The following is a 72,089-nucleotide window of genomic DNA, read 5'->3' as shown; positions in this document are numbered from 1 at the left end:
AGACTTTTTCTTTCAAATAATGCAAAGTAGAACATGACCATTACCTAAAACTTATGAAATTTACACTTAAGAAGTTACTGAACAACAGCTTTGAAAAGTTTCTCTGAGTTATGTGAAGAGCAGTTTTATAATACAGATGGTTCTTATAATTGACAAAGACATTTACACTCTTTTCAATAAAATGTGTTCTAGCACCTTGACAAATTATTGTCTAATACTGCACAAGTATGGCGTTAATGAAGAAATGGAAAAAATAAATATCACCATCAGCTTAACTATCAAAATCATCAATATTCATTTTAATATGATTAAATACATTACGATGTGTGAACAGATTGTTTCCTTGACTTGCTGGTTTGAATTTTAGACAGCTGACAGTATTGCAGAATTGTTTATTTTGTAATTGCAATGCATGTTATGTGTCTAACATAATATGAGCATTTTCTTAATAGAATATTCATATTTGGGAATTAAATCTTGGTGTAGTCAAGTAACATTTTTAAGCCTATTGGCTTAATAGGAACATGATACAGATTTGTGGTATTTCAAATGTTCCTTTATTTTAAAATGCATCCCTTAAAAATGAATTTCTACAGATTACAAAGAGTTGGGTGAAGGGAAGAGAAATAGATGTATCCGGGGGTTGAAAATTCAAGGTGACTTTTATAAAAAAAATTGAATGGTTCTACTTTGGTTCAAATACTACAAGTTTTCTACTTCCTAGACCTTGCTTTGCAGATGGCAACACAGAATGGTTCTGGTTCAGTTAGTATCCTGCTAGAATGAATTATGAGAAGTCCAGACATGATTTAGTGACTTGGAGCTGCTGCTTTGAGTTCTGAAAATGGTGAATGTAGTCAGGAAACATCAGAAATAATCACAAAAAATGACCCCATAAATCTTAAACACTTCACTGAAAAAACATGTCCAGAAAATAATGCTTACCATGTATTAGTGTTTCATGTTGAGGAAGCAGAGATTCCTTAAGTTGTTCAATTGAGCCATTTTCTTAAGCTTAGCTGGCAAATAATCCGTGGCCAGTTGTACCTCATCTGAAATGACAGACACTAGGATAACATGGATAAATGGGATGACATCTTTAATTTATCACTTAAGTATTTGATGGTGATGGCCTTAGTTTGCTTTACAATAGTGATTCTTCTGGGGGAAGGGTGTCAGAGAGAATTGAAAGAATTGGTACCAGAGAAATGTCCTGACACATTGTGTGAGCTGAATGCTTAGATTTAGGGCAGGGCCCTATGTATTTAAAGGTAGCCCATACAGAGTTCGCTGGAGTGGACAGGGGTTAAAACAATTTACTTGATTAAATTTCAAATTACCCAACGTGGAGACCATCATGTTCACACTTATTTTTAGATCAACAATTTAGAATTAACAGGAAAAATTTTCCCTGTAATTCTTAATACCTTAAAAAGTCAATAACATGTTCCACAGAAGCTAACAGCTTCAAATATTATTTCCTCAAAAGCCTTTCCTGACTTACTTTCTAGAGCACTCCCTCATTATAGACATCATAGCATCACGTCTTGTCTTGTTATTTGATTATTTTACTGAATGCCATCTTACTCACTTGCTCCTGGCTGCTTTGTCTGCCACTGTATTTTCAGTGTCTGTTCAGTACACACTCAATGGGTATTTGTTGACTGAATCATAAATGAATGAGTCTGGTCCATAGTCCTGAGGGCCCTTATAGCCTACATGGACAGGTAGAAAACATGAATAAATGTCACCCAGTAATGCCAGAGGGTGATATAAACATGTGCACAGAATACAGTGTGTACACAGTGTACCTCGAGTTCTGAGAAGGTTTATTTCAAGGAGCAATCAGGTGACAAAGGACCATGCAGCGACACTGTGTCCTCTACACCTGGCCAGTCATTTAGTACATCATTTTGATGCATGGGTAGCCACATCTCCCTCTAAATTATTAGGACTTTTTCATGTGCCAGTGACAGGAAACCTAACTCAATTTGGCTTTTAACAAAAGAGAATAGAATCCCATCTCTGAGAATATGGCTAGTTAGGTATTTGAACTGACATTTCTTCTTAAGGCAAAAATGCTATATTAAGGGGAGGGAGGAGGGTTCAGGATGGGGAGCACGTGTATACCTGTGATGGATTCATTTTGATATTTGGCAAAACTAATACAATTATGTAAAGTTTAAAAATAAAATAAAATTAAAAAAAAAAATGCTATATTAAGTAAAAACTACTCTTAAAAGTATTGAAGAGAGGCTAAAACTATTTAAGAAGCTATTCTTAAAAGCATTGAAGATAGTGAAGAATTATAAGGTCATTGTCAAAGAAGGTGGGAATCTAGAAAGGTAAATTGAGTGTTAAATTTTGTTTTGTTCAAAGAACACTTACAAAGCCTGGTTTGTTTTTATTGTTGCTGTTATTTTTGGTTTTGGGGGAGCAGCTTTGTCAGGGACAGGCCTCAGAAGGCAAAGCAGAGCATTTCCCCAGGATGGGGCACCTCATGGTAGACCCTCCCTCCATAAAGCTGAGACTCCAAAGGCCATTCTTCAGAGTAAGGGTGCTTCAGGATTAAATATGCTCTAGATCTCTACCTCCAGGGCCCTTAGGAGATTTAACCTTTGTGGTAAGCAAAGCAGGGAGGTAAAAGACCCTGAGAAATTTGGCCAATAGATTGGCCATCAAGTAAAGTTTTAGCTTAAATATGTATCACTTTGTTGATTCAACGGGTAGTCCAGGACTGGCAGAAGGAAATCCAGATCTTTGGGTGAATGTCCCTTTATCGTAGGTATTGAAAAATTTTCTGCAAGAACATTTTTAAGTTGAATGACACACAGGAAACAAAAAAAAGAGGGGGGTTGGGCAGTTAAGCACAGAAGAAAATGAAGAACCATGTCCTAATTTTGTTTTTCATTGTAGCAGACTCTGCTTTTGGGGAGGATCAAATTGAAAAAACAAAATATTAATATAACTTGACCACATTAATAGATTAAAGGATAAAAAAATCATGTGATAATCTCAATAGATATAGAAAAATGCTATCATAGATTTCAGCATCTACTCATGATAAAAACTTTAAAAAATCTATGAATAGAAGAAACTTCCTTACCCTCATTAAAAACTACAGTTTTTGATATGTTCAAAGCATTCCCTTTGGCTGATAATATGGCTAGTCTGTTACTGCTCTTAATCTCATAGTCTAGTCAGGAAAAAAGATTCTAAGTATTACACAGGCAAAGAAGAGTTAAGAAACCAGAGAGGGGTGGTGGATTTTATCAGAGATTACAAACAGCAGGAACCACTTGGACTGGAGTGATGTGGGACCCTAGTCAGTGGGGTCCTCTGATAGAAGCTGGAACCATGGTGGCATGGGGATCACCGAAGGAAGGGCTACGCCTGGGAGGAGCTTCAAAGACGAGACAGAGCTGCTGCTGGACACTGTCCTACAGCGACTGACAAAGAAACTCCCTGGTTTCTCCTCTCATGTTCTAATTTTCCTTCAATACCTTGTCTTGGTCACACTTCACTGAAAACCAGAGGACAGGAGGACCTGTTAATGTAATTCGTGAATTTGTGTCTCTTGGGATATAGAGCAAGGTGAAGGATGGATAGTATATCTGGAGGGTAAACAGAAGCTTGCAGAAGGGAATGGCAATCCACTCCAATATTCTTGCCTAGAGAATTCCATGAGCAGAGGAGCCTGGGAGCTGTGGTCCATGGGGTCGCAAAGAGTCAGACACGGCTGAGTGACTAACACAACATAAACAGAAGCTAGGGGGTACAGATGAGAAATGATGATCACAACATGCAGGCAGGAAGTCATCTCTGGGGTGGGGGATGGGAGAAGTGTACAGGAGCCTTCTGAGATACTGGCAATATTCAATTTCTTGCCTTGACTAGTGATTACATTGCTGTTTGCTCTCTGTCTTTAAACCTCACATTCTCTTTTGTGTGTGTGGTTTATTTCGCAGAAAGTGCAAAAAAGAAAATTCATAGTTCACATAACTGGAAAACTAAAAGAAAGGACTAACTTTAAGTATATTTTAATTTAGAAGTTCAATCATTGCCAAAAAGGCTCTTCTCTGTCATCCCATCCCATTTTGAGGGTGGCTGAAACAATCTCAACTTTCACCCACTGATATTCCTTCCCTTTTCTCAGAAACTTCAGTAAATATTTCATTGTTATCTTTCATGCTCTTTCTGCATCACATGCCCATTCCTCAGCTCATCAATGTGGCCAAGGTGGAGAGGACTCACTTCCATGAAAATTTCATTAGCTGAATTTGGAGCACAGATGAATCTGCAATGGAATCAGTTCCAGTAGATGGGGACACAGGGGAGGGACATCTCAAGTGATCATTCTTCCACGTTAATCATTCTTTATCCACCCAGTTCTTGGTTTGACAGTCTTTCATGTTTGGTATAAAGCCTGCTAGGACTTGGAAAGAAACAAAGAATGAGAGAGAGAGAAACTGAGATCTCTGTGTATTTGTGCTTCTGCTCTGAGTCCTGACAAGCTATCCTTGAACAACACTTCCTAGTTGTTCCAAGCAATGTTATCAAATAATTGCTTAAGTCACAGGGTAAGTTTCTCTAAGCTGTCTGTTTGCCCCTCCTTCATCACAACCATTTTAATAGAGCACCACTTCAAGCTCTGAAAGGAATGAGATATAAGATAACTCTGAGGGAGGCACCCTGGATCAGTGATGGTAACTAATCTGTGTAGCTTAGACAGTGTAGACCTTACATTTGGTTTACTACATATGTAAATAATGATTTCACCCTTAGTCATTTCTTTTGAATAGATAAGGTATATGTAATCCTCTATGTCTTTATCTTAATATATATTTATTAACCTTTGCTTTGAAACATTGTATTAAATAAACTTCTAAACTGCGGATTTAATTGTTGAATACATTTAATTAACCTTAACACAGAAAGGTGCTGCTAAGATTCCTTTCCAGGAAAGGTTTTGTTTCCTTAACTGCGCAATGCTATTAGCAGACTGTTTTCAGCTCTCAGCCCTTTCAGAGGTTGGAGACCGCTTTCTCAAGATCTTGGCTTTCCAGGGTGGTGTGATGGTTAAAAGTATGAGTCAACTTGGCTAGACCACTATACCCAGATATTTGGTCAAACTTTATCGTAGGTGTTTCTGTGAAGGTATCTTTTTAGATGACATTGACATTTAAATCAGGAGACTTCCTGTAGAACTCCTTGCCCTCTATACTGTGGGTGGGCCTAATCCAAGTAGTTGAAGATCTTAATAGAAAACAGATGATCACCCCGGCAAAGGCGCGCATTCTACAGTAAACTGCTTCTGGGCTCGAACTGTAGCACCTCCTCGCGTCTCCATCCTGTGGCCTACCCTGTGAATCTTGGATTTACCAGGCCTCCGCAATTCGGTAAGCAATTGTTTAAGCTTAATTTCTCTCTTTTTCTATAGAATCCTAATTATATAGTTGAACTACATTTTAATGACTAATCAAGGTGGGAATGCAAAGGTCCAGCCGCTTTAGCCGAACTTGAGAGAACTCTGATGGGTCTGCCCTGCCCTTGAGTTCCCTCCAGCACCCTAGCTGGTGGGGCTGTTGGGTTGTGTTATAGCTTGACTTCTGCTCTCTTCAGAGCTCTTCCCCTTCCTTCTACCTGCTTTAATCCTAAGAGCACTCCGTAATAAACATGCTGAGTACTAAATAGCTTATAACAAAAGGGAAGTAAAATACAGAAGGAACAGATAGTAATTCCCATTCTCCCTAAAACACACACACACACACACACAGAAATCGCTCAGTCGTGTCCGACTCTTTGCGAACCCATGGATTGTAGCCCACCAGGCTCCTCAGTCCATGGGATTTTCCAGGCATGAATACTGGAGTGGGTTGCTGTTTCCTTCTCCAGGGGATCTTCCTGACCCAGGGATCGAACCCGGGTCTCCCACATTGTAGGCAGACGCTTTACCGTCTGAGCTACCAGGGAAGCCCATCAAAAACACAGAAGCCCTAAAAATAAATCCCAAATTCCAAAAGAAAGATATAAGAGACAAAACAACAGGTCTGGGCTGAAAAGCAAGTTGACTCTGTAAAGAAGTTTGCTAGTTTGGAAGTAGAAAGAAAAGGGAAGTGAAAACTTATTATCAAGGTATTAATCTTTTCCTTTAGGGTAAAAGGCAACTTTGTCCTTAGCCTGCTACTGCTGAGGTTTGAAGAAGGAGAAGGACTTGAACAGAGAATTAGAGAGCAAGAAATACAGAAGTGCTTTGGATGGTTCTGGTGAGATACCAGGTATATCCCCACTAGGAGATGGGATGAAAGTTGTCTTGCATCTTTGTGGAAAAAAAGGAGAAAAACTAAATGCATTCATGTCCCTCTCCCTCCTCCTCTTCCTTCTTCCCCAATACACTTGGGACTAATGAGTTATATGTTCACACTCTAGTCCATTGCCTTTGTAATCTGTGGCATGTGCATTTAAAGGGAAAATGTGTTTTTGTCCTGTGGTTACATTACTAACTCTAGTTAATTACTCACAAAATAAGTTTAAAGTTAGAACAGTTTCATTTAGCTTATATGGTGGTGTTTAAGTCCTCAACTAGCCTATAGACTTTGATTGTTGCCGGTATATTTATTTCTGTTTCAGAGCTCAGGTTTCACTTTTAGATTTTCTTAATTAACTTATCTCCATGGATGTATATCTCTTTGTCCATGTTGTGCTGAAATAAAGTATAATATAGTGTGATAACTTGATAAAAACTTAATGTAATAGGACCTTGTGTAGTTGAGCTATATCTTCTATTATCATTGTTGATTTTTACCTAAATAGAAATGGACCTAGCTCAGGGGGCCTATGTACTCAAATTGGTGAAAAGAAAAATCATTCTTCTAAGTAATTGTTTCATTGGTGATATACAAAGAAGTGTGATTTTACTTCTGTTTTCAGGATGGTGGAGTAATTTACCTTTGTGGCATTAATGTAAATTACCATGGTAGATTCTGTTGTTCAGAATGTTTGCTTTCTCCCTAAGGAAGGATTATGTGTATATATCCTCACATGATCCTTTGATATTAGCCTTGGCTATGTGCGTTGCAATGAAGCAAAATGGCTAATGGGTAAAAATCATGTGTCACTTCTGAATAGCAGTTTTAAGAATCATTGCATGGCCTGTGATTTGGCCCCTTTTTCCTCTTCCCAGAAATGCTCCAGTTAGGGGCTGCTCTAGCAGTCTGGGCCCTGACATAAAGGTTCACAGAACAGAGTCATAGCTGACCCGTGTTGATAATGCACTAGGTGAGAAATAAACCTCTGCTGTTGTAGGATACTAGAATTTTCCAGGGTTGCTTGTTACCACAGTATAATTTAGATAAAACTGATTGATAGAGTTTAATTTCATAGGTTTCATTGTTGGTATAATTTCCATGTGGAGACTTGATATACGTACTTCCATGACGAAGGGGCACTAGACTGTAATAATTCTGTCTGGTAGGAATATTGCTAAAGTGAAATTTACCTTTGTATTTTATTCCTATAATCTGGTCCTTTCAGTGTTTTGTTTTTCTTTCACTTTCATGACAATAGCTAAGACAAGGAGAAGAAAGGAAGACAGGGACATAGGGAAGGTAAACTGGTTAAAAAATCGTGACTGGGGAGGGCAGGGAGATAATGGGTGGAAATAACAACTCTGTAATTAGAAGCAAGAATTTTCATTTTTAATTTGCATATTTTGATGATATGTATTGTTAATCCTTTTGAAAGTAATGCTATAAGTAGTCTGTTCTGCAATCTGGTAGGATCAAGGCAAAAAATGTAAGGTTTTCTTGCACTTAGCTCTCCCCTTAAAGATAATATACATTTGTTGGATTCTCACACAGTTACACTCACATATGCACACATGCTAGAGAAAGAAATGGAAACTCACACTGGTGTTCTTGCCTGGCAAATCCCATGGAGAGAGGAGCCTGATGGGCTACAGTTAATAAGTCTGCAAAGAGTCAGACACGACTGAAGCAGCTCAGCACAGCACAGCACATACACTCGTACGCTTAGTAAAATAAAGCTTTTATTTTATTCATTGAAGATCAATACTTAAAATAGTAACATAAATAACCGAAAGATAAATTTAGTTAATTACTAGAAGCTTTTATATGAGTTTGCCTAAATTATTTCTTCCATTTTGCAGGAGGCATGAAGGTTCTTGTTGGCCCGTATTGCTTCAGTTCTATACAAATATAAAAGTACGATTCACCAAAAACACCTAACTCCTAAAATAATAGCCACCATTTAAAATAGGCTTTTATGTGAGACACTATATTACATGATGTATAGGCAGTAACAAGTGGATAGCTTCCGCGAAATGCTTTGAAAACCAGACTCACTGATTTATCAAAATAGGAAGTAGTTACATAAGAATGCATGTGAAGTGCATAGCTTAGTGTCTGACACAGAGGAAATAGGAATAAATGATAACTAGTATGTACTCTAATGTAATACTTCCACCAAATGATACAAGTTTTTAGCTTCATTTCCCCCATTTTTAATGTGGAAAAGATACAAGAGAAAATTGGCCAAGATCAATGTATTAAGACAAAACTTTTATGTTTTCAGTACCCCCTGACTTCCTCCTTTTTCTCTTTTTAAATGCCCTGGAAACACCCAGTCATCATCCTATTTTTGGAGTTTGTGGTGGCAGAATTTTAAGATTCTGTCCATTAAATATATACCCTATGTAATATCCTTCTCTTTTTTTTATTTTTACAGTTTTAAAAACCTTTTTCATGTTTTATTGGAGTATAGCCAATAAACAGTGTTGTGATAGTTTCAGGTAAACAGAGAAGGGACTCAGCCATACATGCACATGTATCCATTCTCCCCCAAACTCCTCTCCCATCCAGGCTGCCACGTAACACTGAGCAGAGCTCCAGGGCTATTCAGAAGGTCCTTGCTGATAATCCATTTTAACTACAGCGGTGTCTACAGGCAACCACAAGTTCAGTCTCTAAACCTATGAATCTCCTTCTGTTTTGTAAGTTTGTTTGTTTCATTTGTCTTTAGATTCCACATGTAAGGATGTCACATGATATTTCTCCTCTGTCTGACTTACTTCACTCAGTGTGACAATCTCTAGGTCCATGTATGTTGCTGCAAATGACATTATTTCATTTTTTTTAATGGCTAAGTAGTATTCCATTGTGTAAATGTACCACATTTTCTTTACCCATTCCTCTGTGGATGGACATTTAGGTTGTTTCTATGTCTTGGCTATTGTAAACAGTGCTGCAGTGAACACTAGGATGCATGTATCCTTTTGGATCATGTCTTTCTCTGGATATATGCCCCGGAATGGTATTACAGAGTCGTATGGTAACTCTAGTTTAAGGAACTTCCATACTGTTCTCCCTAGTGGCTGCACCAATTTACCTTGCCACCAATGTGAAGTGTAGGAGGGTTCACTTCTCTTTACACCCTCTCCAGTATTTATTGTTTGTGAAATTTCTGACAATAGCCATTCTGGCTGGTGGAGGTGTTACCTCATTATAGTTTTGATTTGCATTTGTCTAATAATAATACCCTCCTTGAATGGGCTCAGAATCTGTGACTATGATGGGATGTCATTCTCATGATTACATTACCTATTCACCAATTTTTTTTTTTTTTTTTAAGTTATAAGGGAAATTATTCTGTGTGGACTTGACCTTTAGAAGATGGGGCCTCAGAGAGATGCTTCTGCTGGTCTTGAGGGAACAGACTGCCAAGTTGTGACGACGGCAACTGGGCAGAGTTCCAGGAGAGGCTTCTAGATTGAATTGATTCCCTCACCAACAGCTAGTAAGAAAAGAGACCTCAGTCACAGGGCCACAAAGAAATGAACTCTGTCATCATGTCAATGGAGCATGGAAGCAGACCTTTCCTTAGTCCTTGAGATAAGGTTGCAGTTGGCTGACACCTTGATTTCAGCCTTACACACCCTGGGCAGAGGAATTGCAAAAACTGTAAGATGAATAATTGTGTTTTTAAGAAGATAAGTTGTAGTAATTTGATATGCCTCTATCAGATCAGATCAGATCAGTTGCTCAGTCGTGTCCGACTCTTTGTGACCCCATGAATCGCAGCACTCCAGGCCTCCCTGTCCATCACCAATTCCCAGAATTCACTGAGACTCACGTCCATCGAGTCAGTGATGCCATCCAGCCATCTCATCCTCTGTCGTCCCCTTCTCCTCCTGCCCCCAATCCCTCCCAGCATCAGAGTCTTTTCCAATGAGTCAACTCTTCGCATGAGGTGGCTAAAGTACTGGAGTTTCAGCTTTAGCATCATTCCTTCCAAAGAAATCCCAGGGCTGATCTCCTTCAGAATCTATAGGAAACTAATATAAGATGAAACACCTTGGAGCATGAGATCTGGCTCCTGAGTGACTGCTAGAGTCAGATGACATAGCTCAGAAATGCAGGGCAGTTAAGTCCACGTGGGAAAGATCGACCAGTGGGAATGAAAGAAAGAAGAGAAGCACCAATCCTCACTCTTTCCCCTCGCCCTCAGTGGACTATTCTAATTTCTCTTTTCTTTGTATCTCTTCCAAAGAAGTCCCACCCGCCAAAGGAATGCACCTCCTGCTTAATTTGCTTTGTCTTTTTGCAGTTTGTTGTGAGTAGCTGCCAGCTTGGTAATGTGTCACATCACACTTTGCTCACTTCTTTCCCCTTCATCTGCACGCCCCAAATAAGATGTTCACACTTTAAGCCTTACCCCAGTTCTGCTTTCTGGATTGAGTCAGTCACATAATAATTGACAGATTCAGAATTTGAGTGCAAGTCTGGCCATAGAACTTGAGTTAATTTCAGGATAGCTGGTTTCATTTTGAGGAAATTAAATTTAAAAGTGAAGAATACATAGCAGAGGCAACACACTATTTCTCTGCTAATAACCACTCAGGAGGACACGGGATATGGGTCTCAGATTGTCTTGTTATTCAAAATAGAGTTAGTCTGTTAGAAGGAACAATTTCTGGCTCTTTCAGTCTGTTCAATCTAACATACACATATTTGGGGACAAGGAACTGTAAAGCACAGTGATACTAGATTCCTGTAATGTTCATTTGCTAGTACGTCTTGGGGCAACAGTATGATGAAAGAGTCACTTGCTCTTTCCATAGTGAAGACAGATTTTCAGGCATGCTGTTTCCTCCCAGTTTTTTAAATGGTTGTTAATACATTTCCTAAGGTGGGGATTTTGCCTTGGACTATTTCTGAGATGCTCTTTTCAAGAAGCAGTGTTCAGTGAGCCTGGGGCAGAGTTTGAGGCAAATAAACAGAAATTGTTCCTAAGCGTGTTTTGAATACTGAGTTTTGTTGGTAAATGAAAATGTTCCTTTTAATGCATTGGCTGCAATAGAGCCTGTTAGGGTGGGTACCACACTTTGCTGCCTTAGTGATGGGGCCCAGAGAATAGGTTTGCCCTAATTTCCAGTTTATTTTTCTCCTTATGAACTCATGGGTAACTTGATGACCGTGACTGAGAGTTGAGGACGTCGCTTTTAAGTATTTGTCCTTAGGATTCAGTTGCAGATTCCCTGGAAATGCCTGTGCTGCCCTAGATCTTTGACATTTTTACTGATAGTGTAGGTTATGTGGCAGTCACGTTCATACCCCAGCATGCCCCAGTCACATGTGATTGAATGAGATGTGATGACAACCTGTTGAAGCTGGGCCAAACATTCTCTCTCAGGAATTTGGAAGTAGAGCTAGAGATCAGCAATGAGATGGGGCTGATCTCCTGACCAGATGACCAGTAAATCTAGGAGCTCCAGAGCGGCCATCTTCCCTCCGTATGTGGATGGAGAACCTAAACGCCAGTCTAGCTTTATTTTTTATGTAGATTATTCATTCTTCCTCATGATAACAGAAATGTGGTATGAAGACAGCTTGCCAGCAGGGATGGTTTTTTATTTTTCCCTCTGGATCTACTCTTCACCTTTCTCCTCCCTGCTTTCTTTCCCAGAAGACTGATCTCTATCATCTGGTTCTATGCGACTCCTTTGTCCTCTGGCCAGCATGAGGAATCATTATATCAACAAGCAGGAAGAGAGGCGGGAGTATTTATTTCCTTGCTTCCTCCCTCTCAGGCCACAGACTTGCAGTGGTTGCCTTTCAGTGATGTCACAGATCTCAGAGAGTGATCTTTCTCCTTCAGCTACAGCTATAGATCTTGTTTTGTTGCTGTTGTTTAGTCACTGAGTCTTTTCTAATTCTTTTGTGACCCCATGGACTGTAGCCTGTCAGGCTCTTCTATCCATGGGATTTCCCAGGCAAGAATACTGGACTGGGTTACCATTTCCTTCTCCAGGGTATCTTCCCAACCCAGGGATCGAACCCATGTCTCCTGCATTGGCAGGTGGGTTCTTTACTGCCGAGCCACAAGGGAAGCCTCATAAATCTCACTATATTGGAATAAATGCACCCTAAGCCTAGCAATGGCACCCCACTCCAGTACTCTTGCCTGGAAAATCCCATGGACGGAGGAGCCTGGTAGGCTGCAGTCCATGGGGTCGCTAAGAGTTGGACACGACTGAGTGACTTCACTTTCACTTTTCACTTTCATGCATTGGAGAAGGAAATGGCAACCCACTCCAGTGTTCTTGCCTGGAGAATCCCAGGGACGGGGGAGCCTGGTGGGCTGCTGTCTATGGGGTCGCACAGAGTCTGACATGATTGAAACGACTTAGCAGCAGCAGCAGCAGCAAGCCTAGCAATAGGCAGATGGTATTACCACCTCTGGGCCAAAAGGAGAAAGAGGAAGTAGCTTCATCTTGCCTTGTTTTCTCTTAACTTTTCCCTAAACCCTTTGCAAGTGATCTAGTTATGCCTTTTGAGAGTGCCTTTCATCTCCTGCTGGGATCATGACTGACTGATGAATGACCTGTGCTCCCAAAGAGATTCTTACACCTTTTGGGTTCCTGACTGGGAAACCTATGATCTTACAATAATTTGTTTTGCTTTAAATGGGCCTTAAAACCCACTAGCCCTAACAAAGTATATGGATTACATATATACTTATATGTATTATACTTATATTACATATACTTATATAATACATACATAGGCCTAAACAGTTTTTCAAAACAGAGTAAGAATTTCATTAATAAATCAAATAGGCTGTTTCTGTGTATATGTTAGTTACTTTGCTATGTATCATTTTTTTTTCTTTTTGGTTTTATTGAGATATAGTTGGCATATAACAGTGTATTAGTTTTAGATGTACAGTTCGATTTCATATGAATATATATTTTGAAATGATTACCACAATAGGTTTAGCTGATATCCATTACCTCGTATAGTTGGAAATTCTATTTTCCTTGTGGTGAGAACTTTTAAGACTTGGTGTTGCAACTTTCAAATATATATTATTATTAACTTTAGTCACCATGCTGTACATTACATTCCCCAGGAATTATCTTATAACTGGAAGTCTGTACCTTTGACTACCTTCACCCATTTCACCCACCCACAACCTCTCAGTTCAGTTCAGTTCAGTCGCTCAGTTGTGTCCGACTCTTTGCAACCCCATGAATCGCAGCACACCAGGCCTCCCTGTCCATTACCAAGTCCCGGAGTTCACTCAGACCTATGTCCATCGAGTCAGTGATGCCATCCAGCCATCTCATCCTCTGTTGTCCCCTTCTCCTCTTGCCCCCAATCCCTCCCAGCATCAGAGTCTTTTCCAATGAGTCACCTCTTCGCATGAGGTGGCCAAAGTACTGGAGTTTCAGCTTTAGCATCATTCCTTCCAAAGAAATCCCAGGGCTGAGCTCCTTCAGAATGGACTGGTTGGATCTCCTTGCAGTCCAAGGGACTCTCAAGAGTCTTCTCCAACACCACAGTTCAAAAGCATCAATTCTTCGGTGCTCAGCTTTCTTCACAGTCCAACTCTCACATCCATACAAGACCATAGGAAAAACCATAGCCCTGACTAGACGGACCTTTGTTGGCAAAGTAATGTCTCTGCTTTTCAATATGCTATCCACAACCTCTGGCAACCACCAATTTCTTCCATGTATCTATGAGTCTATTGTTTTGTTTTTGATTCCACATATATACGAAATCATACAGTATTTGTCTTTATCTGTCTGACTTGTTTCACTAAATGTCTATTCAGTTTCTCTGCCCATTTTTATTAGATTATTTGAGTTTTTGTTGTTCTTGTTATGTTGAATACATTCTTTATATATGTTGGATATTAACCTCTTATCAGATAAATGATTTGCAAATATTTTCTCCTTTCTGTAGTTTGCCTTTTCATGTTGTTAATCATTTTCTTTTTCTTTTTTAATAGAAGCTTTTCAGTTTGATGTAGTCCCACGTGTTTGGTTTTGCTTGTGTTGCCTTAACTTTTTTGGTCAACACAAAAAATCATTGTGAAGACTGATATTAAGGAGTGCACCTCCTATGTTTTCTTGGAGTTTTATGTTTTCAAACTTTATATTCAAGTCTTTAATCCATTTTGAGTTTTTTTGTGTGTTGTTAAGATATGGGTCCAGTTTCATTCTCTTGCATGTGAGTGTCCTGTTCTCCAAATCTTATTTGTTAAAGAGACTATCCTTTCTCCATTGTATATCCTCAGTTCTGTTGTTTTAGAGGAAAAGCTTTCAGCTTCTTACTGTTTAGTATGATGCTAGCCATGGGTTTGTCATATATGACATTTATTATGTTGAAGTATGTTCCCCTACACCAAGTTTGAGATTTTTAATGAATGAGTGTCGAATTTTGTCAAATGCTATTTTTTTTTTTTGCATCTGTTAAGGTGATCATATGATTTTTATCCTTCATTTTACAAGTGTGGTGTTTCACATCAATTTTGTATATGTTGAACTATCCCTGCATCCTTGGAATATATACTGCTTGATCATGGTGCATGATCCTTTAATATATTTTAGAATTTGGTTTGCTAATATTTTGTTGAAGATTTTGGTATTTATGTTCATCAGGAATATTTGTTTATATGTATATATATATTTTTTTACTGTGTGGTCCTTCTCTGATTTTGGCATTCAGTTCAGTCCAGTAGATCAAGTCGTGTCTGACTGCAGCTCCAAGGACTGCAGCACAGCAGGCTTCCCTGTCCATCACCAACTCCCGGAGCTTGCTCAAACTCATGTCCATCGAGTCGGTGATGCCATCCAGCCATCTCATCCTCTGTCGTCCTCTCCTCCTCCTGCCTTCAATATTTCCCAGCATCAGGGTCTTTACCAGTGAGTCAGTTCTTTGTATCCCATGGCCAAAGTATTGGAGTTTCAGCTTCAGCATCAGTCCTTCCAATGAATATTTGGGATGATTTGCTTTAGGATTGACTGGTTTGATCTCCTTGCTGACCAAGGGACTCTCAAGAGTCTTCTCCAACACCACAGTTCAAAAGCATCAATTCTTCGGTGCTCAGCTTTCTTTATGGTCTAACTCTCACATCCATACATGAGTACTGGAAAAAACACAGCTTTGACTAGATGGACCTTTGTCGGTGAAGTAATGTCTCTGCTTCTTAATACGCTGTCTAGGTTGGTCATAGCTTTTCTTCCAAGGAGCAAGTGTCTTAATTTCATGGCTGCAGTCACCATCTGCAGTGATTCTGGAACCCAAGAAAATGGTCTGTCATTGTTTCCATTTTTACGCCATCTATTTGCCATGAAGTGATGGGACCGGATGCCATGATCTTAGTTTTTTGAATGTTGAGTTCTAAGCCAATTTTTTCACTTTCCTCTTTCACTTTCATCAAGAGGCTCTTTAGTTCCTCTTTGCTTTCTGCCATAAGAGTGGTGTTATCTGCATATCTGAGGTTATTGATATTTCTCCCTGCAGTCTTGATTCCAGCTTGTGCTTCTTTCAGTCTGGCATTTCACATGATGTACTCTGTATATAAGTTAAATAAGCAAGGTGACAATATACAGCATTGACATACTTTTTTCCTAATTTGGAACCAGTCTGTTGTTCCATGTCTGGTTTTGACTGTTGCTTCTTGACCTGCATACAGGTTTCTTAGGAGGCAAGTAAGTGGTCTATTAGGCAATGCTATCCTTGTAGAAAGAGTTTAGAGGTGTTCTGTTTATTTTTTTGGAGGAGTTTGTAAAGGATTGGTTTTAATTCTTCTTACATGTCTGGTAGAATTCACTAGTGAAGCCATTTGGTCGTTAACTTTTGTTGAATGGTTTTTAATTTGTGATTCAATCTGCTTACTCATTACTGGTATGTTCTGACTCACTATTCCTTTGACTCAGTCTTGGTGGGTTGTATGTTTTTAGCAATTTATTAATTTCTTCTATGTTTTCCAGTTTGCTGTATAACTGTTTATAGTAGTTTTTTTAATAATCCTTTGTGTTTGTATGGTATCAGGTACTATGTTTCCTGTTCTCTGATTTTGAGTTCTTTTCCTTTTTTCTTGGTGAGTGTAGCTAAAGGTTTGTTAATTTTGTTTATCATCTCAAAAAACAGTTCTTAGTTTCATTGATCTTTTTTATTTTCTTGTCATGCTCTTTCATTTCTGTTCTAATCTTTATTTTCTTCCTTCTAACTTTGGGCTTAATTTGTTCCTTTTCTAGTTCCTTGAGGTGTAAGTTCTTTATGTGACATCTATCACTAAGAACTTCCCTCTTAGAACTGTCTTTTGATTCATCCCCTCAGTTTTGTATGATGTAGTTTCATTTTATATCAAGATATTTTTTAACTTCTTTGACCCATTGGTTGTTTAGTAACTTATTGTCTAATCTCCACATTTTTGGTTTCCTTCTTGTAAATTATTTCTAATTTCAGAATTTATTTCTAATTTCTAATTTCTTTCAATTTGTGGTTGGGAAAATGCTTGATATGATTTCATCCTTAAATTTATTAAGAACTTATTTTATGGCTTAACATATGATGCATCTTGAGAAATGTTCCATGTGTACTTGAGAAGAATGTGCACCTGCTTTTGGATGGAATATTCTGTAAAGGCCTGTCTACAGAATAATCTGTAAAGGTCTGCTGCTGCTGCTGCTGCTAAGTTGCTTCAGTCATGTCCGACTCTGTGCGACATAGATGGCAGCCCACCAGGCTCTGCTGCCCTTGGGATTCTCCAGGCAAGAACACTGGAGTGGGTTGCCATTTCCTTCTCCAATGCATGAAAGTGAAAAGTGAAAGTGAAGTTGCTTAGTCGTGTTTACATCAAATATTTCCATATTGGTTTTTGTCTAGGTGATCTATCCACTGACAGTGGGATATTGAAGTCCTATGCTATTATTGTTCTGTTTCCCCCTTTTTGTCTGTTAACATCTGCTTCTTATATTTGGGTGTTCCTATGTTGGGTGCATAAATATTTTTACAGATGTTATAGTCTCTTGGTTTGACCCTTTTATATTATATAATGCCCTTCTTTGTTTCTTATTTCAGTCTTTGTCTTAAGGTCTATTTTGTCTAAGAAATATAATGAACCTTGCTTTCTTTTGGTTATCATTTGCATGAAATATCTTTTCTATCACTTCAATTTCAGTCTTTGTATGGCCTTGAAGCAGAAATTAATCTTTTATAGGCAGCATCTTTTTTGTCCTTTGGGCTATTGTATTTTTTTGTTTGGACATTTAGTCAACTTATATTTAAAACAATTAGTGATAGATATGGATGATTGACATTTTGTTAGTTGTTCTCTAGCTATTTCGCAGTTTCTTTGTTCCTTTCTTCTCTTGCTCTCTTCCTTGTGATTTGATGGTTTTCTGGTGTGCTTAGATTTATTTATCTTTTGTGTATCTACTATAGTTTTTTGGTTTGTGATTAACATGGGGCTTATATATAACATTTTAGAACTGTATAACATTTTAGAGTAGTCTATTTTAAGCTGATAATAGCTTAAATTTAAACACATAATTAAGGTTTGCATTTTTACTCTCACCCCTCCCACATATTAGGTTTTTTTCTTTTGCACACATTGTATTTTTATGTCACAGTTTAAATCTTTTTACTTTGTGTATCCTATAACAAATAACTATAGTTATAGTTATCTTTCTGCCTTTGCCTTTTAAACTTTCACAGTAAATTTGTGATTACTTTCTACCATTACAACATTATTCTGAATTTAAATATATATTTTCACTAATAAGATTTATATTTTCATGTTTCCTGGTACTAATGATAGCCTTTTTGTTTAAACTTGAAGTCTTTTTAACTTTTTGTAAGGCTAGTCTAGTGGTTATGAACTCCTTCATCTTTTGCTTGTTTGGAAGATTCTTTCTCTCTCCAATTTTGAAGGACAACTTTTGTGTAAGGTATTACTGATTGGCAGTTATATCTTTCAGCACTTGGAACATATTATGCCACTTCCTTCTAGTCTGTAAAGTTTCTGCTGAAAAATCTGCTGATTGTCTTGTGGGGGTTTCCTTATATGCAACAAATTGTTTTTAAGGTTTTCTCCTTGTCTTTTACTTTTGACAATTAATCATAAGTATTTGGAACTCACTGGGCTTCCTGGATCTACTTGTCTACTTCTTTCCTATGGTTAGGAAAACCTTGTTTATTCAAGTAACCTTTCTGCCCCTTTCTTTCTCTCTTGCTTGTGAGGCCTCTGTAATGCAAGTATTTGTTTACTTGCAGATGTCCCATCATTTCCTTAATCTGTCTTCACTCTTTTTCATTCCGTTTTCATTTTGCTCCTAATTGAATAAATTGCACTGCCCTGTCTTTAAGTTCCTTCAGCCTTGCTTTCACTTCTGTTCTCCTATTAAACCATTCTATGGAATTTTTCAGTTTATGGGAAGATAATTACTTTTACAAAGTTGTATTGGTTTCTGCCATACAACAACATATATATACACACCCTGCTATATATATTCTCTCTCTTGAGCTCCCTCCCCACTCCCATCCCTCCCCTTTAGGTCATCACAGCACCATGGGCTGGGGTCCCTGTGTTATATAGCAGCTTCCCACTAATTACCTGTTTTACGCATGGTAGCACGTATATGTCAGTGCTACTTTCTCCATTGATCCTACCTTCTCCTTCCCCTGCTATGTCTACAAGTCTGCTCTCTATGTTTGAGTCTCCATTTCATCCTTGTAAATAGGTTCCTTAGTACTATTTTTCTGGATTCCATATGTGTGCACTAATAGGCGATATTTATTTTTCCTTTTCTGACTTCATTCTGTGTAATAGGTTCTAGATTCATCCACTTCACTGCAACTGATTCAAATTAATTCCTTGTTATGGCTGAGTAATGTTCCATTGTATATATGCACCACATCTTCTTTATCAGTTTATCTGTTGATGGACATCTAGATTGCTTTTGTGTGCTGGCTATTGTAAATAGTGCTGCAGTGAACATCTGGGTACATGTGTCTTTTTGAATTGTGGTTTTCTTAGGGTATATGCCCAGTGGTAGCAGTTGAACTGAACTGATGCCCAGTGGTGGGATTGCTGGGTCAAATGGTAGTTTTATTCCTAGTTTTTTAAGGAAATCTCCATACTGTTCTCCATGATGGCTGTATCAATTTACATTTCCATCAACAGTGCAGTGGGATTCCCTTTTCTCCACATCCACTCTTGCAGGAGTGGCTTTGAGTTGGAGGTGAAGCTTTCCATTCACACTGGTCCTAGCTCTTGGTTGTCTCTGCACTTTTGTGATTGTCCAAGCAGGCTTTGTTCTTAATGGTTTCCCCATAGCTGAAGATAAGCCAAGACTTTCAGTGTTCCCAAACGGAGGATCTCAATCAGCACCTAGATGCACCAAGCTGTACCCTCAGGCAGCAGTTTTTAAAAGTATGCAAATATACCACTTCCTGAGAAACACTGGGAGGTTGGTGACTGCTCCTTCTGTGATGAGCCCTGGGGAGACAGCTAGCCAAGAACTGTCTCTGTTTGCCACAGTGCCACTGAACGCATGAACACAAGCCCCACGGGCTGTCAGAGCCAGGCTAGTGCATGGTATGTCCTTTTTGGTAGCAGCCACAAAATCAGGGTAACAGATGTGTGTCCAAACTTATTCACATGGATACTGGTGGAACAGAGAGAGCATGCAGATGACATCTGCCAGCCTCCCTGGTCTCTGGAGGAGACTGCGTTGCCCTCACACTCTTCTTAAATTAGAAGGCTGGCTCTTAAACTACAGCTTTTAAGATATTCAAATAGGCCACTTCCAGTGAAAAATGGGGTGTTTTAGTCTGCTTTCTCACTTCTGAGCCCTGGAAGGATAGCCACAGCGAGTCCTTATGAGCCTGTTGAGAACTGTTTCTTTGTTTCCTATATTCTTGTGGGTCCTGTGGATGCAAGCCCTGTTGACTTTCAGAAATAGGGATTGTGGGGGCCTCCCAAATGGAAGTCTTAAAAGTTATGGAGCTACATATTAGATTCAAACCCTTTATTCCTCAGGGAGAATCTGGGAATTGTGTGTTTTCTTCCAGTGCTACAGTGCTACCCTGGGTAGGGGTTTATGGGGATAGCGTGTCTCAGACTCTCTTACCCATTTTGATGTGAGTTTTTTTCTCGTCTACCTGATGTGTAGGAGTTGCTCACCTGATTTCTGGTTTTCTTTCAGCGGAAATTGTTTAGGTGTAACTGTAGCTTTGGTCCGTCCATGGGAGAAAGTGAGTTCAAGAACTTCTGTGTTGCCATCTTGAGCTGGACTCCACATTTGTTTTAAATTTGAATCAGATATATTCTTTGCTTAGAAATAGGTGTGGAGATACAAGAAAGGAGATTGTAAAGAAGATGGACAGATGATTATAAAACAAGCAAGAACATGAGAAAAACCAGAGAGGTGAAACAAATGCAACAGAGGTTCAAAGGAGGAAAACAACTCATCGGGGTTGGGGTGATATGGAGGAAGGTAGATACATCTTCACAGAAGCAGTATTGGATTAGCCCTTTTAGGAGAAAGAGTCACACAGAATGAGCAGATGAGTATAGTCCAGTAAAAAAAAAAGGATTAGCAAATGCAGACAGCTGAGATGAAACTGGGTATGCAAGGAAACAAGACAGTCAATTTGGCAGGAGCAAAGAAACGGTAAGTGGAATGATACTGGGGCAAATAACCTGCTCAAAATATTTTGCTTTCTTGGCTAGAGAAATGTATTTCTCTGTCCAGGCAATGGGGAAATCAGAGAAGAGTTTTGAGTAGGGAAATGAGCTTGGTTTGAAGTGAGATATATCTGCTTTGTCTGCTGGGTGATCCAGGTGGCTCCCTCAGGTAGACTAAGCATAAATGGCTCAGTAAAAAGAATGATACTATCTCCAGCTGATACTGAAGATGGTATGCAGTCTCCTAGGTGATTAACCCTGAGGCCAGGATGTTCCTCATACCAGCAAGGCTATTTTCTATTACCATGGGAGCTTGAGGCCTTTTAATTCCCATTATTAGATAATTACTTATACACTTGTGTGTTCCAGTTCCCTCTCCCTCCACTGCTTTATAGAAAAATAAAACTAGGGAGGGCAGTGCTGCTCTTCTAGAGCCCAACTCCTGGTGTGTCCAGCTATGACCAAGTACTCCTCCCTACAGGGTGGTAGACATTGGTATCAAATGCATTATTTTTACTAAGTCTCTGAATTTCTGTGTCCACAAGTAACCTGTTTCATTTGTGTCGTTTGCCTCTGTTTTGGACTTGACAATTTTTGTGCTCTAGGAAAATTAATCCTAGAAAAAATTTCTAATCCTATAAAATCAATCCTAGTGGGCTATCTACTGCCACTTGGTAAGAATAGAGGCAAGATAGAGAAACCAATTAGCCAATTATAAGGGTAGCTATGCAAGTGATATTGAAGTCCCAGTGAGAATCTTAAAGACACATACTCAGGTAGTAGACACAGGATTTGGTTAGCTGAATGTGAGAATATAGATAGAAAATGTCAAGATTTTGAACCTAGATTACTGGAGACCGATACTGTTGTTCAGATAACTATGCTAAGTGACTTCAGTCGTGTCTGACTCTGTGTGACCCCATAGACGGCAGCCCACCAGGCTCCCCGTCCCTGGGATTCTCCAGGCCAGAACACTGGAGTGGGTTGCCATTTCCTTCTCCAATGCATGAAAAGTGAAAAGTGAAAGTGAAGTCACTCAGTCGTGTCCGACTCTTCGAGACCCCATGGACTGCAGCCTACCAGGCTCCTCCATCCATGGGATTTCCCAGGCAAGAGTACTGGAGTGGGGTGCCAGTGCCTTCTCCACAGATAACTATGGAAGCTGGTTTATAGAGGATGGAATGGGGAGTAGTATGGATTTGGAAAGTTAGCTTTGAGTTGTGTCCAAACCTGATGGAGAACCTAGTAGTAAATCTGGGCCAATGTCTTCAAGGCAGCTGTAAATATGATCTAGCATGGAAGCCAGTGTTGGAAAGTTTCCTCAAATATGTCTGAAGTTCATGTTTTAAAGGAAGATTTTATTTTAGGATTTTAATAAAAAAGCTGAAATATGGTTAGGGATATTAACTAACTGAAACAAATAATTGTAAAACAGAACAAGTATTCCCCATGCATGGTCCCCAAAAAAAGTGAAGGTTGCAGGAATGAGTGCTTTGGGTTGTGTGTCCTCTGTTCTTTACTTTGTCAAGGGGATGAAAAAGTAGCCATCTGATAGAAGTACCCCCAGACTGGATCTCCATGTTGCATTCATCATGTACTTATTTCTCATTGTTTTCCCCATGACCTCCTCTTCTCTCTCAGACCTTCTGGCAAATGGGCCTCAGGAGAAATACTTATCAAAATATGTGGGTTCATAATGAGATAATAATGCTACTATCTCACTCTAAAGATACTTGCTATTGCTGACTATGGCATTCATTTAAAAATTTTCAAACAACATTCTGGGTATTGTTTTGGGACGATATAGCAGATTTCTTAACTAAGGTGCGTACAGAGTAAAAGTGACAAACAGTTCTAAATTGATTTTTTCTAGCAGGTATTTCAAGGATATTTCAGCTAATGGTATAATCAAGTTTATTTGGAGGTACTGAACACATCAGTGGAAGTCTCCTTATCTTTCGGTAGAAAGCTCTTAGCTCTGTTTCTTTAAGCTTGTTTGAAATTGTTTCCTCACCTATGCAGTGGGAGAGCTGAATTTTATATTTTCCAGGTCTTTTCCTGCTTTCAGTTTCTAGGGACAAGTCCAAAATCACACGATAGTTCTTTGCCCAGCATGAAGAAGAAGGAAGCCTGACAATAACAGAAACGTGACTGGTTTTGGAATCTGAGGGACTGGGTTTGAATGCTGCTTCTAGTACCAATTACTGGTTGTAAATAAGACAGTGGATCTTTTGGTTGCATTTTTACAGATGATAAAGTAAGTCTGAAATGCCATATATTTAAAAAGACTGTTTCCGGGACCTAAGTACAATAGGTATGTATTCAGTTCCCATTCCACTATACCAGAAAGCTTATTTTAGGACAATTTTACAATAATTGTGTTGAAACTAACCTTTGAGTCACCACATTTTAGTTTTATAAGCAGAGTAGACCCTTAATGGTCCTTTAGAAATTAAATGTCAGTGGATACTGAGATCAAGTTCTAGCTTTATTTTTGCTTATGTCTCTAGTGATAGGTTTAGCTATGTCTCTAGTGATAGGTTTAGCTCATAGGTTTAGCTTCATAGTATTAACATTTATATAATGGAGATAACATTCACTATGATGAAAACAAACAGAAAAACCCAAACTAAATCAAAACCAAAAAAACAAGAAAAACCAAAACCCAAATAAGAAGCAGACATGAAGAACTCTTGGAGCTCTTAAATACCATGAGGTTTTAGTGTAGAATCTTTGTCAAAACCATAGCTATCGTATAGAACATTTTCTCTCATCCCAACCATCAAAAGATTTTACACAAATTAAAATCAGACATGTATTTTCTTACCATAGTTTCTCTATTAGGTGGTGGCTTCCTTTGAGAGAGACAATGCTTTAGTCATAGTTATATTGTCTGTCTTTAACACAGTGACTACCACATAGTCAATAAGTGTTGACTGAATATAACTTTAATCCTTCTTTCTTTCTTCAAGACAGAAACTGGAGTGCCCATCTCAAGGGCTTACCTTTTATTGATTAATGATTTTGATGGTACTCATAGATTTTATTTATTTATACTATTTTCTTTAATTTTTATTGGACTATAGTTGCTTTACAATGTTGTGTTAGTTTCGGCTGTACAGAAAAGTGAATCAGCTATTCAGTTCAGTTCAGTTCAGTTCAGTGGCTCAGTCGTGTCCGACTCTTTGTGGCCCCATGAATCGCAGCACGCCAGGCCTCCCTGTCCATCACCAACTCCCGGAGTTCACTCACACTCACGTCCATCGAGTCAGTGATGCCATCCAGCCGTCTTATCCTCTGTTGTCCCCTTCTCCTCCTGCCCCCAATCCCTCCCAGCATCAGAGTCTTTTCCAATGAGTCAACTCTTCGCATCAGGTGGCCAAAGTACTGGAGTTTCAGCTTTAGCATCATTCCTTCCAAAGGAATCCCAGGGCTGATCTCCTTCAGAATGGACTGGTTGGATCTCCTTGCAGTCCAAGGGACTCTCAAGAGTCTTCTCCAACACCACAGTTCAAAAGCATCAATTCTTTGGTGCTCAGCTGTCTTCACAGTCCAACTCTCACATCCATATGGAAAAACCATAGCCTTGACTAGACGGAACTTTGTTGGCAAAGTAGTGTCTCTGCTTTTCAATATGCTATCTAGGTTGGTCATAACTTTCCTTCCAAGGAGTAAGCGTCTTTTAATTTCATGGCTGAAGTCACCACCTGAAGTGATTTTGGAGCCCAGAAAAATAAAGTCTGACACTGTTTCCACTGTTTCCCCATCTATTTGCCATGAAGTGATGGGACCGGATGCCATGATCTTCGTTTTCTGAATGTTGAGCTTTAAGCCAACTTTTTCACTCTCCACTTTCACTTTCATGAAGAGGCTTTTGAGTTCCTCTTCACTTTCTGCCATAAGGGTGGTGGCCTTACAAATAGCTGTGAAAAGAAGAGAAGCGAAAAGCAAAGGAGAAAAGGAAAGATATAAACATCTGAATGCAGAGTTCCAAAGAATAGCAAGAAGAGATAAGAAAGCCTTCCTCAGTGATCAATGCAAAGAAATAGAGGAAAACAACAGAATGGGAAAGACTAGAGATCTCTTCAAGAAAATCAGAGATACCGAAGGAACATTTCCTGCAAAGATGGGCTCGATAAAGGACAGAAATGGTATGGACCTAACCGAAGCAGATGATATTAAGAAGAGATGGCAAGAATACACAGAAGAACTGTACAAAAAAGATCTTCACGACCCAGATAATCACGATGGTGTGATCACTGACCTAGAGACAGACATCCTGGAATGTGAAGTCAAGTGGGCCTTAGAAAGCATCACTACGAACAAAGCTAGTGGAAGTGATAGAATTCCGGTTGAGCTATTCCAAATCCTGAAAGATGATGCTGTGAAAGTGCTGCAGTGATTTTGGAGCCCCCCAAAATAAAGTCTGACACTGTTTCCACTGTTTCCCCATATATTTGCCATGAAGTGATGGGACCAGATGCCATGATCTTAGTTTTCTGAATGTTGAGTTTTAAGCCAACTTTTTCGCTCTCCGCTTTCACTTTCTTCAAGAGGCTTTTTAGTTCCTCTTCACTTTCTGCCATAAGGGTGGTGTCATCTGCATACCTGAGGTTATCGATATTCCTCCCAGCAATCTTGATTCCAGCTTGTGCTTCTTCCAGCCCAGCGTTTCTCATGATGTACTCTGCATAGAAGTTAAATAAGCAGGGTGACAATATACAGCCTTGTCGTACTCCTTTTCCTATTTGGAACCAGTCTGTTGTTCCATGTCCAGTTCTAACTGTTGCTTCCTTGTCAGTAATGCCTAACTCGGCTCCCGCATTAGGCATTACTGACACTTCCTGACCTGGGTACAAATTTCTCAAGAGGCAGGTTAGGTGGTCTGGTATTCCCATCTCTTTCAGAATTTTCCACAGTTTTTTGTGATCCACAAAGTCAAAGGCTTTGGTATAGTCAATAAAGCAGAAATAGATGTTTTTCTGGAACTCTCTTGCTTTTTCCATGATCCAGCGGATGTTGGCAATTTGATCTCTGGTTCCTCTGCCTTTTCTAAAACCAGCTTGAACATCAGGAAGTTCACGGTTCACATATTGCTGAAGCCTGGCTTGGAGAATTTTGAGCAGTACTTTACTAGCGTGTGAGATGAGTGCAATTGTGCAGTAGTTTGAGCATTCTTTGGCATTGCCTTTCTTTGGGATTGGAATGAAAACTGACCTTTTCCAGTCCTGTGGCCACTGCTGAGTTTTCCAAATTTGCTGGCACATCGAGTGTAGCACTTTCACAACATCATCTTTCAGGATTTGAAATAGCTCAACTGGAATTCCATCATAAACCCCTTCTTTTTTGGATTTCCTTTTAGATCACAAAAGAGCACTGAATGAAGTTCCCTGAGCTATATAGTAGGGATTTTCATTGGTTATCTATTTTATACATAGTATCATCAGTGTATATATGTCAACCCCATTCTCCCAATTCATCCTCCCACCCACGTTTTTCCCCTCCTTGGTGTCCATACATTTGTTCTCTACATCTGTGTCTTTATTTCTGTTTTGCAAATAAGATCATCTATACCATTTTTTCTAGATTCCACATATATACATTGAAATTGAAAGTCTCTCAGTTGTGTCCAACTCTTTGCGACTCCATGGACTGTAGCCCACCAGGTTCCCAGGAGTGGGTAACCATTTCTTTGGTTACCCATTTTGGATCTTCCCAAACCAGAGATTGAACCTGGATCTCTTGCACTGAAGGCAGATTCTTTACTGTCTGAGCCACCAAGATACGATATTTGTTTTTCTCTTTCTGACTTACCTCATTCTGCATGACAGACTCTAGATTCATGTGCATTTCTAAAAATAACCCAATTTCATTCCTTTTTATGGCTGAGAATTATTCCATTGTATATATGTACCACATCTTTATCCTTTCCTCTATTGATGGACATTTAGGTTGCTTCCATGTCCTGGCTATTGTAAATAGTTCTGCAATGAATATTGGGGTGCATGTCTTTTTGAATTATGGTTTTCTCTGAGTCTATGCCCAGAAGTGCCTTTTCTGGGTCATATTGTAGTTTTATTTTTATTTTTTTTATGGAATATCCATACTGTTCACCACAGTGACTGTAAAAGTTTACATCCCTACCAACAGTGCAAGAGGATTCCTTTTTTCCACATCCTCTCCAGCATTGTTGCAGATTTTTTTTTTAATGATGACCATTCTAACGGGTCTGAGGTGATACCTCATTGTAGTTTTGATTTGCATTTCTGCCGGGGTCCAGCCCCGGCTGATCCAGGGTATTTGAAGGAGAGACGGCGTAGGGGAAGATCAGGAAACAATTGCTTAATTAAACTTTAATTAAGGATATAAAGAGTAATGGAATAAGGATAGCTCAGTGAGGAAATTCAGTGGAAAAAAGAGGCTGAATAATTCAGCCAGAAGGGAAGAGAAAGAACGACATGGTGAGACCAAGTTTCGGTGAACAAGGCCCGCACTTTATTTTTCAAAGTAGTTTTTATACCTTAAGTTATGCATAGAGGATAATGGGGGAAGGGGTAGAGTCATACAGCAAGCCAGGCTTTCTTCCTGCAAACTTATCATATGCAAAAGCTTAGGTGATTTGCATCATCTTCTGGCCCGGAGGCCTGTTAACATTTTAAGACCCTTTCTTCAGAAAACTTATTTTTCTCTAAAGGTGATAAGTCAAGCGCCACCCTCCAAAAGCATTAGATAAAGTTGCATTCCTACAGAGCAAAGGTGTGGTGGGCTATAACAAGAAAAAGAATTAACTCAAGGGTCCCAGGTTACAAACATTAAAGCTACTATTTACACCAATTATATTAATCGATACACTGCCAGGGACACAGCAGGTAAGGGATATGGAGACTTTGCAGCAAACATTGGCCCAACAAGTGAAAAACCCTTCACCAATACAATTTCTAATCAATCTTTTAACTACTCAAAAGAATCTGTGTTTAGACAGTTTAGAACATCTCCTGCCTCTCACAGTTGGGAGGCTCTGAACAATCACATGTGGCCGGAAAAACCTATTCAGGCAGCCTAGAGGATTTCCAAAGGAGTTTGTAGGTTAAACACTGTCACACCCAGGAATTATTAACTGGAACTGTAAGCTAACTTTTTTCAGAGAGAGGTAGTGGGGGACAGCCCCCCGTAAAGTCAGAGGTGTAGGTGAAAGCACAAAGCAGAAAGTAGGCAGACTCTGGTTTTGGGGCTAGACGGGGGACTCCTGAGGCTCGATCCCGCCTTTGCGTATGCCGAGCCTCCTTCCTCATGACCTTTGTCATGGGCGGAGTTCCTCACACTGGCTCCCGGCAGTGATAGAATTCCAGTTGGGCTATTCCAGATCCTGAAAGATGATGCTGTGGAAAGTGCTGCACTCAATATGCAATATGCCGGCTCCCGGCACATTTCCGTAACAGTTGGTGATATTGAACATCTTTTCATGTGTTTATCTGATAGGTTTTATTTTAATAATGTATTTTGAATATCTTAAATTACCTTGATTTTGTATAAGCTGAGGTAAGTAATTTAAAAAGCAAAATCTTATGTTCTCAACGAATAGACCGATTGATTTAAGTAAGTTTTTCAATGGATGGCAACTATTTCATTATACTGGGATGAGAGCAATAGGTAAGAGAAGGCTATAGTTTTCCTCCTCGAAAGACTTTATGGCTAGGGGTTATGCTACACTTAAAATCAGTCTCTGGCATGTGTTTTCTTGTTGATATTATTAGGCCACAGGCACATTATGCAGGTTTGGTCAAGTCCCATCACTGTTCTGCCCGGCAGATTGACATTCTCCTTAAATAGGTTTGCTTGAAGTTGATCATTTTCTAGTAGATTGTGCAGTTTTAAAATGGAATTCTACACTACCATGTGTAAAATAGATAGCTAGTGGGAGCCTGTTGTATAGAACAACGAGCTCAGTGGGTGCCCTGTGATGACCTAGAGGGTTGGGATGTAGGGGTGGTGGGAAGGAGGCTCAAGAAGGAGGGGATGTATGTATATACATAGGTGATTCACTTTGATGTACAGCAGAAACGAACACAACCTTGTAAAGCAATTATACTCCAATTAAAAAAAAGGAATTAAAGTGGGAGGTGAACAATGTTAAATTCAAATCATAAGTGATCTGTTTTTCCTCAGACTCCAAATGGTTTACATTTAAATGGAATCTCATAATTATATAAATTAAAACAATACTTGCTAATAAAATAATGGAGGCAAATGCAAAATAAAACATGTAGGTTATAAGCATGTAACCTGCATGCTTATAACATATAATTGCTGAATGGATACACATATAACATTCCCTTTTCTACACATTGGAATTTTAAGGAAATTTCTTGATATGAGGTCTTTACCTGGTCAAAAACATAGAAATTCAATTAGCAATTCAGGTTTGCTCTGAATTAACGTTGAGACATTAGGGTTGTAAAAAGTCAAGTTTCAACCCCATAATAAAATGTGGTGTGTTAAACTGAGTTCTGACTTCAGTGTATGTTGTTCTTGGTCATCTGGAAAACAGAGTAAGGCTAGATGCTTATACTGGAGGTCCAAGACTAGGGAGGTAAGGCTGAGGAAGAAAAGGACAAATGATGCAAAGACATGAAGCAGTGTGATGTTACGTGCTATTAGCCGTCTTTATGCAATGAGCTGAAGGAACACTTGTCATGTGTGTTCAGTTGGCAAAAGGAGAATGAGCATTCTATCTCATCAATTGTATTAAATGTTAATCTATGTAGTGTGTTTAGAATACTGTCCATAGTAAGAACTGTTTAAATATTAGCCTCTTGATGAAAGTGAAAGTGGAGAGTGAAAAAGTTGGCTTAAAGCTCAACATTCAGAAAACGAAGATCATGGCATCCGGTCCCACCACTTCATGGGAAATAGATGGGGAAACAGTGGAAACAGTGTCAGGCTTTATTTTTCTGGGCTCCAAAATCACTTCAGGTGGTGACTTCAGCCATGAAATTAAAAGACGCTTACTCCTTGGAAGGAAAGTTATGACCATCCTAGATAGCATATTGAAAAGCAGAGACACTACTTTGCCAACAAAGGTTCGTCTAGTCAAGGCTATGGTTTTTCCTGTGGTCATGTATGGATGTGAGAGTTGGACTGTGAAGAAGGCTGAGCACCGAAGAATTGATGCTTTTGAACTGTGGTGTTGGAGAAGACTCTTGAGAGTCCCTTGGACTGCAAGGAGATCCAACCAGTCCATTCTGAAGGAGATCAGCCCTGGGATTTCTTTGGAAGGAATGATGCTAAAGCTGAAAGTCCAGTACTTTGACCACCTCATGCGAAGAGTTGCCTCATTGGAAAAGACTCTGATGCTGGGAGGGATTGGGGGCAGGAGGAGAAGGGGACGACAGAGGATGAGATGGCTGGATGGCATCACTGACTCGATGGACGTGAGTCTGAGTGAACTCCAGGAGTTGGTGATGGACAGGGAGGCCTGGCGTGCTGCAATTCATGGGGTCGCAGAGAGTCGGACATGACTGAGCGACTGATCTGATCTGATCTGATCAGGTATTTTCCAAGAAATGTTCCTTCTTCCAGGGCTCATGATATATATAGTTCTGCTAAACTCATAAAATAAAACTAGCTTGGATTATATTCTATTTCTAAAATAAAGTTCTTACTGAATCAGTAACTAGTAGAAATTTACTATGCTCAAGAAACAAAGAATAGGTAATGTCTTAGCCTGGGCCCTCTAGAAATCAGAGCCTAAGGTAAGTTTTAGGGTGTTTCAACTCTGAAGTGGAAATCCAGGGCAGTGAGTGTGAGGGAATAAGGGAAAGGGAGTCAAGGAAAGATATGAAACCATTCAAGTGTTACCCTTCCCCCTGCTTTAGCACTCAACACCCTATAGCTACACAATAGTACATAGCACAAGACTCAGCAGTTGTATTCACTCACCACACAGGGCTTTTCCGGGAAAGGGCCATACCTTAAAAGTTCACAGGGGAGAGAAGGAGAGATCTTCTGTCTGTCTGCCTTCTCCTGCCTTTGTTTCATGTTGTCCCAAGGGGAACTATCTCTCCTGTATCACTAGTCCATCAATAGCTCTTCGGGAAATCAGATTCATGTCCTGCATTATGGTACTTTATTTAAATCCAGAAGTAGAGAGGCAACTCTGCATAGCTAGATGATGAGAGAGAAAAGGAAGGAAGCTTCTGGGTTCACATATTGGATAGATGTGTACCTCCAATTTGGTATTCTTCCCTCAATATTAACTCCTGGGTGGATATGTATATATCTGATATCTCCCTCTGGTTCAAATCACCCCCCCTCCCTGCAAACAGCCCAGTGTCTTGACAGTATCTGCTTGATTAAGACAATTACCCACTTTCTCCTACTCCTAGATCAGGTGTATCATTCAGTATAAGAATATAAACAAATCTCGTATCTGTTAAATCTCAATATCCCTAAGAATAGGAAGCATGCGTTATCTTCTCCAGATTTCTCAAAGCACTTGGCAACTAGATGGTCAAGGATGAATAAATATTGTTCATAGTGGTTAACCCTTAGATCCTGCCTGCCACATCTCCTATTATTTCCTTCTCTCTTCTCCCTTCAGGGACTGGTCCAGTTGTCACCTTAACCAAAATGGCAAAAATTTCCTGAGAGATCTTATATGGGATATCCTCCACCAAATTTCCCATGGCATTTTACTTAAAAATCTGAATTTATCCTTTGCTATTTTGCACTGCAATCTAGTTAAGTGTATATTTTACAGATTTCATCTTTATTTTATTCAGTAAACTTTGAAAACCTGGGTCTAGGACCTAGTGTTACATACATGAGAAGACATTGTCACTGTCTTCAAGGAACTTATGATTCAGGAGAGAGGTGTTCACAAAGCAATATCTCTATCAGTCATATTGTGCTCAAGTTGTAATGTGAGCAGAAAGAAAAGAGAAGCTTTAGGGTAGTTTTCACAGAGGAAATCTTGTTAGAGTTTAAAAATGAGTGGCAAATGAATGTATGTTTTAGGGCAAAATGAGGCTGGAGGCTCATGGAGGGTGGACAGTGGAGGGGGTTCTTGCGTGTGCTTCAGGGGGACACTGGTGAAAGAGGAGAGCTGAGGCATGGGATGTACAGAGAAGAGCTGGAGACAGCAGGCTGTGTAGGAGTGCATGATGGGCTGTACAGGACAGATAATTATCCTCGGGCAAAGGAGAATGACTGGAGCACTATATGTGGAAGGGACAGTGCAAGCTTCCTGAGGGTCAGGGACTATATCTTGCACACATTTATTTATGATGCCTAGCAGAACTAATAGGTAACCCACACTCAGTGCATTTTGGTTAAAAGATGAATGAAGTTCTCATAGCTATGGGACACCATGTGAAAGGCACAGGTCTTAGAATTCACAGTAAGACAATAAATGTTTAGAATTTTTTTGTTCCTGGGGTCAGACTTTGGAATTATGACCTTGTTATTTCATACAACTTTGTTCTTCAAAAACTGCTACTGTATAATGCTTTTTGTCAATTAGTTGGAATTGCATTCGGTTAATGGTATATGTAATTAGCCATCTTATCTTGCTCGGAAGGGCACCTAACAAGAGGTAAAATGAGTGGTATGCAGTGGTTGTAAAACTCCTCAGCTACAGAAACGGAGGTTGAGACCCTTTCAGGGCTCAGAGGAAATGGAGCTGAAAGAAAAAAAAAAAAAAAGAAACCTATTGTGAATGGAAAGTATTCTGTAAAAGGGGAGAGAATCTAGGTCTGATTTTTGGGATTATGCTGCCATATATATTGAATTCCCAGGTACTGCTTAACCTTTTCTACTACTGTCTCTGCATTTTTCCTTTTCCCATGTACAAAAGGAGATAATTGCTTAGTTTCATAAACCTATTGTTTATCAAACTACAAAAATCTGGTTACTTAATAAAATTTGACAAAACTCAGCTGCATAAAATGAGTGTTACCAGAAGAGGTAACATTTATTTTGTGCTTACTATGGACTAATATTTGAAGTTCTCCACATGTATTCTTAGGCTTCCCTGGTGGCTCTTATTTAGTCCTTGGAACAACTCTGTGAAAAACAAAATGGTGTAACTGCTTGATTACACATTAGTAAGGAAATAATTATTCTCTACCCATGCTTATCTCTAGAGCTGTGCTTTCCAGTATAGTAGCCATTGACCACATGAGGTTATTTAAAGTAAAAAAATTTAGTTCCTCAATAACAGTATCCCATTCTAACTGCTTGATAGCCACAAGTGACTAGTGGTCACCACATTGCATAGCACAGATACAGAATATTTCCATCACCAGAGAGATTTATGGGAAGTGGCGTTCTAGGGGAACCTAACATATACTGTTACATGGCTCAGAACATTTAGATTTAGAAGAGAACTGAAAGGTCATCTGGTTTAATATCTTTATTTCTAGTTAAACTATTTGTCAGAGTTGTTAAGGGAGTTGCCTAAGATCACACAGTTAGCCAGGACCTAAACTAGACGTCTTTAACCATCACACGCACTGCTAGGTCCAGGTGGTACACAGCAAGAAGGCGGTGAAGATGTGATGGCCACAGCTGCGGCCGTCAGTGCTTCTGTTACCAGTAATCTCAGAGAGGATATGACTATCAGAGGATTCAACTCTAAAGAGCATGGGATAGTGTTCATTGCTCTCCTTTTTGACACCCAGGTGCTAATTCAGATGGAGCAACAGGGTACCCTAATTATGGGACAGCCTGAGAGGTGACAGATGCAGAATTGAACCTCCATTCCTTCCTTCAAAGGCCAGAGAGTTCTAAAGCTTTCAATGACCCCCGCTCTTTCTCCTGTGATACCCTGTGATGGTGTTACCATGACTTTTGTTCAGCATCTCAGAGAGATGGCTTGTGCCAAAGTCTGGGAATATGTTTCTGATTAGTATTTTCATTGTGACTTTCCTTCATTATAATATTTAAAATTTCAATTATTATGAACACCATAGTTAACATTATATAATGAATCATACAGTTTTTACAAGTATTATTTACATGTTCTATAGCTTTAAACTTTTTCATTTATATCTGATATTATAAGTATATTATAAGTACCTAACAACTTTAAAGATAGGTGTTTAAAATACTATAATTTGTTCCTCTTTCCTTTTATTTTAAATTTATTGAGGCACTGCAGGTAATCTAGTGCCTAGCTAGCTTCCTCTTGGCCCTTGCAATTCTCAAACATGCTGAAGGCCTCTTATGCAAGCAACTGAGACTCCCTACTCCATGGCTTCTTCTGGATGCAGGACTACATGTGTTTGCCCAAAGTGGAGCAGGCAAGAAATGATAGGGAGTCATAACAGCTGAGGATTGGTAGATAAATACATCTATCTTTTTGCTCTGGGAGTAGGACAACTCAGTCCTGCTTTTGCCTTGAGGGAACCTACAAGGTGTCACATCCTTGGATAATATCCTTCACTTTGGTATAGGTAGAACTTGAGGCTTTCTTCTGTTCCATAAATATGAGAAGTGTAATGAGCCCATCACTTCTGTGATTATATTGTCAGACACCGTCTTCGCAGACTGGAGATTCTCCAGGCTCCATGTGAGAGGGTGTAGGGAGGGCAAGGAACTGCAGGTCGTCTATAGGAGCTGAGGGCTTCAGTCCTTAGAGCCACATGGAGCTGAATTCTGTCCTCCACTATGTGAATCTGGAGAGGACAGTAAGCTCCAGGGAGGAGTACAGCCTGGCAGACATCTTGTTTGAAGTCTTGTGAAAGCCTGAATGGAAGATCCAGGTAAGCTGTGCCCAAACTTGGGACCCATGGAAATTGTGAGATGATAAATATATGCTGTTTTAAGCTGCTATATTTGTAGGAATTTGTTAAACAGCAATAGAAATTAATAGTTATTATACAGCCTTCCAAAGGGGCCAAGTGGGATGGAGCCCCAGTTGCTATCAGTGGTCACTCATTCACTATGGTATTCTATGTAGGTTTCCATCTATTTTCTTCCCTACTTTCCTATTCTAGTACTCTTTCTTGGAATCACCTTCTAAACAAAGTACTTGTACTCAAATCCTGCTGTTTTCCTCCCAGGATCTATTTCTGGGAGAACAAAACCTAAAATTTCAGCATTTTGACTCTTTGTTTCAAACAAATTAGTTTTTAAATTTTGCTTTGTGAAGATATAATTCACATGTCATGCAATTTACCAATGTAAAGTGTACAACTCAAAAAAGTTATATACATGCAACTATCACTACCATCAATTTTGGAACATTTTTATCACCCTAAAAATTAAACCTACACATACAAGCAGTCACTCCCCCTATTTCCACCCTTCCCTCCTCCCAGCTCAGGGTAAGCCTAATCTAGTTTCTGTCTGTACAGATTTACCTGTTCTGTATATGTCATAGAAATGGAATCATGAAATATGCGATCCTCCGTGAGTGCCATCTTTCACTGAACGTATTTTCAAGGTTCATCAGTATTGCAGAATGTATTAATAATTTATTCCTTTTTATTGCTTAGAATTACATCATGTGGATATAGTATGTTTTATTTATCTATTCACCCTTTGATGGACATTTGTGTTGTTTTCACATTTTGCATATTATGAGTCATGCTGCTATGAACATTTATGTACAAGTTTTTGTGTAGACGTATCTTTTTATTTCTCTTGGCTATATATACCTAGGAGTGAAATTGCTGGATCACGTGGTAACTCTATGCTTAACATTTTAAGGAACTGCCAAAATGTTTTCCAAAGTGATTGCATCATTTTACATTGCTACAAGCAATGTGTGAGAGCTATAAATTTTTTCACTTAGTTGCCAATACTTGTTATTATCTATCTTTTTTATTACAGCCATCCTAATAGGTATGAAGTGTTTCATTGTGGTTTTGATTTGTATTTTCCTAATGACTAATGTTTGTAGTGATGCTTTCTAAGGCCCACTTGACTTCACATTCCAGGATATCTAGCTCTAGATGAGTGACCATCATGATTTTTTGGGTCGTGAAGAACTTTTTTGTACAGTTCTTCTGTGTATTCTTGCCACATCTTCTTAATATCTTCTGTTGCTATTAGGTCCATACAATTTCTGTTATTTATCGAGCCCATCTTTGCATGAAATAGTCCCTTGGTATCTCTAATTTTCTTGAGATCTCTAGTCTCTTCAAGTCTAATCTAGATTTTCTAGTCTTCAAGAAAAAAGATCTCCATGACCCAGATAATCATGATGGTGTGATCCCTCACCTAGAGCCAGACATCCTGGAACGTGAAGTCAAGTGGGCCTTAGAAAGCATCACTATGAACAAAGCTAGTGGAGGTGATGGAATTCCAGTTGAGCTATTTCAAATCCTGAAAGATAATACTATGAAAGTGCTGCACTCAATATGCCAGCAAATTTGGAAAACTCAGCAGTGGCCACAGGACTGGGAAAAGTCCATTTTCATTCCAATCCCAAAGAAAGGCAATGCCAAAGAATGCTCAAACTACTGCACAGTTGCACTCATCTCACATGCTAGTAAAGTAATCCTCAAAATTCTCCAAGCCAGGCTTCAGCAATATGTGAACCGTGAACTTCCACATGTTCAAACTGGTTTTAGAAAAGGCAGAGGAACCAGAGATCAAATTGCCAACATCCACTGGAACATGGAAAAAGCAAGAGAGTTCCAGAAAAACATCTATTTCTGCTTTATTGACTATGCCAAAGCATCTGACTGTGTGGATCACCATAAACTGTGGAAAATTCTTCAAGAGATGGGAATACCAACCTGACCTGCCTCTTGAGAAACCTATATGCAGGTCAGGAAGCGACAGTTAGAACTGGACATGGAACAACAGACTGGTTCCAAATAGGAAAAGGAGTATGTCAAAGCTGTATATTATGCTGCTTATTTAACTTCTATGCAGAGTACACCATGAGAAATGCTGGGCTGGAAGAAGCACAAGCTGGAATCAAGATTGCTGAGCAAATCTCAATAACCTCAGATATGCAGATGACACCACCCTTATGGCAGAAAGTGAAGAGGAACTTTCTCTTGAGGAAGCCTCTCAATGAAAGTGAAAGAGGAGAGTGAAAAAGTTGGCTTAAAGCTCAACATTCAGAAAATGACGATCATGGCATCTGGTCTCATAACTTCATGGGAAATAGATGGGGAAACAGTGGAAACAGTGTCAGACTTTATTTTGGGGGGCTCCAAAATCACTGCAGATGGTGATTGCAGCCATGCAATTAAAAGATGCTTACTCCTTGGAAGGAAAGTTATGACCAACCTAGATAGCATATTCAAAAGCAGAGACATTACTTTGCCAACAAAGGTCTGTCTAGTCAAGGCTATACTTTTTCCAGTGGTCATGTATGGATGTGAGAGTTGGACTGTGAAGAAAGCTGAGTGCTGAAGAATTGATGCTTTTGAACTGTGGTGTTGCAGAAGACTTTTGAGAGTCCCTTGGACTGCAAGGAGATCCAACCAGTCCATTCTGAAGGAGATCAGTCCTGGGTGTTCATTGGAAGGACTGATGCTGAGGCTGAAACTCCAGTACTTTGGTCACCTGATGCAAAGAGTTGACTCATTGGAAAAGACCCTGATGCTGGGAGGGATTGGGGGCAGGAGGAGAAGGGAACGGAAGAGGATGAGATGGCTGGATGGCGTCGCTGACTCGATGGACGTGAATTTTGGTAAACTCTGGGAGTTGGTGATGGACCTGGAGGCCTGGCGTGCTGCAATTCATGGGGTCACAGAGAGTCGGACATGACTGAGTGACTGAAATGAATGACTAATGATGTTAAACAGGTTTTCATTTTAATGACCCTTTGTATATATACTTCAGAGAAATGTTATTCACATCCCTTGTCCATTTTAAAATTGAAGCATTGGTCTTTTTATTGTTGAGTTACAAGTCATCTTTATATATGCTGCATGTGAGTCTTACCAGTTTGTTATTGTTTAGTCGCTAAGTCACGTCCGACTCTTTGCGACCCCATGGACTGTAGCACACCTGATTTTCCTGTCTTTCACCATCTCTCAGAGTTTGCTTAAACTAATGTCCACTGAGTCAGTGATACCATCCAACCATCTCATCCTCTGTCTTATCAGATATGTTTGCAAATACTTCCATTCTATGAGTTATTTTTTCACTTTCCTTTAAAAAATTATTTTCATTGAAATATAATTGACACACGATGTTATATAAGTTTAAAGTGTACAAAATGTTGATTTGGTATATTTTTATATTGTAGTATCCTTATGAGAGAGTCATTTCCTAGGCAGGTTGATAGGAAATCTAGGGGTCCCCAAGGAGAGAGGGGTCTGGAATTCTCAAGGAGGAAGAAAGGATAAACTTTTCACAGTCTTTGTAGACCAGAACCTGGGGACTGGAGTCGATGAAAATGAGAGGGTAACAGGCAGGAAGGCCAGGGGTCTCCAAATGGAGGAAATAGCCTGCAAGTGTCAGACATTTTTCTCTCTCTTAAGCGGCAGGAGGAAACAAACTAGCAATATTTTTTCCTTCTCTATACAAATTTAAAGGGAGGTTTCTCTTAAAATACTGTGTTGCCATAATGACACCTGGTTTATTCTTGAGCCTAGAGATAACCAATGCCTTTTTCTTATGGAAATGTTCGTCTTAAGCTATGCTAATGTACTATGCCTTTACCCCAAACTCTGTCTCCAAGTCGGTTCCCCCGCCTCTTGGCCCAGAACCTACTTGACAAACCAGTATGTTATACTCAGATATTGTTCCCCTAATCTATGTAAATGAAACTATTTGTATGGTGGTCTGCCCTTCTTCAAGATTCAAGTTAATCATTTTATGGCCCAGGATAAACCATTTGGTGCCAAGATTATCCCAAAATGCATCTTATGGGTGAGGGGCCTGGTGCCATTCTGAATTTTAAGACATTCCTTTCTTCCATTAACAGACTGCTAGTGACTATATAACATCCAGCTGAAGACTAGCAGGGGGGTACTCTTTCTGCCCCCTTCTGATGCCTATGTCAGAAGCTTTCTCTATCTCCTTTATACTTTAATAAAACTTTATTACACAAAAGCTCTGAGCGATCAAGCCTTGTCTCTGGCCCCGGATTGAATTCTTCTCCTCCGGCGGCCAAGAATCCCGGTGTATTCGCATGATTCAACAACAACCTTTCACTTACCACCGTGGCACTAGCTAACACCTGTAAAATGTTGCTTCTTTTCTTTTTTTTTTTTTTTTGAGCTGTGCCTCAGTGCTTGTGGGATCTTAATTTCCCAATCAGGGGTTGAACTGAGGCCATGGCAGTGGAAATGCTGAATCTTTTTAACCCCTGGACTGCTAGAAAATTCCCACCTTTAAAGTTTATAATATAATATTGTTGTCTATAATGACTAGGCTGTTCCTTAGATCTCCAAGACTTGTATATATACTGGTTGCAGATTTGTACCCTTAAACAACATTTCCCCAACTCCCCCACTGCTTATCCCTGGTAACCATCATTCACCCCATGGTTTTACAAGTTTTTTTTTGTTTTTTTTTTTAATTCCACATTTGTGATATTGTAGGCTATTAGTCTTTGACTTATCTCAGTTTTCATTCTGCCCTCAAGATCCATCCCTGTTGTTACAAATGTTAGAATATCTTTTTTCTCAATGCTGAATAATATTCCGTTGTATATGCTCAGCTGGTAAAGAATCCACCTGCAATGTAGGAGACCCCAGTTTGATCCCTGGATTGGGAAGTTCCCCTATAGAAAGGGTAGGCTACCCACTCCGGTATTCTTGGGCTTCCCTGGTGCCTTAGTTCGTAAAGAATCTGCAGTGCGGGAGACTTCAGTTCGACCCCTGGGTTGGGAAGATCTGCTGGAGGAGGCCATGGCAACCCACTCCAGTATACTTGCCTGGAGAATTCCCATGGACAGAGGAGCCTGGTGGGCTATAGTCCACGGGGTTGCAGAGAGTCAGACACAACTGAACAACTAAGTACAACATGTGTGTGTGTGTGTGTGTGTATACACACACAACATATTGTAAATAATGCTACAAATATGGGGGTGTGTTTATCTCTTCAATATTCTGTTTTCATTTTCTTTGGATATATACATAGAAATAGAATTTCTGGGTTGTACAGTATTTGTATTTTTAATTTTGGAGGGAAACTTCATGCTGTTTTCCATAGTGGCTGAACAAATTAGCATTCCTACCAGGTGTATCTTTTCTCTAAATTCTTACCAACACTTGTCTCTTGTCTTCTTGATGAAAGCCATTCTAACAGATATGAGCTAATACATCATTATAGTTTTGATTTGCATTTCCCAGATGATTGTTGATATTGAACATCTTTTTATGTGTTTGTGGGCCATCTGTATGTCTTAGTTGCTCTGTGCATTTTAAAAATTGAATTTTTTTTTTTTTGTTATTGACTTGTGTGAGTTATTTACATATTTTGGGCATTAACCCTCTGAGAATATGTTTTGAAAAATATTTCTCCCATTCCACAGGTTGCCTGTTCATTTTTATGTTGCTGTGTAGAAGTTTTTTAGTTTTATATAGTTCTGCTGCTGCTGCTGCTGCTGCTGCTGCTAAGTTGCTTCAGTCATGCCTGACTCTGTGCGACCCCATAAACGGCAGCCCACCAGGCTCCCCCGTCCCTGGGATTCTCCAGGCAAGAACACTGGAGTGGGTTGCCATTGCCTTCTCCGTTATATAGTTCTACTTGCTGATATTGCTCTTTATACTTTTGGTGTCATACCTAAAAATTCATTGCCAAAGCTGATTCAAGGAAAATTTCCCCTATGTTTTCTTCTAGGAGTTTTGATCCACTTTGAGTTAATTTTGTGAGTGATGTTTAACAGTGATCCAATTTATTCTTCATGTGGTTATTGAGTTTCTATTAGTTTAGAGTCTATTCTTTCCTAGTTGAGTGTTCTTGGCTCCCTTGTCAAATAGTTGTTGACCATAAAGCCAGGTGTTTATTTCTGGGCTCCCTGTTCTCTTCCATTTGTCTATGTATCTATTTTTGTCCCAGTATAATACTGTTTTAATTATTATAACTTTGTAATACAGTTAGATTTCAGAAATATGATGACTTTAGCTCTGTTTTCTTATTGCTTTAGATATTCAAGGTATTTGGTAGTGTAATGAAAATTTTTAGGATTGTATTTTCTATTTCTGTTGGGAAAAAAGCTATTGGAATTTTGATAGAGACTACATTGAAGCAGTAGGTGATTTTGGGTAGGATGGACATTTTCACAATATTCTTCTGTTGCATGAACACAGAGTACCCTTCCATTTGTCTGTGCTTTCTTCAGTCTCTTTCATCAAAGTCTTATAGTTTTCACTGCACTAATCTTTCACTTTCTTGGTTAAATTTATTCCTAATTGTTTTGTTTTTAATGTTATTGTGAATGGGATAATTTACTTCTTTTTCAGATGTTTTGTTCTTGGTATATAGAAATGTGATTGATATCTGTATGTTGACAGTATATTCTTCAACTTTACTGAGCTGTTCCAACAGTTTTTAGGGCTTTCTGTATGTAAGTTCATATCATCTATAATTAATGGCAGTTTTATTTCTTCCTTTCTGATTTTGATTCCTTTTCTTTTTCTTACCTAATTGTTCCGGCTAGAACTTCCAGTACAGTATTGAACAAGAGTGGTGCAAGAGGTCATCATTGTCTTGTTCCTGATATAAGATGAAAAACTTTTAACTTTTCACTGTTAGCTATAATATTAGCTGTGGGTTTGGCATATATGGCCTTTTATGGTACAGTATGCTTCTGCTATACCCAGTTTGTGGAGACTTTTATCATGGAAAAAAATGTTGCATTTTGTCAGATGTTTTCTGTGTATATGTTGATGATTACATTAGTTTTATATTTGACTCTATTAATATGATGTATCATACTTATTGATTCACATGTGCTCAACCATTCTTGCATCTCAGGTAAATCTAACTTGGTCTTGATGTATAATCCTTTTAATGTGCTTGTGAATTCTGTTTGCTAATATTTTGTTGATAATTTTTGCATTTTTATTCATCACACATATTGACCTATGGTTTTCTTTTCTGTAGTGTCCTGGCCTGACTTTTGGTATCAGGGTAATACTGGTCTTGTAAAATGACTTTAGAAGTGTTTCGTTTTCAATTTTGGGGGAAGAATTTGACATGAAATGGTGTTAATTCTTCTTTAAATGTTTGGTAGAATTCACCGGTGAAGCCATCTGGTCCTGGGGTTTTCTGTGCTAAAGGTTTTTTATTATTAATTCAATCTCTTTACTCATTAGTGGTCTGTTCAGACTTTATTTGTTTCTTGAATAAGTTTTGGTAGGTTGTATGTTTCTGGAGAATGAGCCTATGTCTCACATATTATTATTCAATTTGTTGACTCTAATTATTCACAGTAGTTTCTTAGAATCTTTAGTGTTTCTATAGTATCAGTTGCAATGCCTTCTCTTTCATTTTTGATATATTTGAGTCTTTTATTTTTCTTGGTTAGCCTAGCTAAAAGTTTGGTTACTTTTTTAAACGGCTCTTAGTTTTGATATTTTTTCGGCTCTTAGTTTTGATATTTTTTCTCCATTTTTTTTTTTTTTTTGTCTCTATTTCTGCTCTGATCTTTGTTATTTCTTTCTGCTAACTTTGAACTTAGTTTCTTTTTCCAGTTCATTGAGGAGTAAAGTTTGATTGTTGTTGAGATCTAGTTTCTTAAAATATGTATTTATTATTCTGTTTCCTCTCAGAAATATTTTGCAGCATCCCATAGGTTTTGCTACTCTTTCCATTTTCATTTTATTTCAAGATATTTTTGATTTTCCTTTAGATTTCTTCTTTGAACCATTGATTTTCAGAGTATGTTGTTTAGTTTCCACATATGTCTAGATTTTCCTGCTTTTTTATTATTGATTTCTAGTTTCATACCAGTGTGGTTGGAAAAAATAGTAAGATTTCAACCTTAAACTTGCTAAGTATGTTTTGTGTCCTATCATATGCGTTGTCCTGGTGAATGCTCTGTGTTCTTTTGAGAAGAATATGTATTTTCCTGTTGGATGGAATGCTTTATAAATGTCTGTTAGGTCCATTTGGTTAATGTACAATTCAAAACCAGTGTTTGCTCATTGATTTTTTTTTCCTGTCTTGTTGAACTACCCATTGCTAAGTGAGGGGGTATTGAAGTCTCATACTGTTTGTATTGTCTACTTTCCCTTCAGATCTGTTAGTATTTGCCTAGTACTCTCAGGTGCTCCAGTGTTGGGTATGTGCATGTTTATAATTGTTATGTCTTTGAGTTGACCACTTAATCATTATATATTGACATCTTTATGTATTGTTTCCATTTTTTTATTAAGATCTATTTAATCTGATGATAGAAGGTATGTGAGTATAGCTAGTGCCTCTATTTTTTTGGTTTCCTCTTGCAGGGAATATCTTTTTTCATCCCTTCATTTTGTGCATATTCTTAAATCTAAAGTAAGTCCTAGTAAGGCAACATACTGCTGCTGCTGCTAAGTCACTTCAGTCGTGTCCGACTCTGTGCGACTCCATAGACAGCAGCCCACCAGGCTCCTCCGTCCCTAGGATTCTCCAGGCAAGAACACTGGAGTGGGTTGCCATTTCCTTCTCCAGTGCATGAAAGTGAAAAGTGAAAGTGAAGTCGCTCAGTCCTGTCTGACTCTTCGTGACCCCACAGACTGCAGCCTGCCAGGCCCCTCCGCCCATGGGAATTTCCAGGCAAGAGTCCTGGAGTGGGTTGCCAGTTGGTTCTTATTTTTTAATACAGTCAATCTGTGCCTTTTGATTAGTGAAATTTAATTCATTTGCATCTAGATTTATTATTGATATGTGTGGATTTACTAATGTCACATTTTAATTTGACTTCTATTGTGTTGTAATACCATTCCCCCCCTTGTTTCTGCCTACCTTTGAAAATTTGATTTTTGTTTCTCCATGGTAGTATATTCTTTCTCACTTTTTATCTTTGGTGCATTTATTCTATTTTTGCTATGTGGTTACCATAAGTCTTACATAAGACATCTCTTACATAAAATGGTCCATTTTAAGCTGATAGCAACCTAACTTCCATTGTCTATAAAAGCTTCACTCTTCTCTCCCCTTTTGTATGTTTGATGTCCTTATTTACCTCTTTTTGTGTTGTATATATTCATTAAGTAATTTGTAGTAGCTGAAATTATTTTTAATACTCTTTTTCTTTGACCTTTATACTATAGTTAGTGGTGAATACATCATTTCATTACAGAATTAAAGTTTTCTAATCTAGTGTGTTGTGTATTTTTATATGTTTTCATATTGCTGATTAGTGTCTTTTCATTTCAGCTGGAAGAACGCCCTTTAGCATTTCTTGTAAAGGCTTATCTAATGGTGATAAACTTCCTTAGTGCTTTTTTTTTTTTTTTCTACTAGGGAAGTCTTTATTCCTTCATATTTGAATGCTAAGTTTGCCGTGATAGGATATTCTTGGTCGGCAATTTTTCTTTCAATACTTTGACTGTGTCATTTCATTTCATCTTGGCCTTTAGGGTTTCTCACTGATAGCCTAATTAGGGTTCCTGTATCTCTATGTCAATCTTATGCCAGTACCATACTGTATTGATTACTATGGCTTTGTAGTAAGCTTTTACAGTTGGGATGCATGAGTTCTCCAACTTTGACCCTTTTCATGATTGTCTTGGATATTCTCTGTCCCTTATATTTCCATATAAATTTTGGGATGAGCTTGTCAATTTGCATTTTATTTATTTTTTTATTTTTATTTTTTGTCAATTTGCATTTTAAAAAAAGGCAGCTGTAATTTTGATAACGTGTTCAATCTGATAATTGACTTAGGGAATTTTGCCAATGGCATTATTTTCAGCAATGTGGATGGACCTAGAGATTGTTATACTGAGTGAAATAAGTCAGAGAAAGACAAATAGCATATGATATCACTTATATATGGATTCTAAAATAAAAAAAATAAAGTACAAATGAACTTATTTACAAAACTGAAATAGAGTTACAGATGTAGAAAGCAAAAACTTATGGTTACCAGGTGTACCATTTGGGGAAGGGTAAATTGAAAGATTGGAACTGACATACACACTACGATATATAAAATAAAAAGCCAATGAGGACCTACAGTACAGCACATACAGCACATACAGCACATTCCCTACAGTACAGGGAAATCTACTCAATACTCTGTAATGGCCTATATGGAAAAGAACCAAAAAAGTGTGGACATATCTATATGTATAACATATTCACTTTGCTGTACACTTGAAACTAACACAAAATTATAAATCAACTATATTCCAATAAAAATTTAAAAAAATTAAGATGATATAAATCTGGGAAAACCCCCCCCCAAAACAAATAAAAAAAAACCCAACAATGAAAAAATAAAAACTGCCAACCTATGGTCACCTAGATTTTCTGTTCTTTTATCTTCTAGACATTTTAAAGCTTTATTTTATATTTAAACCTACCATCCGTATTGAGTTAATATTTGTTAAATATATAAAGTCAGTGTCTAGGTAATTTTTTTTTTTTTTGCATATGTGAGTCTAGTTGTTTCAGTGCTCCTTTCTCCTTCAGATTGCCTTTGCTTCTGTGTCAGAGATTAGTTATTAGTATAGAACCATCTCTAGGATCTCTTATTTTTCATTGATCTGTTTGTCTATTTTCCCATTAATACCACAGTCTTTATAGTAAGTCTTGAAGCTGGGTAGTATTAGTCCTCTGACTTTTTTTTTTAATTATCATGTTAGCTATATTTAAGTTGAATTTCCATGTAAACTTTAGAGTTGATTTGTTCATATCCACAAAATAACTTAGTGGGATATTGATTGAGTTTGCACTGAAACTGTAGATCAAGTTGGGAAGAACTAATATCTTAGGGATATTGAGTCTTACTATCTATGAGCAATAGAATGTTTTCCAATTTATTTTAGACATTTGATTTCTATCAGAGCTTTATAGTTTTCCCTATAAAGATTTTATATATATTTTGTTCAGTTCAGTCACTCAGTCGTGTCCAACTCTTTGCGACCCCATGAATCGCAGCCTGCCAGGCCTCCCTGTCCATCACCAATTCCTGGAGTTCACTCAAACTCATGTCCATTGAGTCGGTGATGCCATCCATCCATCTCATCCTCTGTCGTCCCCTTCTCCTCCTGCTCCCAGTCCCTCCAGCATATATTTTGTTAGATTTATTTAAAAATATGTTCCATCTTCTGGGGGTGTCATCTGCATATCTGAGGTTATTGATATTTCTTCCAGAAGTCTTAGTTCCAGCTTGCACTTCATCCAGCCCAGCATTCTGCATGATGTACTCTGCATAAAAGTTAAAAAAGCAAGGTGACAGTATACAGCCTTGACATACTCCTTTCCCAATTTGGAACCAGTCTGTTGTTCCATGTCCGGTTTTAGCTGTTGCTTCTTGACCTGCATGCAGATTTCTATGAATGGTAATGTTCTTTTAATTTTAAATTTCACTAATTCATTGCTGGTATATAGGAAAGCAATTGAACTTTTGTTTATATCAACTTTATATCCTTTTAGCATTTTATATTCACTTTTTAGTTCCTGAGGGTTTTGTTGATTGTTTGTTTTTTGTAAATTCTTTAGGATTTCCTACATAGACATTCATGCATCTGCAAACAAAGATGTTTTATTTCTTTCTTCAGTCTGTAAACCTTTTATTTCATTCTTATTGCATTAGCTGGGACTTCTGGTAAAATACTAAACAAGAGTGGTGAGAAGGGCACTTGCATTTCTGAAGTATGGTTTTCCCGAGTATAGAAGACTTGGTGACATTTTTCTCAGCACTTTGACTGTATCATCCTACTGTCTCTGGTCTCCATTTTTTTCTAAGTCAGCTCTTAACACATTATTGATCTGAGAGTAATAAGTTTTTTGTTACCTGAATGCTATCGACTGGAAATGTTTCAGTATTCACTTACATACAAATCACTGGCCACAGGCATGAATTCCTGCAAAAATCCCCTGGTTAATAATGTGTTATCTTATTGTGGTTTTCTTGTATGTGGCCAGTCCTTTTTCTTTTGCTCCTCTTAAAATATTCCCTTTGCCTTTCAACATTTTAATTCTGATGTGTCTGTCTATGGATCTCTTTGCATTTCTCTTACTTGGATTTCACTGAACTTTGGGCATGTGTAATGTCTTAAATCAAGTTTGGAAAATTTATAGCTGTTATTTGTTAGTCCCCCCCCCCCCCCCCCCCCACCGCCCCGGTCATTTTCCTCTCCCCCCTCTGACATACACATTGCTTGTATGTTAAGTTTAATTCACCATTACACTTAATGATGCCCTACATTTCTCTGGGGGCTCTGTTCATTTCATTTTTTCTTTTTGTTCTTCACATTATATAATCTTAATTGGTCTATCTTAAAAGTCACTGATTATTCTACCAGCTCAAATCTACAGATGATCCTGGTAGCAAAATTTTAATTCCAGTTTTTGTATGTTTCAAAAGCATTTCCATTTGATTATTTTAAATATAAGACCTCTTAATTGACATTACCTATGATGAAATATTATCATGTTTCCATCTTTAGACATTACTTCCTTTAGTTTTTTAAGCTTATTTATTTACTCGCCATGTTATACAGCTTGTGGGATCTTAGTTCCCTGACCAGGGACTGAACTCAGATCCACAGCAGTGAAAATGCCAAGTCCTAACCACTGGACTGCCAGGTAACTCCCTTTTGAGTATATTTATAATACCTGCTTTCAAATTTTTGTCTGCTAATTTTGAGATCTGGGGCCTTCAAAGGCTTTTTCTGTTGCTCCATTTTTCTTTATGTGTGTCTTATTAGTTGTTACTTTGTAAGTCTCATAATTTCTAGTTGAAAGGTGGACACTTTAGATAATATAGTGAATCTGGATATTTATTTTCCCACTACCACACTTGTGGGGCTTATTGTTGTTTGCTTTTTCATTTGTTTAATTTGTTTAATGACTTGGCTGAACAATTTCATTGAAGTTTATTTTCCCCTCAGTATGCAATCTCCAGGGTTGCTTCTTAGAAGGTACAAGCCTGGGCATGTGCACAGTCACTCTGATTCCCTCACCTCCCATTCCAGAGATGACAGTGGTTTTACTAGTCTCTTTAAATGTCTCTTTCTTTGATCTCCTTGTTATCTGGTTTTACTTTGTTTATTTGTTTGTATCACACCTGGATGCCAGCCTTCCAGTAGTAGCTAGTTTCTTTATTGTTTTCCATCCTATAGCATAAATTATTCCACAATCTGATCCCATTAAGTTCATTCCATTGACAGGGACAATCTTTGAGGTTTAGGCCAATCCCAGGAGGGCTTGTCTTAGCTGTAGCTTTCCCTGATTTTCTCCATTAAGAGTAGTTGGTCTGTCATTTTTCTTGTTGCTCTCATGGAGGCACCAACAGTTGGTGAATTGCTCATTATCAAATTCTTCATTGCTTCTTCATCATTCTTGGCTTGAACTTCTCTTGAGATTTCTTCCAAATAAGTTCAGTTCTCTTAGGAAAAGCTTTTGGTTTCTTTGTTTTATTGCCTGCATCTTCCCATGGCAGAAATTCTGTGCCTCAGCTCCTGGGGGCAGGGGATGCATACTGCTGCTCTCAGAGTTAACTCTCCTCTGTGAGGACAAGTTCAAGCCAAGAATGGGTGGTCTTCTTGACTTGCTTCCTCCTGCATGGAATGTCTACACTATGAGTGATCTGGTATAAACCTGAATCAAAACTCAGCATTCTCTTCCTTCCATACCTTGAGTAGATCTACCCTATGAGGGCTGGGTAGAAGAAAGAATTTGCAGCCCTCTTATCTGTATTTTTCTGGGAAAGAACTTCTGTAGCTCAGGCTTATGTGAATTGAGAAATGCTGGCAGTCTGTCTTTCTCCGGGAGAAAACATAGCCCTGTACTGGGAGCTGAGAGAGAGGGATCCGCTTTGTCCTGGCTGCATACACTCACAGTAGAGCTTCCATAACACATAACTGGGGCGTAGGGGAGGGGTAAGGGAACATTTCATGGCTCAAATGCTATAGACTCTCACCTTTTTGTAGAGAATTAATGGATTTTTCTTAAATAGATATGTCTACATTTTCTGTATTCCTGTATTCTCTTGTAATTTCCAGAAATTTTAAATGATTCTTTTTAAAGATGCATATAATTTTCACCTGTTGTGGTTTTCCTTAGAGAAGGTCTGCAGTGCTCCTCACAATATCATTTAAGTCTTGCCAAGTTCATTTCTGCCTAACCACCCATTTATTTTATTAGGTTGGTTCAAAAGTAATTGTGGTTTTGTATTGTTTAACTTTGCCTTTTGATATTGGAGTACATTCTTAAATAAATGTGATTATATAATTATTGCACATTTCTCACCTTGTTTTTTTGCTAAAGACATTACTTGCTAAAGATATTACTGTTTATATTTATTTAAGTATAGAAATGATGTTAAACAAAAAGCAAATTTGAGCAGTTTTTAAAATTTGATTTCAAAATGTGTCATAAAGCAGCAGAGACAACCAGCAACATCAACAATGATTTTGGCTCAGGAACTGCTAATGAACATACAGTGCAGTGGTGGTTCAAGAAGTTTTGCAAAGGAGACAAGAGCCTTGGAGATGAGGAATGTAGTTGAAAATGACCAATTAAGAGCAGTCATCAAAGCTGATCCTCCTACAACTACATGAGAAATTGCTGAAGAACTCAACATCCACTATTCTATGGTCACTGGGCATTTGAAGTAAATTGGAAAGGAGGAAAATCTCGATAAGTGGGTGTCTCATGAACTGACTGAAAATAAAAAAAAGAATCATCATGTTGAAGTGTCATCTTCTCTTATTCTACATAACAACAAACCATTTCTTGGTTGGATTGTGACATGTGATGAAGAGTGGATTTTATATAACAAATGGCGATGACTGGCTTAGTGGTTGGACTGAGAAGAAGCTCCAAAGCACTTCTTAAAGCCAAGCTTGCACCAAAAAATGGTCATGGTCACTGTTTGGTCTGTTGCCTGATCCACTACAGCTTTCTGAATCCTGGTGAAACCATTACATCTGAGAAGTATGTGCAACAAATAGATGAGATACACTGAAAATTGCAATGCCTTCAGCCAACACTGGTCAACAGAAAGGGCCCAGATCTTCTCCACAACAATGCTGGACTGCACGTTGTACAACCAATGCTTCAAAAGTTGAATGGATCGGGCTACGACGCTTTGCCTCATCCGCCATATTTACCTGAGCTCTCGCCAACCAACTACCACTTGTTCGTCAAGCATCTTGACAACTTCTTGCAGGGAAAATTATTCCATAACTAGCATGAGGCAGAAAATAGTTTCCGAGAGTTCGTCAAATCCTGAAGCATGGATTTTTACGCTACAGGCAAAAATGTGTTGATTGTAATGGTTCCTATTTTGATTAATAAAGATGTGTTTAGTGGCTCAGACAGTAAAGCGTCTGTCTGCAATGCAGGAGACCCAGGCTCGATCTCTGGGTTGGGAAGATTGCCTGGAGAAGGAAATGGCAGCCCACTCCAGTATTCTTGCCTGGAAAATCCCATGGACTGCGGAGCCTGGTAGGTTACTGTCCATGGGGTCGCAGAGAGTTGGACACGACTGAGCAACTTCACTTTCACTTTTCATATTAATTTAAAATTCATGGTCTGAAACTGCAGTTACTTTTGTACCAACCTAATATGATCTCATGTTTCCTCCTTATAACAGTTATCTGATTTTCTTATGAATCAGGAAAACATGTACCTACACTCAACTCACCTTACAATTCCGGCACCTCTGGAATATTTGGAGAGCTGTGCAAGTACAGACCTCTCAGGGTTATGTTTGTCAGAGAAAATGAGGAAGACCCCTGAGGAAGATTCACTGGAAAACAGGTTAAATAACTATGCTTTAATCATGGGGCGGGTGGAGGGTGTTCGTGACTCAGATTTGAAAGAGTGAAACAAAATTGGGGGGAATGGAGTTTCCCTATGAATATAAGAGGATGGAACCGTGCTCATCAAGTTGAAAAGGATTGCTACAGGCAATGGGATTTCTGGGTGGTCCAAATGTAGGAGGCAAGGATGTGCTGCTTAGGAATATCAGGACCATTTCTGTCCTCCGCTCCTCTCAATGCAGATATGGGCCTAATGGCATGGAATTTGGTTTAAGAACTAGCAGATCCTGATATCAAGCAGCATTCCCTTAATGAAAGCATCAAAGTCATCGGTCACTTATGATTTCTTTCTGGAATTAAATATCTGTCCTTTTGTATACTGTTAAACTTTCTGATCTGTTGAGACATGTCTCACAATGCACACTGCTGCTTGGTAGTTGTGAGGTGTTTGGTGTTGGGTGTGGAAGACTGTATGAAACCCCAAAACAGCCCGCTAGTCAAGAGTCTGCACAGATATATGATATCTATGTTGGAGGGAAAGGGCAGATTGATGCTTTATTAGGTTGTCATTGCTCTGGTCATTGCCAGTCTGTGATATGGAATCCATACTACTTGGTACAACAAAGTTAAGGTGTCCCCAGCCCGGGCATTAATGACAGAGGTAGGGCTGGCATTTTGAGGACTTTAGCAGTCTTCTAGGTGGGAGGTCTGAAAAGCTCTGAGGGCAGAGGGAGGCATTCATGTGGCTTTGTGTAACCCTTTCCAGATAAATAACAGTAAAGATTTATAATAATAGCTTTAAAAAGACTTTATACTTTTAATAACTGATTTAAATTCACAGCAAAATTGAGAGGAAAGTACAGAGGTTAGCTGTATACCCTCTACTTCCACACATGCATAGCCTCCACCATTATCCACATCCACCACCAGAATGATACATATGTTAAAACTGATGAACCTACACTGACAAATATATGATCACCTGAAGTCCAGAGTTTACTGTAAGGTTCACTCTTGGTCTTTTACATTCTGTGAGTTTGGGCAACTCTTTAGTGACATGTATTCACCATTATAGTATCACACAGAGTATTATGCTGCTGCTGCTGCTGCTAAGTCATGTCAGTCGTGTCTGATGCTGTCCATAGACGGCAGCCCACCAGGCTCCTCTGTCCCTGGGGTTCTCCAGGCAAGAATACTGGAGTGGATTGCCATTTCCTTCTCCAGTGCAGAAAGTGAAAAGTGAAAGTGAAGTCGCTCAGTCGTGTCTGACTCTTTGTGACCCCATGGACTGCAGCCTACCAGGCTCCTCCGTCCATGGGATTTTCCAGGCAAGAGTACTGGAGTGGGTTGCCATTGCCTTCTCCGACAGAGTATTATAACTGCCCTGTAAACACTCTGGTCTCTGCTAATTCATTCCTCCACTTCCCCACCACCCTCCTTCAGTAATAGCTTTTGAAAGCTTGCTATATGCCAGTAAACACTGCAATACCATTGGGAGGTAGATCTTTTCATTAACTTCATTTTGCAGATGAGAAAACAGACACCAAGTTGACAGGCTTCCATGTATCCTGATGATGCCTAACAAGTGAAGAGGAGGGAATCTGATGCCTAAGTCTGCACTGCTGATTAATACTCTATATTTCCTCTGCAGAGATTCTTATCAGGAAGTGTGGATGACCCTGGTAGGTAGGAGGAGGAGAACCAGGGAAAATGACTACTTAGAGTGATCTCAGTTCTTTTTTTTTTTTTAGTACCTCAGGCTAGGGTGTCTTTGAGAAACACTGTTCACATTTATTAGAGTTTGTGTTTTTTTTTTTACTTTACTTTTTCATCATGTAGAATATAGCCTTTAATAGACAAACATTTCACATTTTTGTTTCAAATTGTTATAACTTGTTATGAATATTAAAAACATATTTTCTTTAATCATATACTTACAGATGTTATCTAGTATCAAATGAAATTTACAGAAAAATTGGGTAATTTCTTTTGCTGTGATTCTTATACACACCAAGAGAAACATTTATCCCTACTCTGTATGTTTATGTTCTTCATAACATTTCTACTGTTTTACTTATCCGCCTTTGGAACAAAGCAATTAAATGATATTTTCCTACATTTTATTGTCGACCGATAATCTGTAACCTGATGTATAGTGTTATAATCACTTTATTTGCATCTTTCCTGAGCAGTGAGTTACCTTTATTTACCATAATTATATTTGAAGTGTTCAGAAAGAAATCTGTGTTCTGTATTATCTGCCAAATCTACTTAACCCTCTTTGGAAAAGATAGCTCTCCAAATATGTTGCCATCTCAGATTTTGCTTCTGTGCACTAGACCCTTGCATCAGTTTCAGTTGGACAGTTGTGGTTGTAACACTCCCTGTTGTGGACACTGTGATTCATTATCCAGATCTCTGTTTAAAATACCTCTTACTCCACTGTGGAGTGTTTACAGCTGTCAGCTTTCTTCAGGGAGGGCTGGCTAAAGAGAAGCAGCTCACTCAGTCTTTTGTCCTTTCCCTGAGGTGATTTCCTTCCAATGACTGATTAATAGAGGAGTAATGCCTGACCTTCCCACTCAGCTGGGGACAGCTCTGAGGTTTATTTCATCTTCAAAATTCCCCATAGCGCTTCCTGGGGCTTCCATTGAGACTGCATTGCTACCCAACTTCTCCCTCTTTCCAATCCTGTTTCCTTCCTTTTCCTTCATCATGAGCCAATTCCAAGGGCACTCAGAGAAATCTCTTGTATGCCAATCTCCACCTCAGAGTCCACTTCCCAGGAAACCCAATTAGTAATATTGACAGGTATCTCAAATACAGATGGCTTGCTTAACATGGATTTGAGTAGAGGATGAGGGCTTTTTTCTAATTCCTAAACCAGTTAAAGGCACCGTCATCCACTCTGATAGCCAAGTTAGAGCTATGGGAATTTCTCTGGAGTCTTCATTTTTTAAAAATTAATTTTGAACTTTTATTTTGTATTGGGGTATAGCTGACTAACAATGTTGTGATTGTTTCAGGTTAAAAGTGAAGGCACTCAGCCATACATATATTAATACATGTATCCATTCTCCCCCAGACTCCCCTCCCATCCAGACTGCCACATAATATTTAGCAGAGTTCCATGTGTTATACAGTAGGCCCTTGCTTGTTATCCATTTAAAATATAGCGCTGTGTACATGTCTACATGTCCATTCCAAATTCCTGACTCTCCTTCCCCCTACCTCCCTGGCAAAGCCGTAAGTTCATTCTCTAAGTCTTGTGGACTCTTCATCCTTCATCACTATTATTTCTTTGGTTGCCAGTCCTGTTAACTCTCCCGAATTAATTTCCAAGTACCGTCTTTTCTCTTCATCCCTCCTACCACTGCTGAAGCTCAAGCCTTTATTCACTTCTTGCCTGCCTAGGACAGCAGCCTTAGAGCTTACAGAACTGTAGCAGATGCTGTCAATGCTTCTACACCTCTTGACACGCACTGTTCCCAGACCTGCCAAAGGCTTGGTTACAGCAGTCACTCACTCCTCTTTGCCTGAGGGCATTCTCTGGCCTTTGGAGACAACTGTTTGTACCATGGGCAGACAGGAAGTGCTGGGGAGTTACACATGCAGAAGAAGCCCTAACCATTGGCGAGTAGGAACTGATGGATAGATATTCTGATGGGAAACTCTTAGACATATTCTATATGGTCATCCAGAGGGCTTCTGTGGATTTGAACTTTAGTTGCCGAGACTTGTAGTCTTCTCGATAATATAAACTTCAGTGACACATCAACTGTATCTTACTTCTTCCCTCCTGTATTAATGTTTCCTGGTCTTGCCTCCCCTAGAAACTGGCTGTGAGAAGGATCACACCCTAGGCTGGGTTGTCCCAGAAGCAGACCCCAAGGTAAGGGTTTAAGTGCAGGAAGAATTATCTGAATAAAAGACACATATGATGATTTCATTGTCTTACTTACAAGTTGAGGTGGCTGAAGGTAAAGCCCTAAGTATTTAACATGTCATTCAAAGGCCTTCATGACTTCTAGCGGTTCTTTGCGAACTGATCAAACTGAGACCTCAAACTGCCAAGCTTAACTGGTTTGGGCTAAATATAGGATGCATCTGACAGTTCTAAGAAGAGTTCAAAGAGAACTTAATTGAGCCAAGAAATAAAGTAACCTCTGTCCTAGGCACACATAAATGTCAGCTTCTTAATGCACTTCAAAGACAAGTTTTCCCACCTACACCCTATGTTAATGGAATTTTGACTAAAATCTCTTTAGTTTTTCACAGCTGAGAATTTCTTCATAATGAAGATTGAAATTTTAGAACCCACAGGAAAACAGGCATTCATTCTTATTTGTACTTTTAACTTGGCTACTAGGGTCCAAATGGAAATAAAACCCATAGCTAAATTGACTAGATTTGAAACCAAGGCAAGGTGGTACCACTAAATGAACGTGTATTGAACACCTACCATGTATCATGATGTGAGAAATGCAGGAGAGGTATTGGGGCTAGGTAAGAAGGACTGAAAGAGAAAGGAGGCTCCGTTTGAATAGATGCTAGATAAATTTAAAAGCTATAAGTCTCTTCTCAAAGCCTTTCACTAAACTGCTTAATCCTGTGTCCACTGTAAGGGTCTCCACTTTATACACGAGACAAATATCTTCAATTGAATAGCTAGTCCTCAGTCTCAAACTTAAATACCATTTCCCCAGGGATAACTTTTTGACCCCCATAATCTCTTTTCCAGAATGTCTTATTAGAGTTTTCCTTTTTAGCCATTACAACTTAAAATTGTTCATTTAAGTTCCATTATCATCACTGGAGTGCAAGTTCCAGGAGAGTGGGGGACACATCTATATTGTTTACAACCATATTCTTAGTATCTAATGCCTGATACATAGTGGGAGCTCTATAAATACTTGTTCAGCAAATGAATACTCAAATATGACAGATTAAGGAATTGATCTAGCATCTGGCTTTCCATCCATATGTTCTTTATGATGCATACTTTGAGCAGATTAGAGGCAAAAATATTAGTATGTTGCATATCTATAACATTGTTGCTTAAGTACATCCTGATTGGCAATGTTAAAGTGGATGAATAGCCACTGGGCACTTTGACCAAACCTGTGGGCCTTTGTGTCATTTAAAAAATGCTTTTCTAGCTTCATGGACTGTCTGGACAGAGGCAATTGAGTTAAGAATTCACCCATGTAGAAAACTCAGGACATTGGCTTCTCAGTGATGGACTTTGCCCACAAACTAAGTTTATGAACTGATGTCTAAAATCAGTTACCCAGCTTTTCATTTATTCATCTCTGGCTTAGTCAATGGGAATATTTTATTATTTCCCACATCAGTTGTTAGCATTATTGCTTGGTCTTTAGGCTGTTCCCTTCATGGCCATGGGCTTCTCTGGTGGCTCAGATGGTAAAGAATTTGCCTGTAGTGTGGGAGAGCCAGGTTTAATCAGGAAGATCCCCTGGAGAAGGGAATGGCTACCCACTCCAGTTTTCTTGCTTAGAAAATTCCATGGACAGAGGAGTCTGGAGGTCTATGAAGTCATGAGGTCACAGAGTCGGACATGACTGAGCAACTTTCACTTCACTTCGTGGCTACAGGATGCCTGCCACAATTCCAGACAGTGCATATAGATAACATCTGCCCAAAAGCATGTTTTTTTTTTTTTTTTTTTTCTTTTCTGTATGTCCTTGATTTTTAATTGAGAAGTAAAACTTTTTCCTTTAAAGATTTTTCTTCAGGGAAAATTTGGCTCAGATTGAGTACATATGCCCATATTTTAGTGGAAAAGTTCTGGCATTTTTAAACTTCTTTATCCACAGTCTTGTCTTGTGGGGTATGTTTTCTATTAGAGAATAGCTGGAGTGTAGTCCATCAAAGATATCTCCAACAAGAGCTCTTACTCAGTGGAATAGACAAGCTTAAATTTTCATTAAAAGGTTTGATTTTAGAGCTGGTTTTCATAAGAGTTGAAGGGAAATTTGATATTTTAAACAATTTAGTGGCTAACAAAATAATTCCCTGCTCCTGAATGTCTCCCTCTGGTATGCTCTTCAATTGTGAAACGAATCGCCAGTCCAGGTTTGAGGCATGATACAGGGTGCTAGGGGCTGGTGCACTGGGATGGCCCAGAGGGATGGGATGGGGAGGGAGGTGGGAGGGGGGTTCAGAATGGGGAACACATGTACACCCATGGCAGATTCATGTCAATGTATGGCAAAACCAATACAATATTCTAAAGTAAAATAAATAAATAAAACTGAGATTAAAAAAATTTTTTTTGTTCTAAAAATTAATTATGTTAATTCCGTCTCCTCCTTTTCAGTTGATGGAGATCCAAAAGCTGCTGTTCTCTGTAAAAGAAAAGGCTGGAGAATCAGCTAGGAGATAAGGTGCTCTGTTCTTGTTTCCCACCCTCTGTGTACTTGGGTTCCTGGGATTTCCTGAATATATCATGTACTTCTTACCTTGTGCTGTTGTTCCACTCAGACTGCTAAAATCTTACTAATCCTTCACAGAAGAGCCATCAGAACTGAGCTGAGAAGTCTTTAATGATTGTTCTCTTCCCTCATCATACTTCCTTCTTAATGCTTATTGTTGTGTGACACAGATCAGTGTGTTGCCGATTTCCTAATAACCTGTGACCTCAAGGATTTCAAAGTATAATGTTTTACTTATCTTGATACTTCCATGACTGAATGCTGCTTGAAATAGATTCTCCTCTTTCTTGTGTCTTACCCTTTATACTGTTACTTTACTTATTGAGGGGAGTAATTGCACTTTCCCTACCCCTTGGAAGTGGGCTGACTGGTGGTCTGCTGCAGTCTTTAGCCAAAACAAAAGTGATATTATGTTCAGTCAGAATCTAGGCTTCAAGAAGTCTTATTGAATTGGCCAAAAGTTTCATGTGCATTTTTTCATTACCTCTTATGGAAAAACCTGAACAAACCTTTTGGCCAACCCAGTATATGCCTCTGCTCTCATTTTCTATCAGATTAGCTTGAGTTTGTTTTCACAGCATAGCAGAAGGAGTGGAAGAGGGAGGGAGAAAGGGAGGGACATGATGTAGAGGAGAACTGAGATTATCCTAGACAAGCTGATGACCTGTTGACCCCAAAACAGGTGGGAAAGCCAAGCCAGGATTATCAGATCTGTCTGTGACCCTATGCACACCTGTGAGCCTTCAGAAACCAGAAAAAAATCCCCATCCAACCCATAAATGTGAGGAATATAAAATATTATGTTAATATATTTTGGAGTTGTTTTTACAGAGCAATAACCTAATGACACCATGCTTAATAATTTATTGTATTGAAACCATCTTTTGTAATTGAAGGAGAACTTCCATTCTTGGCAAAGAAAAGTCCTAATGAGTACATGGCCCAGATTCTTCATGGTAAAATTATCATAGTGAACAAGCTGATACAAAATGAGAAACAAGTTAGTAAGATAACATTTCCACTTAATTTTAAAAGATTGTCTTTATAGTATTATACCTGATACAAAAACAAGATGAAAAAGTCCAAGTGTAAAATTTAATACTAAGTACTTTCATTCTTGAAAAAAGATTTTGATGTGCCTAAAGAGAGGACAGTAATAACATTCAAAAGTCAAATTTATTCCAAAAGACTTTCAAGCACTCTTTTATTGTTATGCTAATTAAAATTAATTCATAAATAAAATATTAAGTTGAGATGTATGTGTTTGGCGAATGTAGTCTATTAAAGAGCACTTAAGTTCATAACTCCTCCCCGTTGGCTGAGTTTTTAATATTGCATGGTTCTCTGCCAGGCTAGGGGGCTTGTTCTCATGTTAAAGTAACAGACTCTTGCCAAGAATCCTGACTTAACTTTGTCTTCATACACCTATAAACAAATAATGTTGAAGTCTCAGGGTTTTGTACATAGCAAGGAATCATCAGTAGCCCAGAGCTCACAAATTCAGAACTTTAGATTTTATGTGGCCAGCATCAGAATGCTAACCTGAATTAGTGATGCAAAAGATATTTTCAGACTCCGACAATCAAAACCTGTTCATGAAGAAAATATTATTATACTTTAATCATAATCTAAACAGATGTAAAAGATTGCACTGTGCCTGGCAAATTCAGTTCTGTGGTACTATAATTAAGATAAGCCACAGAGAAACTCAATAAAGGGACTAGCAGTTGGTTGCACACTCAAATCATTTGCTTCAGGGGCAGGGTAAATGGAAGGTTTAAAAGTACACAGGGTTGCCCTACTCATGTTAGAATTAAAGAGGCAAACACTTAAGTGGTGGTTCTGCTCAAACCCCTGTGTGTTCAGAGAAGGCATCTTCTTCTTGGAGATAAGATCTGGGACTGGGAAGTTCATCTAGAGATGATTACAATAGAGGTGATAGTATTGCAAATATTTATTTGATATGGTTCCTTAGGGTCTGGCTTTCCACTGAATGCTAATGAATTCAGTCAGTAATATTTTCTGAGTACCAGGTGCATGTGGGTTGTGTGTTGAGTGGAAGGGAACAGGCAAGGGAAGGGCACCACTTTATCCCTGCTCAGAAGTTTACTGTCTTTTTGAAATGGGAGGGGGAACTTGGAGGAGATTAAATACTGAATAGTTCTGTGCTTCTTATCTTACATGTATCTTCATAATTAAATACCTGGCAATTCCCCTGTATTAAATAGTACACACAATGAACAGGGACTCTGAGAAGATATGTAACTTGATCAAGTGTGACTCCAAAACTCATGCTATTTTCACTACAAAACACTGCAGAAGAGCTAGAAGAGTAACTTTTGTGACTCTAGTACTGTATCTGTGAGAAAGTACATATACCCACACATTTATGTAGGTGTTTTTCCAGGACAAATTGCCTCCATCAGAAGTACAATATCCTAAGGGCCAGGATACTGGTAGGTGTTTGAGTATAGTTACATAATCTCTTTTTGTGGGGAAATAATATGTTTTCTTTAAAAAAAAATCTTGCATATCAACTCATAGTATTAGAGATACATGGGAATCAGTTGGAGGGTTGGTAGGTATTTTTTGCAATTGCAAATTTTATGAGGTCAAAATGTTGGGCCATTGTTAAAGGGTATCTTTGACCTAAGAAACATTAATGATAAAATATGTAATTTGTTGTTGCTATTCAGTTGCCGAGTTGTGTCTAATTCTTTGCAACCCCATGTACTACAGCACACCAGGCTTCCTTGTCCTTCACAGTCTCCCAGAGTGTGCTCAAACTCATGTCATTGAATTGGTGATTCCATCCAACCATCTTATCCTCTGTCACCCACTTTTCCTCCTGCCTTCATTCTTTCCTAGCGTCAGGGTCTTTTCCAATGAGTTGGTTCTTTGCATCAGGTGGCCAAATTATTCGAGCTTCAGCTTTAGCATCAGTCCTTCAATGAATATTCATGTTTGATTTCCTTTAAGATTGATTGGTTAGATCTGCTCTCTGTCAAAGGGACTCTCAAGAGTCTTCTCAGGCACCACAACTCAAAAGCATCAATTCTTCAGTGCTCAGTCTTCTTTATGGTCCGACTCTCACATCTGTACATGATTACTATACTGATGTCTCTGTTTTGTAATACACTGTCTAGGTTTATCATAGCTTTTCTTCCAAGGAGCGTGCGTCTTTTATATTAATATGTAATTGCGTGCATGCTTAGTTGCTCAGTTGTGTCCGACTCTTTGCAACCCCATGGACTGCAGCTCACAAGGCTCCTCTGTCCATGAGATTCTCCAGGCAAGAATACTGAGTTGTGTTGTCATGCCCTTCTCCAGGGGATCTTCCCAACCCAGGGATCGAACCCAGGTGTCCCGCATTGCAAGCAGACTCTTTACCATCTGAGCCACCAGGGAAGCCCAGTATGTACTTAGTGAAGACAGATACTTTAGACAGAGTGTACTTATTACCCTCTCAGGAGACGCTCCTCAGAAACCATTAATAATAAACTTTTTGCTTCATGTAGTTTGTGGCAATTGAAAACTGCATGTGTGGTCTCCTTAAACAAAAATTATATTTAGATGTACTTTACAAGCTGTAAAATTAATCAAATAAAAGTGTAAAATTCTGTGGTTTTAAGTATATTCATAGTTATGCAAATATCACCACAATGTAAGTTTAGAACATTTCATCATCCCTAAGATACACCCTATACCTGATTTTAAAATCTGTTCTTCAGGCAATGAATATTTGAGTAGTTTTCACTTTTTGATTATTATGAATGTTGCTATGAGTATTTGTGCACAAGTCTTTATGTGGACTTATGTCTTCATTTCTCCTGACTATGTACCTAGGAGTAAAATTATTAGCTATATGATAACTCTACTTATTAAAAAAAACTGCCAACTATTTTCCAAATTGCTGCACAATTTTAAATTACCACTAGCTGTGAATGAGAGTTCAGCTTCTCTGCATCCTTGTTAACACTTGGTAGTGTCTGTATTTCTGATTTTGGCCATTCTAGTGCATGTACATCATTGTGGTTTTAACTTGCATTACTGTAGTAACTCATGACATTGAATATCTTTTCCTGTACCTATCAGCCTTTTGTGTATCTTCTTAGCAGAAGTTTCTTCTCAGATCCTTTGTTAATTTCTAAATTGGCTTATTTATCTTTTTATTGGTGTGTTATAAGAGAAGGCGATGGCACCCCACTCCAGTACTCTTGCCTGGAAAATCCCATGGACAGGAGGAGCCTGGTAGGCTGCAGACCATGGGGTTGTGAAGAGTAGGACATAACTGAGCGACTTCACTTTCACTTTTCACTTTCATGCATTGGAGGAGGAAATGGCAACCCACTCCAGTGTTCTTGCCTGGAGAATCCCAGGGACAGGGGAGCCTGGTGGGCCGCCGTCTATGGGGTCGCACAGAGTCAGACACGACTGAAGCGACTTAGCAGCAGCAACAGCATTCATAGACAAAAAAAAAAAAAAAAAAAAAAATCAATGCTAAAGAACATGAGATTGTTTAGCAGTGTCTTTATAGGTGTAATTCTGATGAGTTTGGAAGGACTGTGCCTAATAAAATATTCATTATTCTATAGGAAATTCCATTTCTAGGGTCCTTGTAGATCTAAGAAAACTCTTTGTGTATTCTCTCAAGGCTTTCAATCATGAAAAATGTCTACCCTTACCCATAATTCTGCTTTTTAAATATAAGCACTGTTAGTTTGATATACAGAGGATAATCTTAAATATTTTTTTGAACACTCCCAGATCAAATGAACATTCAGTTTTACAGCAGTGTTTCTCAAAATGGATCATTAACGTAAAGAATGTACATTCTCTGCTGCAGTGACAAGTCACGGGGTGATAGGATACTCATCTTTAACATACAAATAACTCAGGTTAGAACGTACATTATGAGTGATCACTGTAACATCATTACTGAAACTGTGATTATTAAATAAAAATGTTGAAATAAGAACTGTTATTTCAGTGCATTAAATTACAATTGGGACAGTACACACTTTATCAAATCACTCATATATTAGAAGGAAAGAAATCCAAGAGAATGCATTTAGCTGTTGAGTCTTATGTTAGTTTGGGTCCTTGTATGTAGAAGAAATTTATTAGGGAAAACACTTGTGAAGAATAAAGAGGAGAGAAAGCACAAGTGGGAAAGGGGAGCCTTCAGACTATGATCCAAGTCTGACATCTATGAAAGGAGAGAGGGAAAGAAAGAGACTTCAGAAGAAAGAACCTCAGACTGAATTGCAGCTCTGAGAAATCTTTGGCTAGGCTGCAACAGACCCTACGATACATCACAAGCTCTTTGGGTTAAAATATAGGAAGTTTGAAAATTTTGCTAATCTGTAAAAGTCAGCTCACTCACCTAGAGCCACGTATCCTGGAATGTGAAGTCAAGTCGGCCTTAGAAAGCATCAGTACGAGCAAAGCTAGTGGAGGTGATAGAATTCCAGTTGAGCTATTTCAAATCCTGAAAGATGACACTGTGAAAGTGCTGCACTCAATATGCCAGCAAATTTGGAAAACTCAGCAGTGGCCACAGGACTGGAAAAGGTCAGTTTTCATTCCAATCCTAAAGAAAGGCAATGCCAAAGAATGCTCAAACTACCGCACAATTGCACTCATCTCACATGCTAGTAAAGTAATGCTCAAAATTCTCCAAGCCAGGCTTCAGCAGTATGTGAACCGTGAACTTCCTGATGTTCAAGCTGGTTTTAGAAAAGGCAAAGGAACCAGAGACCAAATTGCCAAAATCCTCTGGATCATAGAAAAAGCAAGAGAGTTCCAGAAAAACATCTATTTCTGCTTTATTGACTATGCCCAAGCCTTTGACTGTGTGGATCACAATAAACTTTGGAAAATTCTGAAAGAGATGGGAATACCAGACCACCTGACCTGCCTCTTGAGAAATTTGTATGCAGATCAGGAAGCAACAGTTAGAACTGGACATGAAACAACAGACTGGTTCCAAATAGGAAAAGGAGTACTTCAAGGCTGTATATTGTCACCCTGCTTATTCAACTTCTATACAGAGTACATCATGAGAAACGCTGGACTGGAAGAAACACAAGCTGGAATCAAGATTGCTGGGAGAAATATCAATAACCTCAGATATGCAGATGACACCACCCTTATGGCAGAAAGTGAAGAGGAACTAAAAAGCCTCTTGATGAAAGTGAAAGAGGAGAGTGAAAAAGTTGGCTTAAAGCTCAACATTCAGAAAACTAAGATCATGGCATCTGGTCCCATCACTTCATGGCAAATAGATGGGAAAACAGTGGAAACAGTGTCAGACTTTCTTTTTTTGGGCTCCAAAATCACTGCAGATGGTGACTGCAGCCATGAAATTAAAAGACGCTTACTCCTTGGAAGAAAAGTTATGACCAACCTAGATAGCATATTGAAAAGCAGAGACGTTACTTTGCCAAGAAAGGTTTGTCTAGTCAAGGCTATGGTTTTTCCAGTGGTCATGTATGGATATGAGAGTTGGACTGTGAAGAAAGCTGAGCACCAAAGAATTGATGCTTTTGAACTGTGGTGTTGGAGAAGATGCTTGAGAGTCCCTTGGACTGCAAGGAGATCCAACCAGTCCATTCTGAAGGAGATCAGCCCTGGGATTCCTTTGGAAGGAATGATGCTAAAGCTGAAACTCCAGTACTTTGGCCACCTCATGCAAAGTGTTGACTCATTGGAAAAGACTCTGATGCTGGGAGGGATTGGGGGCAAGAGGAGAAGGGGACACCAGAGGATGAGATGGCTGGATGGCATCACTGACTCGATGGACGTGAGTGTAAGTGAACTCCGGGAGTTGGTGATGGACAGGGAGGCCTGGCGTGCTGCAATTCATGGGGTCGCAAAGAGTAGGACACGACTGAGCAACTGAACTGAACTGAACTGTAAAAAGTCAGCTAAAATTTTGCTAATCTGTAAATGTACATTCAAATGTTTTAGATAGTCTTTCATAGTATTTTTTTCAAATTTTTAATATTTTATATTTAATATGCTTTTAAGAATATCAACAATAGCAAAAAAGGGTAGCAACTGAATAACTGGAATTATTTAATACATGAACCAGACAAAAGTAAAAATACAAGCATGCAGGCAAGATTATTCTCATGCCACTGGTTGTGTGTGTGTGTGTGTCTGTGTGCAAGTGTGCATGCATGTGCTCCTACCTCTTATGCATACTTTCATGACCTCTTGCCTTCTTTTATTCCTGCCACTACCGAAATGACTAGTTTCATAGAGGCCAGCTTTGTGCAGGTACAAATTCACCTCTTGTTTCTTATCCTGGGACTTCTGATGCCTTATGGGGGATGCCCACAGGCACCTGTTGACGCTCCTAGACGTGTACACCTGTATGCATAACCTAGAAGTGAAGAGAGTTAATGTCTGTGGTTCTGTCTTGAGCAATGAAGGAAGGGATGTGCTGGATAAATGTCACCCATTTTGTTCACCGAGTTGATGGTTCTGAAAGTCTCACAGGTTTGCAGACAATCAGTTGTCTGTTGTGGTAATTAACATATCCTCACATTGTCTTTCCCCACTGCCTTGTTTCATTCTCTGTCCTAAAATCCTGCTCCCTGGGATTGTATTAATGTCCTGCACTCAGGTTCTTCTCTCATGGTGACCCAGATCAAGTCTTGAGGCAAAGACAGCCTCATTTAATGGTGGTTTAGTTACTCAATTGTGTCTGACTCTTGCGACCCCATGGACTGTAGCCTGTCAGGCTCCTCTGTCCATGGGATTTCCCAGGAAAGAATACTGGAGTAAGTTACCATTTCCTTCTCCACGTTAATGGTAGTGTAACTAATTTTTATGTAATTTTAATTTAAGCAACTGTTATAATTTTTATGCTATTTGTGCAATCTTTATAGAAACAGTTGGATATTTATAAAAATATAAAAATGTCAATTTGAACATATTGGAGCAAGCCTCTTTGAATAAATATTTCTCAGTTGACTAATTTGCCCTGAGGTTTATAAATACTCTGGCTTTCTTTCTGGGGCTTGGTAGCAATGTACTTCTCTGCCATCTTTGAAATTAGGCATGGACAGAAGATTTACTATAATCAGTGAAAGTTGGGTGTAAGTGAGAAGGGTCAGGCACACGTTTTATAGGCCAAGACATAATTTTCCATATTTCTACCTGCTTGCCATCGGAATTGTGACATACTGAGAATATATCTTTTCAATCTGGATTTCAGCGACAATGATCAGCAGATCCTACCTGTTGATCTGTGCTGAACATACAGCATTAGCAAGAAATGAACTTTGTCTTGTAAAACTGTTGAGATTTTCCAGTTGTTTGCTGTGGTTTACAAGCCAGAGTGGGCTAGGTTATAACATATTGTCATGGCATACATGTGCACATATACCCACATACATAAGGATAAACACAAAATAATTAAAAACTACAATCATGTAGTAGCCAATGAAATGAATGAAGTGAGCTACTCAACCATAAAGTGGAAATCGTAATTGTGCCTAATGTTCGCATGTGACAACTTGTTGATCACCCAGATTCAGAACCACATTTCAACATCTATACCAGTGTTTGTTGGTGTGGATGTAGATTGTTTATAATCCCTGGTGGTCTGTCAAGTAGTCCCCAGGGATGGTTTTTCTTTTTAATTACTTCTGATATATATTTTATAAATTTTATATTTGAGATTATTAATTGTAATAGTTACATGAATTATACTAACTCCATCTTGTTGATCGGTGTAGCTAATATTAAATATAAATTGTACATGTGCTAAAATGGATTGCATTTAAAAACACAATTGCAAGAGTTCCTTTTTCTCCACACCCTCTCTAGCATTTATAACTTGTAGATTTTTTGATGATGGCCATTCTGACTGATTCAAGGTGATACGTCATTGTATTTTTAATTTGAATTTCTCTAATTAGGGATGTGGAACATCTTTTCATGTGCCTGTTGGCCATCTGTATATCTTCCTTGAAGAAATGTCTAAGTGTTCTGTTCATCATTTGATTAGGTTTTTTGAAATTGAGCTGTATGAGTTTGTATATTTTGGAAGTTAATCAGTTACATTGTTTGCAAATATTTTCTTTAATTCTGTGGGATGCTTTTTCATTTTGCTTATAATTTCCTTTGCTGTGCAAAAGCTTGATCCATCTATCCCACTCTTGGGCATATATACAGGCATATATAATTCAAAAAGACTCATGCACCCCAATGTTCATTGCAGCACTATTTACAATAGCCAAGACAGGGAAACAACATAAATGGCTATTGACAGAGGGATGGATAAAGAAAATGTGGTATGTATATAAAATGGAATATTACTCAGCCATTAAAAATAATGAAATCATGCCATTTGTAGCAACACGGATGGAGCTAGAGCATCTCTTTAAGAATTTCCTCTAGTTTGTTGTGATCCACATAGTCAAAGGCTTTAGAGTAGTCAATGAAACAGAAGTAGATGTTTTTATGGATCTCCTTTGCTTTCTCAATGATCCCACAAATGTTGGCAATTTGATCCCTGGTTCTTCTGTCTCTTTGAAACCCATCTTGTACATCTATCTGGACATTCTTGGTTCACATACTGCTGAAACCTAGCTTAAAGGATTTTGAGCACAACCTTGCTAGCCTGTGAGAAGAGTGCGATTGTATGGTAGTTTGAACATTCTTTGGCATTGCTCTTATTTGGGGTTGAAATGAAAACTGACGTTTTCCAGTCCTGTGACCACTGCTGAGTTTTCCAAATTTGCTGACATATTAAGTGCAACACTTTACCAGAATCATCGCTTAGGATTTTAAATAGCTCAGGTGGAATTCTGTCAACCTCCAGTAGCTTTGTTCATAACAATGCTTTCTAAGGCCTGCTTCACTTTTACACTCCAGGATGTCTGGCTCTAGGTGAATGACCATACTGTTATGGTTATCTGGGGCATTACAACCCTTTTTTGTATAGTTCTGTGTATTCTTGCCACCTCTTCTTAATCTCTTCTGTCCTTACCATTTATATCCTTTATTGTGTCCATTCTTGCATGAAATGTTCCCTTGGTATCTCCAATATTCTTTAAGAGATCTCTAGTCTTTCCCATTTTATCATTTTCCTCTATTTCTTTGCATTGTTCATTGAAGGAGGCTTTCTTATCTTTGCTTGCTATTCTCTTGAATTCTGCGTTCAGTTGGGTATATATTTCCTTATCTCCTTTTCCTTTCACTCCTCTTTTTTCCTCAGCTATTTGTAAAGCCTTCTCAGACAACCACTTTGCCTTCTTGAATTTCTTTTCTTTTTGGGATGGTTTTGGTCATTACTTCCTGTACAATGTTATGAACTTTTTTCCATAGTTCTTCAGGCATTCTGTCTACCACATCTAATCCTTTGAATCTATTCATCACCTCCGCTGTATAATCATAAGGAATTTGATTTAGGTCATACCTGAATGGCCTGGTGGTTTTCTCTACACTCTTCAACTTAAGCCTCAATTTTGTAATAAGGAGTTCATGATCTGAGCCACCGTCAACTTCAGGTCTTGTTTTTGCTGACTGTATAGAGTTTCTCCATCTTCCACTGCAAACAATATAATCAGTCTGATTTCACCATCTAGTGATGTCCATGTATAGAGTCGTCTCTTGTTTTGTTGGAAGAGGGTGTTTGCTATGACCAGTGCATTCTCTTGGCAAAACTCTATTAGATTTGTCCTGCTTCATTTTGTATTCCAAGGCCAAACTTGCCTGTTACTCCACGTATCTCTTGGCTTCCTACTTTTGCATTCTAGTCCCTTATTATGAAAAGGACATCTTTTTTGGTGTTAGTTCTAGAAGCTTGTAGGTCTTCATAGAACCAGTCAACTTCAGCTTCTTTGGCATTAGTGGTTGACGTGTGGACTTAGACTACTGTGATGCTGAATGGTTTGCCTTGGAAATAAACTGAGATCATTCTGTCATTTTTGAGATTGCACCCAAGTGCTGCATTTTGGGCTCTTTTGTTGACTGTGAGGGCTACTCCATTTCTTCTAAGGGATGTTTTCTCACAGCAGTAGATATAACGATCATCTGAATTAAATTCTCCCATTCCTTTCCATTTTAGTTCACTGATTCCTAAAATGTTGATGTTCACTCTTGCTATCTCCTGCTTCAGATCAGATCAGATCAGTTGCTCAGTCGTGTCCGACTCTTTGCGACCCCATGAATCGCAGCATGCCAGGCCTCCCTGTCCATCACCAACTCCCTCAGTTCACTGAGACTCACGTCCATCGAGTCAGTGATGCCATCCAGCCATCTCATCCTCTGTTGTCCCCTTCTCCTCTTGCCCCCAACCCCTCCCAGCATCAGAGTCTTTTCCAATGAGTCAACTCTTCACATGAAGTGGCCAAAGTACTGGAGTTTCAGCTTTAGCTAGCATCATTCCTTCCAAAGAAATCCCAGGGCTGATCTCCTTCAGAATGGACTGGTTGGATCTCCTTGCAGTCCAAGGGACTCTCAAGAGTCTTCTCCAACACCACAGTTCAAAAGCATCAATTCTTTGGTGCTCAGCCTTCTTCACAGTCCACCTCTCACATCCATACATGACCACAGGATCATGGACCTAACATTCAAGTTCCTATGCAACATTGTTTTTTACAGCATCAGCCTTTACTCTCACCACCAGACACATCCACCACTGAGTGTCACTTCTCTTTTGGCCCAGCCACTTCATTCTTTCTGGAGCTATTAGTAACTGCCCTCTGCTCTTTACCAGTAGCATATTGGACATTTACCGACCTGAGTGGCTTATCTTATGGTGTCATATCTTTTTGCCTTTTCATACTATTCATAGGATTTTTCCAGCAAGAGTACTGGAGCGGTTTGCCATTCCCTCCTTTGTCAGAACTCTTCACTATGACCCGTCTGTCTTGGGTGACCCTCATGGCATGGCTTATGTCTTTGTTGAGTTATGCAAGCCCCCTTGCCCTGACAAGGATGTTGTCCATGAAGTTGTACATATGTGTGTTTGTGTATATATATAAAAATCATATATATAAAACTACATATATATAACTGAATCACTTTGTATGCCTGAACATAATGCAGCATTGTAAATCAACTGTATTTCAATAAAAATAAAAAAACCCAGTTGTGGAGAATATGAGAGATCTGTGAAACTAAAGAGTAATTTCTCCTTACTCTTAGATATAACATTTTCAGTTCCATGATAATGTCAAATTAGTTCATAAAGAAATGGAAGCAAATGAAGTAGTGATAAACTAGGTATAATTACTACAACACAAAATGATGTTTAATATGTAAATTACTGCGAAGAGTGATTTGGCTAGTGTGATGATTTTTCCATAAACAACAAAGGAAAGATGAGGAAGAATCTGAATATTGATTTTATTGGATGGTACCACAGTACAGTCTTATGAAATTGTCATGAAACTCCTAAAGTGTTTATGTGGCTTTCCAGCAAAACGTGGTGACTTCTCTGGCAAGTCAAAACATTTTTTTTCAGAAGTATAAAATAATACTTATAGTACAAAATTGATTGTCACTAAGACAGAAAGGAGACCAACCATTAGAAGCATTGTTTAAAGTTATAATACTTATAGAAAATACAAATATAATTCTTGCTCTTGATAAAAGCTTGTAAAACCACCTATAAAGTTGACAAATAAAGCTCGTACAGAAGAGACAAGCTATAGGCACAATTTCTTTACTAAAAAGTCATTTTGGGCATTGCCTTACATCAATGGCGTACAATGTGGAAAAGCAATTACTGTCACTTATGTGCTGGCAGATAATTTGCTTTTATTGTTGGACAAAGCCAATTCCAGCATATGTATAGCACATAAAGAAATGCCAGGCACTGCTTTTTGTCTCATTTATCACTAAAACTCATTTTGTAAGTTGTGTTATCAAGGAGAAATCTTTTCAATAATAACTGAGAAAAAAGATGCCCTGGGATCAGTATTGTCAGAATACCACGTGTGAGAACAACAAAGAGCACCACTGGTGGTGATTTTGTTGCTAAGTCATGTCCAACTCTTGCGACCCCATGGACAGATGAGCCTGGCAGGCTACAGTCAATGGGATTCTCCAGGCAAGAATACTGGAGTGGGTTGCCATTTCCTTCTCCAAAGAGCACTGCTATGTGAGTGAAATTGCAGTTGAATCAAATCTACACATTACTTTACTCATTGGGAACAGTTGTGGGTCAGTATGTTGTGTGAAGGATCTTCTCTGTGTAGTTACAATAATGCTCTACCTTTTTGAGCCAGGGTCACAACGAAAATCACATGGCACACTCAAAATAGGATAATTCATGGATGGTTTATTTACAAAGGAACTATTCATAAATACGTGGTTGAAAACCACAAGGGCTATTGCAGCAACCCAGGGCTTAGTAAAACCGAATTAATTACAATATTTTCACTCCTTCAGGTAAGTCCAGCCAAATTCATTTAATTTAAATATTGTTGACAATTTTTTTTAGCTAAAATAACACACTGGTCATAGCAAGCACCCTCTTCCAACAACACAAGAGAAGACTAAACATGGACATCACCATATGGTCAACACCGAAATCAAATTGATTATATTCTTTGCAGCCAAAGATGGAGAACTCTATATGATCAGCAAAAACAAGACTGGGAGGTGACTGTGGCTCAGATCATAAAATCCTTATTGACAAATTCTGACTTAAATTGAAGAAAGTAGGGAAAACCGGTAGACCATTCAGACATGACCTAAATCAAATCCCTTATGATTATACAGTGAAAGTGACAAATAGATTCAAGGGATTAGATCTGATAGACAGAGTGCCCGAAGAACTCTGGACAGAGGGTCGTGACTTTGTACAGGAGACAGTGATCAAGACCATCCCCAAGAAAAAGAAATGTAAAAAGGCAAAATGGTTGTATGATGAGGCCTTACAAATAGCTGAGAAAAGAAGAGAAGCGAAAGGCAAAGAAAGGGAAAGGTATGCCCATTTGAATGCAGAGGTCTAAAGAATAGCAAGGAGAGATGATAAAGACTTCCTCAGTGATCAATGCAAAGAAATAGAGGAAAACAATAGAATGGGAAACACTAGAGATCTCTTCAAGAAAATTAGAGATGCCAAGGGAAAATCTCATGTAAATATCGACACATTGAGGACAGAAATGATATGGACCTAACTGAAGCAGAAGATATTAAGAAGAGGTGGCAAGAATACCCATAAAAACTATACAAAAAATATCTTCATGATCTAGATAACCACGATGGTGTGATCACTCACCTAGAGCCAGATATCCTAGAATGCAAAGTCAAGTGGGCCTTAGGAAGCATCACTATGAACAAAGCTAGTGGAGGTGATGGAATTCCAGTTGAGCTATTTCAAATCCTGGAAGATGATGCTGTGAAAGTGCTGCAATCAATATGCCAGCTAATCTGGAAAACTCAGCAGTGGCCACAGGACTGCAAAAGGTCAGTTTTCATTCTAATCCCAAAGAAAGGCTATGCCAAGGAATGTTCAAACTACTGTCCAATTGCACTCATCTCACATGCTAGCAAAACAATGCTCAAAATTCTCCAAGTTAGGCTTCAACAGTATGTGAACTGTGAACTTCAAGATGTTCGAGCTGGATTTAGAAAAGGCAGAGGAACCGGAGATCAAATTGCCAACATCCACTGGATCATGAAAAAAGCAAGAGAGTTCCAGAAAAAACATTTACTTTTGCTTTATTGATTACACCAAAGCCTTTGACTGTGTAGATCACAACAAACTGTGGAAAATTCTGAAAGAGATGGGAATACTAGACCACCTGACCTG

This window comes from Bos indicus x Bos taurus, chromosome 10, assembly GCF_003369695.1.
Source record: "Bos indicus x Bos taurus breed Angus x Brahman F1 hybrid chromosome 10, Bos_hybrid_MaternalHap_v2.0, whole genome shotgun sequence".
Classification (NCBI taxonomy): domain Eukaryota; kingdom Metazoa; phylum Chordata; class Mammalia; order Artiodactyla; family Bovidae; genus Bos; species Bos indicus x Bos taurus.
The sequence above is the reverse complement of the archived record's forward strand: the minus strand, read 5'-3'. Positions refer to the sequence as shown.